A 70,836-nucleotide genomic window follows, 5' to 3' on the forward strand; every position below is an offset into this window, starting at 1 on the left:
TATGTTGCCTCGTATGGTTTTTGTGGAGAATTTGCAATAGATCAATTGTAACTATTATTATTATTATTATTATTATTTCTTGTAACTATGGTTCTTTCTATTTCTTTATTTATTCATTTATTAGTGCCCATCGGTGGAACTTTTGAAATCCCCTAGGAATCTGTTTTGATTCCTTATCACCCTTTTTACTTTTAATAATTTTTCTAATGATCTCCTAGTTCCCTCGAAGTAAATGTACAAACTTAGCTCAATTTTTTCTAACATAATAACCACCCTTGGCGCCCCCCCCCCCCCCCCCCCCCCCCCCCCCCCCCCACCTTTCATGTTGCTTGTTCTCCTGGCATTGAGAAAACCCCCTGTCATGTATCGTGGCAAATTTGTTGAGGTCGTTTAATTAATGCCTCTTAGTCCTTTTAAATAATATTTATGTAATTTGTATATTCTAGGTGGTTCATACGCAAGCAAAGGTTGCAGCAGACCAAGATGTGATGTACAAGTATATATCAAAAAATTTGCTCTTCTTGGCAACTGTTGCACCAAAAAGCAGTGGTGAAATTGGAACTACTACCCCAGAGGATTCCTGGTTGGTTGTATATCTTATTGACATTGTAAATGGTCGTATATTACATCGGATGACCCATCATGGTTCAACAGGTCCAGTCCATGCTGTAAGTTCCCAATCTACTTGCTCACTTTTTCATCATGGATTGATCGATTTTTTCTCATGCATTTATATGTTATATATAGGTCTTTAGTGAGAACTGGGTGGTCTATCATTACTTCAATCTTAAAGCACACAGATATGAGATGTCAGTTGTCGAAATCTATGATCAATCTCGTGCGGTATGTGAATGTACTAAACTCTTTTGTGCAACGTTACATGATTGCTGCCCCATGTAGGCTCACATTATCTGAGTCAATATATTTTGCAGGACAATATAGATGTTTGGAAACTTATTCTTGGAAAGCATAACCTGACTTCTCCAATTTCTTCATATTCTCGACCTGAAATTTTGGCTAAATCACAATCATACTTCTTCACTCATTCTGTGAAAGCAATATCAGTTACGTCAACATCTAAGGGCATAACATCGAAGCAGCTTCTGATTGGTACAATAAACGATCAGGTGGACTTCTAAAATGCTTTACTGCTTGTTCTCTGTTCCCTCTTTTATAAACCTATTTGAGGGGTGTGTTAAATTAAATGTGAGTCGTTGCAGATTTTGGCTCTTGACAAACGTTACTTGGATCCTCGGCGATCTATCAACCCCTCACAAGCTGAGAGAGAAGAAGGCGTTATACCTCTTACAGATTCCTTGCCTATCATTCCTCAGGTGTGTTTGTCAGCATTTTTTCCCCTGTAAAAATATTTTTTCCTTGCGGTTTTGTTTTCATAAATGAAACAACCAATGAATTGGAGAACTTATTTTTTGGCAATAGTTTTTGTGGGTTCAAATCATTGGGGAATGCCAACTGTTTTGCCAATCAAATCTCGGGACTGATGAGATACTGCTAAATTCATAATCCACAAATTACTTTTAGATAGTATACGACATTAGGATATTAACATTTAAACTTGAAGATAGAAATCCTTGAATTGACAATGTAGTTGGAAACCCAATGTGGGCTAGTTGTGAATTGTGATAATCTGTAGAGAATTTACCTCTCTTTTATAAGCTGACATCATTGGTTTTGAACTGGTTGGCATTTGTGCAGACCTACGCAACACACGCCCTTCAAGTTGAAGGCCTTCGAGGCGTCGTGACCTTGCCAGCCAAGTTGGAGTCGACAACCCTTGCATTTGCATATGGAGTGGATCTCTTCTTTACTCGGATTACACCCTCTAGGACGTATGATTCGCTAACCGAAGATTTCAGCTACGCTCTACTTCTCTTAACTATCGTCGCTCTTGTGGTGGCCATCTTTGTAACGTGGGGTTTATCTGAGAGGAAAGAGCTTCAAGATAAATGGAAGTGAAGTGAGATCTCTAGTTCTGCTTACTACAGCTCCTAACACACCCTCTCCTTTTACTTTCCCTCCCTCTCGGATAAACTAATTTTCATTTCATGATTGTTTACAAAATCCTTCATGTACCTCTTAGTTTAGGCATGCCAAGCTTTAGCCATCTTCTTTCTGTTGAGGTTGAAAGTTCATCATCATCATTATTTTTGCTTAGATTTATAAATTAATTGCTTCGATTATAGATGGACAGTGACTTGCTAGTCTTTAAAATTTCGATTTTACGTTTGTTTTTGTAATAACATACATATAAGGTTTTTGTTTTATTAATTTGGAAGTTCTTAAATCTCTTCAGTTCATTCGCTCTCCAGTTTCTTTCGAATTGTAAATATAACTCCCACATTAAATTCTGCGCCCATCAAAGGTGTCATCAATTCAGCATATTGTATAATTCAAATAATCGTAATTTCTTTTAAATTTTTAAGTTTCAATTTCCCCAAAAAGTATATTATGTTTTAATCAAAGCAAATAGACTTCATTAATTTGTACTGTGTGAGGTTATGTAGCTTGAATTTGTGTAGAGGAGGATGGAGGTCTAAGGACTGCAGACATTTCTTGACCAATTGAACGAAGTTTTTTTTTTTAAATAATTCTTTTATTAAGACTGAGTAAAAAAAAAAAAAAAACGCTTCAAGACTGTATATATAACTCATGAATTAAACACCGAACTAATTATAAGGTAGATAATATCATTTCTAGTCAATAAGGTTGAGTTCGAATTATCATATAAATCTTTGTTACACAACACAAGTATATGATTCCTAGGGGTAGTGATAACTTGTTTCTTATTAGATTGGTATTTATTAATCAGATAAAATAAATTTTTTATCTCTTGAACTTTACATTAAAAAATGATTTTGATTCATTAAATTTTCATACTGTATGCTAATAAAATCCCTACCTTTTTTCAATAAAATAAAATAAAATCCTTACCTGACATCATATAAACTTAAGATCTAAATAACATGTAACAAATCTGTAATGGAGTTTGAAAATAGACGATTAAAGACTACAGTCAGACCCAAATACAAGAACTTTCGAAATTCAATGGCTTCAAACATTCTTCCTTCTCGATAAAGCCTAGAAGATCCCAGAGAGAGGTATCATATTGAGCTGCTCGAGTTCAGGAAAATTAAAGCATATTTGGTAACATTATCGTTTCCTGTTCCCGTTACTCATTGTTTTTAAGAAATATGTTTGATAAACCATGTTCCAAATTTAAAGCAACATAACTACAGATGAGGGAAAACTAGTATCTCCAAGAAAAGTACTGGTAATACAACTGAAGGATTCAACAGAAACCAGCTAATTATTAGTAAATTCCTTGAGGTTGCCCTTTATATACTGATAGTTAGTTAGCAGTGTTCTTTCTTTCTTCAGTTCTAATTTTTGGTCAGTGATATTCAGACCAAAAAGTTGGTGCAAGCCTTACAATGGCAGTGTTCAGGGCGCCATATATTTAGGAATACAACAATTTACAGCATTACCTGAATCCTTCATAGACGTAGTACAAGAAAATTTTTAAGACCGTGCACCGATACCATCTCGTGCCAAGCACGGCTTTTGTATGCAGCTTCAAGTTGGAGATAAGCTTGTCTGAAACTCAGTTAAGATTCCAAGTGATCCTTTAAAATAGTCGGATTAAGAAATGGCGCTCTCAAGTGATAACCAAGGATTTTACCTGAAAGAAACAAGAGTAGACTGACAAATGCTTGAAGCCTGACTTAGATTGAGAAAATAAAAGCAATGGATTGAGAGTAGTAAGAGGTTTCAAGTCAATACCAGGAAGGGATTCCACAAGAATTATTTGTGCTGATTCGTTCCATGTAGTTTTTCGGTATTATGCCACACACTCCTCTGCCGTTTGAAGCCGTTGAAATTCATAGAGCTCTGTCTGTTCTTAGAATGAAGAGCTCGTCCAAAACTGAAGTCTTCAGCTCCAATCATGTATATATTTCCTGCTTCCGGCAAGCTAAAATCAGCAGGATTTTTGTTGACACTACATATTTCAGTCTCAAAAGTGCTTTTCTGGTCTTGCAGAGAGTTTTAGTTCGGGCTATCAATTCGGATTCCTCAGAGTTTCTTTCCATGTGATGCGCCAACTCAAGCACTTCGGAATTAGATGCACATACCACACCTTTCTGAATACCATTAACTGGAAATGTTCTATCATCTGTGCCTAAACCACCACTTCTGAATAGAGACTTTGGTAGCTTTTGGCCTTTCCTCCATGTGGATTGATCTGAGCATTTTATTTTCCCTCTGTTTCGAGATTTAAAGACAGCCTGACCTGCGAAATGGGTATTGCTTCCAAATCCTCTACTATCCTGGAAGGTACAAGCAGATGCACCAATTACTGGAGCAGCGGGAGAACGGAAATGAGATTTACTTGGAACTTCACCATGAAAAACAGATGAAGAATAGTTTATGGCCTGAACGGTCTCATCCAAACGAATATCCATCCCAGAAAACTCTTTACCTTTTAGGGGATGGGGAATTCGAGGTTTCTTGGAGAACTTATGCTTGCCACTTGCAGTGATGGATGCATTAGATTGCATTCCTGCATCCATAAGGCTAAGCAAGTGCATTGCCGGTATTGTTTCGTTAGAGTACAACTCCAGTGAACCAACCAGATTTTGATGAAGCTCGACCACATTAGGATGGCAGCAAAATGAGCCCTCTGCAAAATTCTGGCTGTATGCTTCAGAATTGTAATGCCTACCATGCTTTTCTAGGTTGGTAGGGTGATGAATATGATAATTCTGCGTGATTGCATTTCCAATCGGCAACGATCTAGGACTTGAGATTTTTTCTCTGTCGGTCGACTGAGCTGGAAATCTCTGGTATCCATGGGGCAGATGATCCGGCATCATAGGAGAAGAAGACCATCTGTGAGGTGCTTCCATATTCTGTTCTGAAACAGGTGGATAATCTATGCATCCTCCAAAAGATTGTACTTTGGAGTTATATGGAACTGATTCCAGTATAGTTCCATTACATTTTCTACTCTCAGTAGAACTTTGTCTTTTGGATCCAATGGAAGAAAATTGAATACCACTTGATGGTTTCTCTTGAGAATGAATCGAAGCATTATGCCCGAGCATACAAGTCTGCTGCAGGTGGTTTGTATTGAAGTGAGATTCCCCAATATTTGAGAAATAATCTGCTGGCTTCTGTTTCTTGGCTTCCAAAACTTTTCCTGCACAAATTGCAGCGTTTCCTCCATTCCTTGCCTGAGCTTTTTGTTTATGATTTTCAGACTTCTGTAATGATCCTCTCCCATTTCTGTATATATCACCATAATTATTCACTTGACCAGTCCTTGAGAAATTGCTTGTTTCCAAAAGATGTTTATTATTCTCAGCATCATGAAGACACCTTTCATACTGATTCTTTGCCATTAGTTCGACGATTTCCATGGGGATGTCATCGCAAGTTCCAGAATCAGATGCTTCCACTCTCTGGTTAATCTGTCTTTTCATTGAAGCCAAAGGTTCCTGAGCTTCAATAGTTTTCTTACTATTGCTTCCACTGTATATATCCTGCTCATAAATTTTATGCAAGAAATGGAATTCAGTGAAGCACTCATTATAGACTTTGGACACACACACAAAAGGAGAAATAGAGAAACAGAAAAGAACAAAGTGAACAATAGTTAAACTCAGTAATCACTAATGGCTCATTAAATAGAACTTCCATTAAGTCCATCACTTCTTGTTGACTCCAGAGGAAATAAGATTTTTCACTTTCTCCTTTTCTTGGAGGTGGAGGAGTGATAAAGAAGGGACAGTGCCAGAAATTTCACTTTCTTGGAGATTTAAAATGTTCTATTTCATGACCAAGGCTTCATGGCAGTTAATTCAACAATGACACTTAATTTGACGACTTCATGTATGTGTTTAATTCAAACACACACCAAATCCCCATATAAACTTGCTTTCTAGACGATTTCACAGGTATATGATATGTGTTCAAATATAGTTCTAGATATGCACACATTTTCCAGATCAAAGATGCCTAGATGGGTTGAATTTTCCTGATACCTATAATTAGCAATTACCTCTAGTATGTTTATGATTTTATGGAAAAAAAATTTTAACATGTCACTTCTCAAATGGAAAGGTCCACTACAAACACACATTAGACATGCTCTAAATTTCTAATGCATGTTCATTATAATCTAAAAGTAAAGTCATATTTACCCGGAGACGACCATAAAATTGAAGAGCAGATACCTTTTGCTGCAGCTGCGACCAACCATTATCTGTGTCAGGCTCCACGTTTTGTCTTGGAAGAGGCATTCTCAAGTTGGCAATTTTACTATTCAGCACACTATATACTCCTTGTCCATAGAAAACATCTGAAGCTTCATAAGGAGGATTTAGGTCTCCAAGATGATTTCTTTTGATATCTTTCCTCCTAAATTTAATTACTCTGGAAGGGTCCTCTTGCTCCGGCAGTGAAGTAGGCAGCTCATTTTCTCCTCGACGACTGATTCCTTTGTGATCCCTTTGTGGATTGAAATAGTTATTGGGCGAAAGATGCAACTCCCTTTCATTGTTTCGGGAATTCGCATATTGAAAAGTGTTAGCTACAGTCTGCATATCTTTCTGTGTAACTGAACTCTTATTAATCATTCCACCATCCCAAGGAAATACAGTACCAGACCCTTCAACAATCATAGGCTCCTTGCTTGAATTTGGGTTCTTAGTTGTGCTAGATTTAGACTCCATGGCATTCAAAGATATTGGATGTGGAGTTCTGCTAGAAAGTTCGTTGCGATGTGCTATAACAGCAGCACTATCCAGTGCTTCTTTATCGCTTCTATATTTAGTTGTCGGTGTCGCCCAAGTTTCATTTTGATCTTTACCTTTAGGTGGCAGTAAGGACACTGAGTATGGATCAACCACTGGGAACTTTTTACTTTTCTTCTTAGCTAAAGTATTATTTCCGTCCATTTTGTAGCTGCTCCAAAGGCCCTTTTTGGTTTGTATTGTTCCTGAAAGAGCATTTTCAGTTTCTAAACTAGAAACAGAGTTTTCTGTCTCCTCCCTCCATGTTTGAATTTGTTTATCCACACTGGAAGAATAGGGGATCTCTTGATGCTTGCACTTTCCGTTCCGGGGAAACCTCCTTTCCTTTTTACGACCTGAATGCCAAACATTTTCCTGTAACGTTATCTGACATTTGGAAGCATACCTTGCATCTGCCTCTGCGGATGACTCGGGAGTCCCAACGGATGGAGAACTTTCAACATGTTTATCCTTCTTCATATTTCCATGTCCTCCTAGCAATTCAGTCAGTAGACGCATCTTTGGGGTTCTTCGACGGGGTAACTTTTCTAGATGACAATGATGCAGACTGCTTCCAACTGTGTCGTCAGCACTTTCAGATGATTCAAAGGTGCTTTCATTTGATTCCATGGAAATATCTGTACTTTCTTGAAATTTAGTGACATGATAAGCTCGGTCTACATCTACCGTACTGTCATTCTCCAGTACCAGAAGGGTTAACTGTTCTTTTAGATGATCCGCGGGAGTTTGTTTCCCGGTCAGAAGATTTTCTGCAGGGCTTTCCTCAGTTACTCTGAGATTTCTGTTAACAGGCTCAATATCAGTAACTTCATGACTAGCACAACCTGGCTCACTTTGTGATATAAGAGCAACTGTTTCAGATACCAAAAATATTCTGATTATAGCAAAACACAAATGCTTGATAAGGAAAAAGGTACTATTTGACACAAATGCAACACAAAAGACATGTATTTTGCAGCATGTATATTGAGGAGCGGTAAATTGTACGACTCCGCAGAGATGATATTGAGAACAAGAGAAGCCTTTTCAAAGGGAAATTCAAGCAGAAGAGAGATGCCACAATCTTACTAGAGAAGAATAAATATATTTCGAATCCATGAAATAATCATCAGCTAGTTCCAACATTGCTATAGTCATCACATATCAGTAGTATATATCGGATGTCTACTTATGTCTTTTGAGCCAATCTCATGGATGTGTAAAAAATAAAGATAAGCGAAAAAGAAAATTTGGAGAAAAAAGTCTACCAGTACTGTTGTCTGCAACTTCAAGTTTCCTTTCCTTCTCACCACAACTTGACGGTTGGCAACTAAAATTAGAAGCATTCTCAACCATTGTTCTTCCATTGATTACAACATGTTTTAGAGCTCTTGGAGAAGCACTCAAGAAGCTTCTGAGGTTGTGGCAGCTATCATAGACGAAACCTTCTGCTGCCCCTTTATTAGAATTCTCTTCCCGATGAATTCTGACATCCCGCCAGTCAAAACTCGGATCATGTACGGGCGAGAGCCGGAGTATAAGCTTATCCAACTTATGGACATCATCAAAATCAGAAAATGGCCAACATATCTTCCAATCCTTTTTGTGCATATCAGATACATAACCACTGTCACATGGATATATAGATTCAGTAAGGAAAATAAATGCAGTTTTCCCTAAAAGGACAGCTACCCCACACTTAGCTGAGATTATACATTCTGTAGTCAGTAACTCAGTTATGTTGAGCAGTGAAACAACACGCCACTTATATCAATAATATACTACGTAGACCAGTGCTGTCATTTTTACAACTTATATATCGCTATATAGCGCAAATAAAAATCCTACAAAAATTGGTGTGACGAGTGCAACATAACTCACTAGTTAAGACATCTCTACGTCAAGAAAACTTGTAGGATATTAAATCTCAGATACATAATTAATCACCGTGACAACAGGAAAAAAAACTACACATTGACATAACCACATGTTTATGGTAGTGAAGCGTTAGCGCTTACCGTATGGAGAAACGTTCACACTTCGGATCATCACTTTCACCATCGGAGCTGCTAAATAGATCAATAAATATAGAGTCAATCTGAATGAACTTTTCTGCAGGCTTGGAATCAGTCCCACGATGATTCTCTTCCATCGCATTAAATCTATGGGTTATACACAGTTACCCCGCTGAAGAAATGTAAGATTTTACCTATGCATGTAATCAAATTATCATGACATTACTTACATATTTAAAGATTAATAAAGGTTAAAATCATACATCAAGCAAAATATATATCCCAAAAAAAAAAGTCGTAAAAAAAACCCTAAATCTCAGATTATTAATTAATGAGAAAGAAACTGAGAGAGATTATATGTATACGAACTGATTTGGCACATAAAATAACAACATTTACGAAAAAGAAACCCTAATTTTGCAACATTTGTATTAAGAATATACATAAATGGTCAAATAAATCTGATCTATAGGCTTAATATTTTTGGTAAAATGGTAATTAGCAATTTACGCACTAATTAATTGAACAACAAGAGTTTATCTTCAACAAAATAAAAAATTATTTAAAATAAATAAATCTGGCATTAATAACTTCAAAAATCAGGTAGGAGAATATATCAGTACACGTCAAATTCCACCGCTTAGCTTTTTAGGGTTTTTTCCAGCATCACAAATTGAGGAACATTTAATTTCAACACAAATAAACCAGCAGAAATTATAAGAAATAAATATCCAAAACGATACATAAAATATCGCGAATTCATCGGCGTGAAGGGAAAGAGAAAAAGAGAATTAAAGAAAAAAAAGAGTAAAAGACCGAAGTAAAAGGTTAAAAAACACACACAAATACACACCACACGCAGTGAATTTATCCGAAGATCTTAATTTATTTAAGCTCAAACTGAACTAATTATTCGTTTTTACCAATTGGTGAGAATAAAATTAGAGTGGAAGAAGAAGTACCTAAGAAGATGAAGAACAACGGAGAGAAAATTCATGAGAAAATTAAACGGCGTCGTTCGGTGTCAGCTCCGATCCAAATTCTCAGCGAGAAACTGTGTAGAGAAGAAGAGAGAATTTACGGGAAAGAGAGAAAATGAAGGACTGAAATGTACGGAAGGATTAGAAATTTGCCGATGAAGAATTCGAGCTCGAAGCTCTGTGAGGGAAAAAAAACATGAGAGAGAGAGAAAAAAAGTTTTTGGTTTTTAGAGAGAGAGAGTGTGTGTGTATGTGTTGGTGGGTTTTTTTTTTTTAATTCTTTAGTTTTTGCTGTAAGAAAACTACCCATGCCGGTTGCCATGTCACTTAGCGGGGAAAGAGAAGAGGTTTTCCTCCAATAGGAGGTTAACACGTGGCGAATCATGGAGTTCTTTATCACAAATGACAAAGAAACCCTAAACTGAGGGAGAGTTTTTGCACGCTCGGCTGGGTGAGCGTGGGGGTAGTTTTGACATGTGCCGGGTCTTATCACGGAAAGAGAATGATGCCTTGGCACATTAGTGGAATGTGATTGGTTCGTGTTTGACACGAAACATTGAGACGCGTGGCCCCCGTTTCTCAACTGTTGAAACCCTAATTTTGTTTCCCTTCTCTAGCCGAATAATTAGGGGAAGGAAATACACGGGCATCCTGCTCTTTTTATCAATTTTATGAAATATTGATGTCGATAATTGGGAGAAAATCATAAAAATAGATAGAAATTATTTGAATTGATAAATAAAATTCTAGTTGTTGTTTATGGAAAATGTCGATATTGACAGAAAATAGATAGAAATTATTTGAATTAATTTATCTCATACTTTATAATTATAGATAATAATAATAGTATAACTCATCATTTTCACTAATTATATTGATAAACTTATGCTTACATAATTCGAGAGAGATCAAATCTCGATATGTGAACCATGGTTGTAACAAAAAATATAATAATTTCATAATATTAAAATTGTATATCTAGATAAATATCACAAATCTAACACAATATTTTGGAAAAGTATGCATAACTTTATGATAATACATTGAACTTTAAAAACCATATAATTAAAACGGTATATGTCGAGAGGTAGAAAAAAAATGAGTAATGCAGGGAGAGATAGAGAGGAATTATAGAGAATATCGAGTTTCTTGACATTTCATCGACATTGTCGATATTTTCTCAATATTTCTCGACATCTCGACATTTTTTTGACATTTTGGGAAACGAAAGTTTACCCCTTATCGTCGGAGGGTTCGACATCTTGAAATATCATTTGACATTAAAACACTAGTTTATCATTAATTTGAGTTTAAATTTTGGTTAAATAATAAAACGGGTATAAATTTTCAATATTATGCTTAATAGTTCAAAAGATAGAAAACTAGATTCTTAAGCTTTCAATTTTATCTCATAAATCATTGAATTATAAGATACTTTTAAAAGTTGAAAGACGATATTGTAACATTTAAGATGGATTTAATATTAGATAGTACTTTTCAAGTACGAGACTTAGCAAACGCAAAATATTGAAAATGTTAGAAACTTGTTAAACATTTTTAAATGAGAGTTATATTGGACATAATTCACAAAGTCTAATGGGCTAAATTGATAATTTAATCTTAAGTTTGCAATAAAAGAATAGCTTGCAAAGAAATTAACCATATCTATTATCTCTCCTTTTAAATATTATACTGCAAATATAAAGGTGGAAAACATATGTCTTTATTAAGAGCAGCTACACAATATGCTTAACAAACTTAGAACATGAATTTATCTTGTTTTTTTCCACTAGGTTTGAGGTTCAATTCCTATCTTAATATTTATTATTTTTATTTTTTAGTACAACATGCGAGGTTGGAGGTTAGAACTCACCACCTCTTCAAGATATTATAATTTGGACGATCATCATTCCCAAATAAAAACTTTTGAGCTAAAAAAAAAGGTAACTGATTCTTGTCCACATATTGTTCAGATTGATTTAAAAATTGTAATTAAAGAGAAAAAAACCGGGATTAGGATAATGTTCATGTTTTTTACTTTTTCATTTTTCTCGTCTTTTTTAATCGAGAAAAATATAACTGAATTTAGAATTTACATGAGCGAAGGAAGTAAAGAATCTTCTGAAAAGCTTACCAAACATATCCTTCATCATAAGTTTGTTGGTCTCTCACTAAATGAAATTTCTAGCCAACTACATAAGCTCAAAGTTATGTACTAATCCTTTATAATTTACCAATCTTTAGGTCAAATATATATAGGGTGTACAGCAGCTAAATTTGAATTTATATAATTCTTTTTTCTCCGCGTACACCTCATTAAATCAAGATTTTAAATGTCGATGTCCATCTCGAATGTTATAAAACTAAAAAATTTATAAAATATATTTAAATAAACAAAAATAAGCATTTCGCCCTTCTAAAAATTTAAAAATAATTAATGTCAACCCATGTCGATTTATCCTTTCATATTGATGTCATCCCATAGATACATGAAAATAACTATAGAAATATCGATATGTCAACGAAAATTTAAGACGCTCTTATTAGATCAAACTTTTGAATTAAAAAAATACTTAATTTTGACGGCATAAATTCAAACTTTTTTTTCGAACGGACAAAAATTCAAACTTTTTTTACTCTCTTGTATTACCAAAGTTGAATTTTTGTTTCATTTCACAAATAAATTATTAAATATCTTGTAACTTTCAAATTTGATAGATCCACAGCTAGGGTACGTACTAATTTTCTGAACCAAACCCATATTAATTATTATGGTACGTGACAGAGCAACAGATTTTTTAAACATATTTTCTTTACTTTTTCTTTGAATATATCAAATATCATTGATTGTTACGTAGAAAAACTATGAAAAATGGTACATGTAGTGCATAGCTTTATTAATTAAGTTAATTAAATTAAAATATAATTCTTTTTAATTCAACACATATAAAGTAGGAATTCAACCTTCAACTTTAGAAAATATAGTTATAATATAATAATAAAACATAGACCTTTATGAAACATGAGGATCAAAAGTTTCACTTGAAAGCATTTTAGACGTGATAAAGTATTTGTTATTATTAATATTATTATTTTATTATTTAATACAACAACATGCGTGAGAAATAGAGATTCGAACTCACGACATTTTTTTTTTAATTAAAGATAAGTTACTTAACTAGTTGAGTGAAGCTCAAATTGACATTATTGTTATTATTATTATTAATTTTATCGAGAAACATTTTTCACCCGCCTAAAATTTAGGAGATGAAATTGAATTTTCTAGCCCTAGAGTTATATTAGGTTAGCTAAAAGCGAGATGTGTTCGTCTGTTCCAAATTCCCTAAATTTGACGGTAGAAGTTCTAAATTTTTCAAATCATGGGAACGTATGGTTAAAATAATATAAGGGTTATCTATGACTGATAATTATTATTATTTTTTATTTATTTTAGTGACTATGACTTTTGCTCTAGATCATTTTCAACCCTGGTAATATTTAAACATTTTAATTTGATCTGTTTTGTGTTTAGCTTCAATTTATTTTATATGATTTTAAAAATTTCAGTTTATACTTAATAATTTGGTCCAACTGGCTTGTAAACTAGACATGTTACAATCTTGAATATGTTATGTACAGTTTCTATTGTCATAGCAATGATATAGACTAGTGTTTTCGTTTTCTGTATTATTGAAATTTAAGTTTGGCTACCCAAAAAAATTAGTGAAAGTATAGGATGAGCTTTTTCGAGGGCAAAAAAAAAAAAGTCAATAATGGGTAAGGTTTAACAAAATTATAAGAATTAAATAGAATGTTCAAGTGCAAAATATAGAGATAGAAAGTAAAATTCCTAATATTATGTAGATTAAAATGAAACAAAGCAACTCCATGAATTCATATAAATTAAATTGATAATTTAATGCTATCAATATGAGCAAAGCTTAGTAGTTAAAGTACATCATCTTCTCTAAAGCTTAAAATTCGATCCGATCACGCTCATGTTGTTCAGCTAAAAGAATGATAATCTAACCTAGGAAAATGATCACACGCATTATAAATTTATGTGTCTGAATTTCAAAACCCTTATGGCTGTCAATATTGAATAAAGATACTTGTTAATATATATGTATGTAGGTATATATATATCTGCCAACAATGTCTACCAAATTTAGGATCAATTCAATTCTGTTTTCAAATTTATCAAATTAAATAGATTACGTGAATTTTTGTTTTGCAGTTTATTTTGATTGTGCATGTGACTTAGAAAGATAAAAAGTTGGAGATAGAATTATATGTTCTGATAAAAATATGAAATGCAACTGGTCTAAAAGTTTTTTTTTTTCCCAATTAATGGGTGGCCTTTTCATTTCAAACAAAGGAAAATTATAATAATAAGAGAGTGTAGCTGTAGCATTTCTAAAACATATATGAAATATTAATGGATGGATAAATCACAGACAATCATTTTTGTTTTTTTATTTTTCCAAAACTAAATATCTTGTGATCGCGATCTGATTGGTGTTGCGTATTGGAAAGTCGAAAACACATTCTCCGCTGGAAATAGTAAACATTTTCACTTTGCACCCCAAAAAAAAAAAAGCATAGTTATCCTGTAGAAGCAATATTTAATATATAATACATCTCCAAAAAATATATATATATAATTTATAATATTTTAGAGATCACTTTGTTGGTAATACTCAGAAAATTTTTGGTACCGATGATTCATACCGTAAGATATCATCAATTGATATATTATTCTAATCATCGATCATGACAGAATAAATTATACTATAGAAAATTATCCCAAAATGCTATTCCGGGAGGATTTATACAAAATTTAATTCATTTGAATATTGAACAAAGACCCTCAGTACTTTAAAAAGACATTATTTTCTAACATCATTCTTTTGAAAAATATATAAAAAAATTTAGAATCTAAATTAGGAAACTTCTAAAAAGTAGAAAATAAGAAACAGAGTTATCAATAAAGGGGCCAAATTCTTAATATTGAAGCCAGAATTATCAACACAATAAAAGTTGAGGTAAGAACAAGCACATCTGGACCGATACAGAGCAATCCATCTAGAGAATAAAAAAGGAAGTGAGAAGTGAGAACATACAGAAGATGGAATGTGACTTACTTTACATATGTTGTCTGAATTATCAAATTTGTAGGTGGTGACTGATAACATAATTTGCAGTACGCTTGGTGATTAGCAGCAACATCAAATTCAAATGGTTGGCAATGGAAAATCAGCCCTTTTTGGGCATGGCAGCAAGCCTTGTGTACATCCTCGCCATGGATTGGTATCCTCGGATATCACCCGACCGAAGAAGATTGCCTGTGAAAGCCCACACAATCAGTTAAAATGATTTTTATTTCTACCCTCTTCCTACTTACTGCTGGAATAATAGCTGCTTTATATGTTCGTAAAAAAAGTTGACGAAATCGAGCAACTTGCATCAGTCAGTTTGCCTTCCAGGAGTGACCACCTCCATTCGGAACGTTTAAAGATTTATCTCCAAGGTCCTAAGTTCAAGGCTCTAGATGAAAAACTTACTAATTTAAAATTCTAGTTGCCCCCAGAAGTTGGTTTGGGATAGGGGAAAAGCTTCCCCAAAGAATAGCTGAGATAAGTCACAGGCATAATGCAAAGTGTAGGGTTTCCTGACATCATTTTTTGAAAAAAACGTGCAAACTATCGCATACCTTCGTCACATTTTAACTACATGCAAATTCTTCTCCAAAAGATCAATTTTGGAGTGGCGAAACGCAGTGGCCAGCAAGAATCAGTTTTAAGATCATTTAACTACTTCGCTACATTATCAAATTGTCACGCGCCATTCCAAATAAATAAACATGTAAATCCTGAAAATTCATTGTAAAGAATCCATGTTACACTCACCAGAATCACAGTTCAGCGGGCTATCGGGTTCTGGATGAGCCATCAATGCAATTATAGCCCTACAAACAGATTGCAGAGTCCACGCTGGGCTCCATGCATTCTTCAAAATATCGAGGCAGATCTCACCCGTCTGCAGGAAGATGCAGTGATAAGTGTAAAGTGTGGTTCAACAACCAAAAAGATATATGTTCATATATTTAATCACAGCAATAAAGTGCGTTAAAAATAAGGTTCACTCTAAAAGAAGACTACAATCACAAAAGGAATCAGCTAACGTGAATGGTCACCATTCACCAATATAGTTCTTATTAGCAAAGAATACAAATTGTATTACTTCACCCAAAGGCGCTGCAAGCCCTTCAAATTGCCAATGGCAATCTCATAATACTTTCCACTTGCCGGAGTGCCATGAATTTCACTTGGTGAGGCCCCCTGCAAAGGCTGGAATATGCTAAGTATTAGGGCTCTCACCTCATACCATGGCTAAATCACCCTCCTCCAAGTCTCCCAGTGGTTTACCGAAATCTCTCCCTCAAGGCTGCTGCTCACTTATGCAACGAGTTGTTCTGCAACTAGAATTACACTCATCTGGAAGAAGCAACCCACTAATTACGTCTATCTATTTGTATCCTCTTCATAAAAAAATCAAAGCCCTTGGAGCCCATTTGATAATGTTCTTATTTTTTGTTTCTTATTTCCTCTTTTTTAATAAATAAAAATAGAACTGCATTTGTTTTTGATTTCTTATTCTTTACTTTTTATTGAAAAAAAGAAAGAGAAACATATTTGGTAACCATATCTTATTTCTCGTTCTCTAAAATTTGAAATTTAAAAAAAAAAATTAATTTTTTATATGAAAATTAGTTTTTTTAAATATTGAAAGTTTTTTTGTTTTATTTATTTTTAATATTTATTATGTATTTTATAAGCCAGCGATAAAATAATACTTTTATTTGTTTTGGAAAAAACTAGAAATGGGAATGAGATAAAGAAACTTTATTTTGTAGTTTCTAAAATTTCTATATAATTTTGGAAATGTTTCTTGAGGATTAGAAAAGTGAAACAAAAACCGTTACCAAACGCTTATGTTTCTCAAGAACTGAAAAATTGAAAACAAAAAACGAGAATGTTACCAAATAGACCTCTAACTTCCCACTCGCAATCCCATATAACCTTTGATGGAGAGGTCATTGTCAAACTCCTCCATCCAAACATCCAACCCGATTTCAACTCTACCTCGTCCATGAGGCTCTTCAAATTTTGAGTGCACTCCCCAGTACCTTCAATGATATGGACATCATCTACTCAATTTCTATAATTCACAAGATGATTTGAGAGTCCCAAGACTCTCCACATATGATACACCACAGAATTTCTTTTCCAATATTCCTCTCTCCTGCCTCTATATAACACCTTCTATATATTCTCTCCCTACTCACCATCATGCATGGATATTGGATGCTTAACATAATTTGTTAACTAATTGAGAAAGGTCCTAATGCTGTTAACTCCTCTCCTTTAAACAAGTGTGTCCCCTTCCTCCAATGACTGGCTCATTTTTTTTATATCCGTGTGTCCGGGCCAACTTGCGCACTTCTCGACTATTCACGGGCCAACCGCCTGACCCTACTACATTTGGTTGACAAGGAAACTCGTAGGATATTAAATCGTAGGTAGGTGGCCACCATGGCTTGAACTCATTCTCTCTAAATCCTTTGTTATTTACATTAGCCCCCTCATTGACTACTTGAGCCATCCCAAGACTGCCTCCTTATAATCGTCATCAAAATCTTGTCGCAGGAAAGTAGGTCAGATCTTGTTGGATTGGGCAGGTTCTCTCAAGGTTCCCTCATTTGGGATCCCAGGGGATATCAAAATCTACTAGATATCACCTGGTTGTAACTTCATCAGTTCATGTTAAGATATTATGGGAAATAATGCAGCTATTAGCCAACTAGTTCATGAAAAATAATAATATTAACAATTGTGACTGAAGTTCTCATAATCAGCGTATGATCTAGGAAAAGGGTCACAGCGACTTCTACCTTAAAATGAACATTTGGATGGAAGATTTTTGTCAAGAACCGCACTTGAGGAGGTTGCAATGGATATTGCTCAGGTACAGAAAAGGCAAGCTGGAAGACGCCACCTTCAAAAGGAGTCTCTGATGGTCCCTAAATATTATACATATCGATTATGGTAAGAAACAACTCTTGAATCAAAATTTTCATCTGGATCATCAAGAGCATACCTTGATTAGGGCAGTCCATTTAAAAATATTTGAATCGTCACAAACCAATTGAATATCTGGATCTGCTACCTTTTCTCTTTGAACCTCTTTGTACTCCTTGAACAACCTTGCTCTTGAGGCCTACACAAAATCACTAAAAAACTTATCGATGCAGTTCCAGGTAAGTAGAACAGCCAAATCATTTCTGGAAGCTAATATGTAGTTTCTCGAGCATGCAAAGAATTTTTTTTTGTAATAGCTGTTCAGTGACACACAAGCATGAAGCTAACTGAAATCAATACCATAACCATAAAGATACAAGAGCAAACTAGTGTATAAATTAATGGGCAAATATGAGTAGACGTTCACTATCATACTGGGAGATAACAAAAGGTCAAAAGCCTAACCTGAGAGAAACCATATAATACCAATCACACTAAAACAGTTGCAGATGAATCCAAAAATATATAAGAACTTCTGACGTTATTAACTTCCCTTTCACTCGAGAGATATTGAATGAAGAGAGGAGATTCGAACCTATCACTCATACAAGGAGACACTAGTACATAACTATTTGATCTATGTTCAGGTCAACTCTTAAAGAGACCTTAAAAGTTCCAAAGCGAAGATGAACACGATAAAGAAAAAGAGAATGGAGCGGAATGCCAAATCAATCGCAAAAGTCAGTAGTACAATGCATTGAACATTGCAAACGCCCATTAACAAAATGAACTCAACTCCCACAATCCAATGAGTAACTCCTCCCACAGCAAAACGCAAGTTATGTCTATAAGATCATTATTCACAGTAAAGATTACGATATACACGCAAACAACAATCAAGAGAAAATAATATAACTAATTACAGTTGCTAACCTGCATTATAGATGCTCCCGGACGACACAACAAGCTTCAAGCCTGGAATTCTCAAACCGACGCAATTACCGGCCGACAAACTGCAACCGGCACAACAAAAAATACTCTACACAAGAATAAATCATCATAAGTAAAATCACAAAGATTTGTTGTACGCATAATGGCAAACCCTACCAAAAAAAAACCCAGGTGAAAGAAAGAAAAGGTAATTGATAGATTAGAGAATTCTTTCTGAATGAAGAAACCAGAAACGACTAATTGAGGGAAATTGATAGCAAATATAGACTTCTACAAGCAGAAGAACCAGGAATCAAACTATTCTACTGATAGCAAATTCGACAAATCGAAAATTATACAAACCAAAATCGTAGGAAAAAGAAATACTCACAATCACCAACGAGATCGATTTGTCGTCCAGAAACCAGCTCGGGTTAATTCGGAGATACGCAGAAGCCTTAATCGGAGGGGATTTCTACGTAACGTGCTTCGCGGTAAATCGTATCAACAGCCTTTCGAGACCACCGGCCGTCTTCCTTTTGAGTAATTCGTTCCTCGCGGTGGCGAATCTCGGGAATTGAATTGGTTTCTATTTTTTAAATATTCTTTAATTTGATAAAGGATAAAAGAAGTCGATTTTCTATTAATATTTCCAAACACTAAATAATAATAGTTTCTCTCTCTCTCTCTCTCTCTTTTTCCTCGAACCATTTGCAGATATTGATTCTTCTGACAATCAAACCTAGTCGAGTACTTTCTATTAAATTTCCCTCGACGTTGCATTTCTATTGATACATATATTCATAAGTTGGAGATCGATATAACAAATGAATCGGGCATCGATATTTTATAATATTACAAAATATATGTATAAAATATAAAAATATCAATAAAATCTCACTAATTTAAACGTAGTATTAATAATAAAAAATTTTAACATGAGATAATTATTTATTATTTTAAATTTTTTTATGAATTTTTTATTTTATAATTTAAAAAATATATATCCATCAATATTAATACTTTTCATAAAATTAAGTCTCGAAGTACTTTGAGTTAAATATTTAACACATTTCTTATCTTTTAAGGATTATAGATGGGAGTTGATTTTTTCTTTTTTTAATTCAAAACATAGTGATGTGCAATGATCAAACTATTATATTGACCTTCGATTAGGATTGATGGGAGCTTATAATAAATTTCAACTCCTACCCATATCTGTAATGTAATATTAGAAGGAATAAAAAAACCATTTTTTGATTTTTCAAATATCAGTAATCAAAGATTCAATCTCAATATTAGTTTTTGATGAAACATTAAAGGAGCTTGATGTGTATAAATAATTGTTTTCCAGTCAATCATAACTTATGTTTTAATTAATTTCAGATTATGCTAACTAGAGTCTAGCTCTGCAAATTAAGGTACATATATTTAATTATGAAACTGAGAGTTTCTCACTCAAAAAAAATTAATTTTGGAATTTTCTAAAGAGGATGAAGCAAGACTTTTGCTCGCTTGAGAGCTCAAATGGTCCCGCATTAATATTAATATCTACTGGAGGAACAATGAAGGCAATAATAAATAAATACATCATGCAAGGATCCCATTTTCATTGTGAAATATTTTCTAAAACAAAATGCTGCAAGATCTTCCGTTGTTCAATTTTAATCTAAAAACAGCTTGTTTTGATTTGAATATTTCATAAACGGAAGCTCGAGATACAAATGATTAGCAGGATCATGCTAAAAATTTTATTGATCAAACAACTAAATTGAATCAGAGATTAACTTTACACTAAAATTATTTATTAGAAATGGAAAAAGAAAAAAAAAAATCCAACAGAAGTCCAATTTTAATGAAGGTCTCCCAAGGCTCTTTTCTTTTACTCTTTTTCTCCCTTTTTTCCATCCCTCTACAAGAAATGTACACGATTTCAATACTCAGACAGGAAACAAGAATGAGGGGCCAAAAGCAAATACTATATGTATGCAAATGTAGAACAGGGAGCGGCATAAAATAAAAGTAAGCAAAGGAAAAAAGAAGGAAAAAAAACGCATGGTGATGATTTCACATGCTACCAGCTCTGCCAGGAGGCGATTTCCCAGGCTTGAATTTTGCAATGTCGACGAGGTCCCCGAACAGTTTATCCTCTGGCTTGTTAGCTGGTTTCATGGGAGGCAAATAAGATAAAGCAGAAGCCTGAGAAGATGAGTTGCTCATACTCGTATCGTCTCTAATGGACATGCCATACATCTGCTGCTCAAGATATTGGGGGGGCGCTTGCTGCGGTTGACCGTGGCCATAGCCATACCCAGTGTTGTATTGGTTGTGGTTGCCATACATCTGTTGAGGGTAGTAGGGTTGTGTCATCTGGTTAGCTTGCGAATGTTGCGGAGGCATTGGCATAACCATGTTTTGCATGCCTGGGATCTGCTGCGGGTGCAACCCCAACTGATTGTTCGGATTAACATGGCTATTCATGGTTGGCATGTGACCGCTCGTCATCGGCTGAATGTACATACCTATGCCAACCACCTCATTCCCCATTGACTGAGGTCCCTGGGGGTGTCCGTGCGAAACAATAACCTGAGTAGTTACCTGCATTGATGTCTGAGGGTAATGAGAACCTGCTACTGGGCTGCCATCATCAGTAGACTGAGCTTCCCATGGCGGAGGTGGGAATGCACCAGTTGTTTGCGAACCTGTCACACAACACAACATTGTGTAAGTCTTCCATTGGTTCACGTCGAACTCTAGAACACAAATTCCAAGCAAATGGTATGATAATCCATGCACTAATTAAGACTAAAAGACACATGTCAACAGAACATTAGCATAAAGAACACATAAAACTCAATGAGCAAATATGAATTACAAAGATGGAAGATTCCCCAAGGTTTCAGCAATAACGGAATAAAAATCATGATCAATTCTGGTGGCATTCAAAAGCAAGCCAAGCGTGAAAGAACATGAGATAAGAGTACCATAGACAGGTGAAGGGGGCTGCTGCAGCTGCTGCTGCTGCGGAATTTGACCATTCCAGGGAGAACCTGGACCCTGCATGTACATCGATTGCTCATAATGAGGTGAACCCATATTCGTGGAATTCCCGTTCGGATACATGCCACCTTGTGGAGAGTGAAGATTTGGCTGCTGTTGAAATTGAGAAGCAGGTGGGTGGGATTGCCCGTTGGGGTTGATAGGAGGGGGATTTGCGGGATTAGAGGCATTGTTACCATCAGAGAACATGTCAAAAAGAACAAGAGCATTTTGATCAGATCCAGGAGTATTAGGTTGTTTCTCTCCTCCTAGAGGAACAAGAGCCAATGAATTATCTGCCTTTGGTGAATTGAAGTCACCGCTCAGAAGGTCCACACTGGGTTCAACTCTAACTGGAGGAACTGGACCATTAGTTGCAGAAGGTGTAGGAAGCAACAATTGATTCAGGGTTTGAGAACCTTCACCGGCATTTGAGGTGGCTCTGCAGAACAATTAAAATGTCAGATACACGAACGACATAAACCAGGTAGTCACGACTTAGATGACCAGAACCAAATATTTAAGCATTTGATGAAACCTTACAGACATTAAATCTTGAGAATCAGAAAGTTCAATCAAATACATACGTACTTAGAATTTCAATATTTTAAATGGATTTTGACAACAAAAGTAATTACAACGAACATGTGACTACATTATTCTAAGTAAATGATGAAAAAGAAATAATAATGAGATATGTATTGTACTAGGAATTACCAGTAAATAATGCAAAAGGTATCAATCAATTCTAAAAGACATAATTACTTTGTCTCAGGCTGTTTGCTGTTATCTACAGTGTCAATAAGAGGCCGGTCCACGTCAACGAGTGCTGCAGTAGATTCAGACTTCGGTTTTTGAGCAACAGGAGTTCCAGAAGAAATGGATTCATGCCTCGCAAGTAGCCTCTGCAGATCATCATTAAGAGCAAGTCCTTGGCAGAGTAGTGACTCGTCCCTGCACCAGGGTTATTATGTAATAAACATAAATACATGCATATAGACAATGAGACTTTCCATTTAGCGTTCGTTAATGTAGATTTCATACACTAGTTGTTCTATAATAAGTAGAGCTGAAAGGAACGTACAACCCCCCATAAATTGTTCGAGCAAACTCACTCAACATAACCACAATTAGTACTTCAAGTAGGCCACTAGAAAAGTAGCGTACGTACAGTTAAAACTGTTGGAGAAACAAAGTCGTGCTTATACATGTAATTACTTTCTTTACAAGTGAATTGGAAATATTTTGTAACCACCCTCCCCTCTTTTGTATATTACTTATTTGTCAAAGAAACAAAAATAAACAAATAAAGAAAGAAAGAAAGAAAGACATATATGTAGTACTGTAGTACTGTAGTAAAAATGATCTTCTGAGAATGAAATAAAATCACATTGACAGTTCAAACCAAAAGGACATCTCAAACAAATATTGCCGTTCTATTACTGTTGTTTTTATCATTATGACGATGATGAAATAAAACTTTGAAGCATATTATATGAGAATTTAACTAGAATTGGTGTACTACTAATGTACCACTTATGATGGCTCATCCAATAATCTTTGCTATTTCGAAGGAAAAGGGCATCTCAACCTTTGAAGCTTGGGATGCTACTGGAACCAAAAGTTGCAAATTAAGCATTAGAAGAAATCCAAAAGATGAGCAGATGGAGGATTCTGGGCACAATGCCTAAGTGGAATTTACCCCACTGAAAGGGAAAGTGGGAGAAGGCCGTGGCTTCAAGATTGGGAGTTTTCTCAGATGCCTCTTCTTAAAATTAACAAACTCCAATGTACTGATGAGTAAAAAAATGAGGATGAGAATCTGAAAGCACCAAGGTTCCAAGAATTTTTTTTACTATTTATCATGGAGGGTTGAATACAGCAGAAAGAATTTAAAAGACATGCTCCTAAAACTTTTCTCCAACCGAATCAGTATAGTGTTGTGGAGCTGAAAGAAATGTTGAACATTTCTTCTATCACTGCTGTTACAGTATGAAATGCAAGGAATTCTTATTGGAACGAGTTCACGTGTCCTGGATATTGAGGAAAAAAATAAAGGAGAATATGGTTCAATTTTTGTGCGGCCATAGATTGAACATCTCTTCTATCACTGCTGTTACAATAGGAAATACTGGGAATGCTTATTGGTAGAAAGTTCACATCTCCTGGGTCTTCAGGAAAAAAGCAAAGGAGAATATGTTCAATTTTCGTGCGGTCATAGATTGAGGAGAGGAAATATTTTGAGGAGAAATATAGTAAAAGCAATCCTATAGAATATTTAACTGATGGGAATTCCAAAATTTTAGAAAAAAGGAAAGGGCTTGGAAAGAAGTGGTTGACATAGCTAAGTTACATACTTCTCCATGGTGTTCTTTATCTAATTCTTTTTGTAATTACTCTATTGTAAGGATTAAATCGATTTGGAGCTCATTTCGTGAACTCCAGTATAGAAAGTGAGTATGTTTTGTAACTTTTCACTAAGTCAACCAAAAAACATATATTTCCTCGTTAAAAAAATAATGAGCATATTTGTGGACGCGCAAATGGGAACAATTTGTGAATGCAGAAAAAAAATAAAATGTCAATAGTAGCAGTAACATGGGTTTCAAAAAAAAAGTAAAAAAAAAAAAGCAGTAACATGCAGAAGAGCAACTATAAGTAGGAGTCCTTACGCAGTCGAGTTAACAAGGTGAACCACCCTCTGCTTGTAAGTACGGCACTGGTCAACCAAGTCAACAATAACCTCCTGTCTAATTGCCTGACAGTATGAGAAACCCCAACATGAATAGAGTCAATAATCCAGACAATGTGTGATTTGACGGAAGAATAAAAAAAACATCCCTAGTATGACATGAGATATAACATATTTTTGCTTTCATTTTAAACTAACAAAGTACCTCTTTATTCCCTGGTTCACATGCATTAAGCATTTCTGAAAGGACATCCATAATTCCACGGGCATTTTGGATTTCAGTCAGACTGAAAAGATGGAACCAAAATCAGTTCCGTAGTTCCATATTGACTATATTCATAAAATGAAAAGGCATCCAATGATGCTGGAGAATGAGAATAATAGTGGTTTGTGCACCTTAAGGTCGGAAACTCAGACTCTGCAGAGGTCTCAGCACCATCTTGCTGATTCCGATCAGCATTCCGCATATTTGGAGGATAAGATGCCAAAGGTTGTGTCTGCGGAGGTGTGAATACAGGTGCAGAGCTTTCGGATCTCTGGGGGAAGACTGCCCCAGAACGCTGAAACAAAGAAGGTATTGACTCACGTGCTGTTGTCATGATAGCCATCAGAAGATGGTGCATGAAAAAAAAGAACTGAGACATGCGCACAGTATTGCAAAAATGCCAGAAGTTCAAAGAATAAAGCATTTCTAAAGATTTTTTTTTTCTTAAAGCATTTCTAGCATTTCTAAAGAATTCAACGAGTCTCAATGAGAAATGTTGTTAAAAATTGTCTTATGACACTTACCAACAATTCCTGGTATGCGGCATAGTATTGTGGATATCTGGCCCTAGGTCCTCCAAAAGCCTCTTGCCAAGTATCTATCAGAATCAATATCTTCTCTTTGACCCGAAAATCAGGCTACAGCATACCCATAATTACTAAGAGGTTAATTTTGAAATAAGAACAGGTGAAACAAGAGAACAATCAAAATATTCTAAATAAAACTCCTACCTTCTTCTTCACCATTTTTACCATCTCATGAAGTAGACCCTTCTCTGCCACATGCATATGGACAATGTCCCCACAATTCTTAATGATTGTTTCCAACAGCTAGAAAGCAGAGATAAGACAAAATCAAAAATCAATTTAAACTTCTAAAACATAGAATACCAAGATTTAGTAAAGTGAACATCCCTGCAGGAAACAAAGCAACGCAAGCTTATCAAGCGGATCAGCAATTATAACGAAATCAAATTAGTAACTTCCTGAAGAAATTATTGCGGTATCTTGAGGTAGTATCTCATCTCATTATTCTCCTTTCAGTAAATGGAAGTTGGAACCAAAAATAAATCAGTATAATCTTCAACTGGAAAACTGAGTTTTCTAAGCTATTCCTTTTTCTCCCCTTTTAGGAGATGTAAGCTTTCCGTTAAGCAGAATTGGTATACAAAAAAGGTACAGAGAAATGAGGCATATCCTCACAAGATTTCTGTGAGCAAATCCTAAATAAATGATTATCCTAATACTAGATGGAAAGGGTATTTAGATGGAAATAGTCTAACCAAGGACTTCTTCATCTCATTGTTCCTGTCATTGTGGCCAATTTGAAAGCATACTTGTATATAATCTCCCTATTTCTAAGGAACACTGACCCTCTATTACTTTTGAGTATATATGCATCTTACTCCAGTATCAAAGAAATTGTTCTGTTTTTATGCAAAAACGTTTATTGTACCCCTAGCAGATAACTCTAATACTATACGAGAAGCCAAAAAAAAAAACACTGTGCACCATGGAGTCCTATACTAAAAATCCATTGCTCTTCAGTATTACCAAAGTGCAAAACAGGGAGTTATAGTTAATGCATGGCTTACTATATTTGGTAGCTAATGAACATATAAACATATAATATACCATGAGACGAGAGAACAAATTTTTTTAATATGTTACTAGTTGCAGTTTTCCTTATCAATGAAATTGTTTCTTATAAAAAATTAAATTAAAAAAAAAAAACTATTTGCGGTTTTCATGCATCCAATCAAAGCAACCTAAAACCCTAACTTACACAAGAGTCAATGACAGCGATTTAACCATGACACGATCCATTTAGAACAATCATAAGACAGACTCATAGTAGTTGCCTCCACTATAACAAGGAAGAACGATTCAGGAGATAATATGGATTTTTTCTTCTTTTGTGGTGAGAAAGAAGATAGCATCCACGCCAGACAACAAACAAACATCTTCTTTGATCGTTTTAAGAAACAAAATCCGAAACTAACATGCGGCATAGATATTGATGTCCAATTAGTCAACAATTGGGCAGTAAATAGAGTAAATAATTCCAATAATCTCAATATGACACCCGACACCGAGTGCATAAAAATAACAAAACAAAATTAAAAACAAGTCGATCTTAGAACTTACCGTCAGGGCAAGAAGTTGAACCTTTGAGTTCTTACTTCCAAGTCGCTTCTTTATACCTTTAACAACATCTTTCGCTTGCCTGAAAATTTGCCAATGGAATAGTGAACTCCAAGCTTAGAGGTTAGACAAAAAGAAGTAACAAATCAAATCCAACGCCCAACGAAATAATGGAAGCATCGTTAAATCACTCCTCCTCGAGAAATCAAATTAAACGAAAAATTGACAGAAAATCCCCAGCTTTAGTCAGCAGCAAGAAATTACTCGTTCACTTATGGGGATGCATGTATGGCCGGTTGCTGAGTCGTAAATTATAATTTCCAATTGAATACATAAAAAGAAGACAGGGAGGAGGGCAGTTTCCATCCAGCCCCTCTTGAATCTTCAGACGGTAAATACAATAATTTCAAAATCCCAAAAGCAGAATTCCAGTTATCATTTATTTTCGCGCCGAACAAATTCACAGCAACCAGACACAAAAAGTAATTACATCCAAATCGAAACAATTCTTCCGCTCAATCATTTAAACTAGCTCACAATAAGAACGGGCAACATAACACCCTCAGACTGAAACGTTTACGACAAAAACAAGGATTGAAGATGAAAAATGATAAAGCTAACAATCGGAAGAAATGCATACCCAGGGTCATGATTCAGCATATCACAGATCTCGATGTTCATCGCCCAATCGGGACCAATCAACATATCGCTCGTAGCACGTGCCACCACGGAATTCACCATCTCTCTTCCGCGCAAACAACACTGCCCGATCGGAAGCAAAAATTCCTATTCCGGCAACCGTAAAAGTTTCCACCGGCGATGGCAAACAGTTTTCCGGCTAAATAGCTGAATATTCCGTCTCTCTCTCTCTCTATCGAACGCTCTCCGGCCGCGAGATCGCCAGTAACCCCCCTTCTCTCGACAAACAATACTTTTCCCTTTTTTTCTTTTTTTTCTTTTCTTTTTTTTTTTTCCTTAAGACATTTTAGCTTGCTTTCGCATAGGCATAGATGGAACTAAAATGCAAGACCAGTAAAGTAGCGCCACGTGTAAAACAAGGATCCACTTCCGTTGTATTGTACTGTGGTGGAGGACTTTCGTTCCGTCGGCTGAACCGGCGTATTTTTCATCAAGCGGTTCCTTGTGTTCACTTTATATGGGTCGCACCGGCTTTCATTAGAGAATCATCCAGTGCGACGCGACCATTGAAGTTACCCAATCATTGCTTAATATTTTAAGCTTCTCTTTTAATTTTTTTATTGAAATTAAATTTAATAATTGTTTTAATCCTTTCATCCAACAAATGAGATTTACTTTTTTTTTTCTTCTTTTACGTTTTCTTGAAACAATGGCAACCTGGGAGATCTAAATTTCAACATTTGAAAAAGGTAATATTTGTTCTTGTTTAAAAGTTAAATGTCTTTGTGCTAATAGAACATCGTGGATTAAATCCCGAGTTATTGCGAATAAAAAATGAAACGATGAGATTATGGAAGTAAATATTCTCGCATTTGTTGCTACTGCTCATTCTAGTTCCTACCGTCTTTTTACTTATAATATACCTAAGAACAATAAGTCAAAGTGATTAATTTGAATTAACCTTGACTTTTTAGTTCTTATCAATGATTGAAGATAAGAAAAATGAAAATGATTAAAATTTCGCGTCTTAAATGAAATTGGCGGACTATAATTATCATTATTCTACGATGTAACCTACAAAAATAACTACACTCATATATTCAAGTCAATTATTTTCAATATTATCTCGAGACAACCTACTAATCATGTCTCTACCTAAATATGATAATAATTCTCTTATTTATATTGGTTGTAGATGGGTCACTGGGAGGTTATTAAACTCTTTTTTTTTTTAGAAATTACAATATAGGTTCCAACGATTGGTAGGGGATATTTTGAGATCCAAAGTTGGTTGACTAATCCTTATTTTTTCTAACATTTCCTGTTTTTTAAGCTCACTTGGCTTCAACTCTCAAGTTCTCTAGACAACTAGCACCTTTGTGGAAGGTCGACTTTTGGCTTCTACTATCTCTAACACTTATTTTATCCTTTCAGTCATGTTTGAATGTGTCGAACGGATCATACTCACACCAACGTATTCTCTAATAAATAGATTCTTCCTCTAACACAAACACAGTTCAAGATTTATTCTTTGGTGAACTTAAAAAAAAAGTCGTGACTTGTACATTAAGTTATTTATCAATCCAATTATAGTTTCAAATATTTTTTTTAAGTACAACAACTTACGATATTTTATTCGATAATAGGTATATTAACTAATAAAGCTATGAAATTGGCTATAGTTTCAAATATTAATCCTCTCATTCATAATATTGGAAACATTAAAAAGAGATGTAAATAGATTATCTTACTTTATTTATCTTATTGTTATTGTGTACCATATTTAAAAACAAAAATATATGGTTATTGTATCAAATTGACAATTTAGAGTCTATTTGATCACGATCTTGGTTTTGGACCGGGGCTTTTTTATTTATTTATTTTTTGAATGTTTTCTATGCTTATTTTTCTATTCTTAAAAAAAACAATATATAACTGTTTTTTATATAAACTATTTTTCGTACGTGGTGTAGCGGGACTCCTTGTCGTACGAGATTTCTAACGTGCAAACGGATATTTTTAGTGCACGGGGGTCACACTACCCTCTGCCAGTCTGTCACTTCTATTGACTGCCATTGACAGGCCACAATATGTCTCTCGGTGCATGGTAGACATGCAACCTTTATCCTCCCATAATCATATACTTTACGCTGTCTCTAGTCCCTCTTCGGCTCCTCAAATCTGACATGCTTCCTGTCACAATCGCACCTTTTCAAAGCAGCTCGAGCGATTGTGCGGCACTTACTCTAGCTCAAACGAGCAAGTCAGCCAGGAAAAACTGTAAGTTGCGGACAATCTCGGTCGTGGGTCTAGCCTCCGCTCACGTTTTAGGAGAAAATTGGTTTTAGAAAACGTGAGAGAGAAAAACAGTTGAAAACATCTTTAAAACAAACATTGTAGACATTGGATGCAAGAAAGCTTTGATTGCAAGAAAGTATACAACACTTGGTCGGGGGAGGTTTGATGACTACTTGGTCCCCCCTAAGGTACATTATAAAGCATTTTTGGTGTGGCAGGTGTGGACGTCCTAAGTGGCGAGGAGTCACTCGGTGGCCTACAGGGCTCGTGTGAACTCCGATTGGCTTGAAATTTGGCGTGCTTACATATCTTACTAATACACACCTAGTTCCAAAGCCGCTCGGCCAAATTCCACCTACAACCCCAAAAACCCGATACAAGAACATTACACTAGAAAGCTTTAAAGACATGAAAGGAAAGCGAGTGGTGAGGATGGTTTGGACATGCGGCCATGGGTAACACTCCCTGGACAAGCATGCCCACAACATTCTCCCCTACTTAAACGGTTGACGTCCCTGTCAACTGCTGCAACTTGAAGTCCTCGATCTTCGTCTTCCAGGCTTCAAGGTCTTCTTCTCGTTCCCAGCTGGTCTCTGCATCAGGTAGGTCCTTCCATTTGACGAGGAATTCTCGAACTTTTCGAACGGGTCTCCCCACCTTTCTGGTTCTCTCTGCAAGGATCTCTTCTGCTTCTTTGTCTTCCTTCCGTTTGAAGTCGATGGCGGGCCGCACAACAACATTGCGTTCGTCATCCTCAAGGTCGGGGTGGTAAGGTTTTAAATTGCTCACATGGATTACCGGGTGGATCTTCATCCAAGCTGGTAACACCACCTTATACGAGACACTCCCCACCTTCTTAACGACTTCCACGGGTCCCTCGTACTTTCTCACGAGTCTCTGGTCTTTGCGTCCTCGGAAACGAATCTGTTCTGGCCTCAGCTTGATAAGAACTTTGTCGCCTACTCGAAATTCGAGAGGGCGTCTCTTGCGGTTGGCCCATTTCTTCATATGCTTGGAAGCTTTCTCCAAATATGCTCGAGCAATTTCTGTCGTCTGCTTCCATTCCTTTGTGAAGTTGTGGGCTTGAGGACTTTTCCCCGCATACGGGTGGTCAAGAATATGTGGCATAGACGGCTGTCTTCCGCACACAATCTCAAAGGGGCTCTTTCCTGTTGAAGAACTTGTCTGGCCGTTAAAACAGAATTGAGCCATATCTAACAGCTGGACCCAGTTCTTTTGTCTGGCATTGATGAAGTGACGCAGGTATTCCTCAAGCATGCTGTTGAATCTCTCTGTCTGACCATCGGTCTGTGGGTGATAACTCGAGGAAATGTTCAAGCTTGAACCCAGAATAGAAAAAAGTTTCGTTCAGAAGGTTCCTGTAAATCGGTCATCACTGTCGCTAACGATGCTCGTCGGAACTCCCCATAGTTTTACTATATGTTTAAAGAACAACTGCGCCGTCAGCTCGGCGGAACACATCTTGGGAGTCGGAATGCAAGTTGCATATTTGGAAAATCGATCGATAACGACAAGAATGGCTTCATGTTCTCCTACCTTGGGCAAGTGAGAGATGAAGTCGAGCGACACACTCTCCCATGGTCTCGTAGGAGTTGGTAGGGGTTCAAGCAACCCTGCTATTTTAGTCCTTTCTACCTTATCTTGCTGACAGATAAGACAGGTCTTCGTGTATTGCATCACATCTTCCCGCATACTTGGCCAAAAGTACCCCTTTTTCAGCAAGGCGTAAGTCCGTTGCCACCCCGGGTGACCAGCCCATAGAGTATCGTGACACTCATGTAGGAGCTTCTTTCTCAGGTCTCCCGTTCTTGGCACGTACAGTCTGTTTCCTCTTGTAAATAATAGGTCCCCTTCAACCCAGAACTGGCAGGTCTTCCCGGTCTTAGCCAGCTCGACCACAGTTCGGGCGAATGGGTCTCTTTGAAGATATTCTCTAATGAGGTCACGGATCGACCCGTCCACTTTGCTGGTGTGAATGTGGGCTAACATGCACAGGGCCGCATGTTCTTCTTTACGGCTAAGAGCGTCGGCAGCTTGGTTGGACTTTCCTGCCTTGTGTTCAAACTTAAAATCAAACTCGGCTAACAATTCCTGCCACCTGGCATGTTTGGATGTTAGCTTAGGCTGATTGAAGAAGTGGCAAATTGCACTGTTGTCCGTCTTTACCACAAAATATGAGCCCAACAAGTACTGCCTCCAAGACCTGAGGCAGTGAACGACTGCTAGCATTTCTTTCTCTGATACGGTATAACGTCGTTCCGCATTATTCAGCTTGCGACTTTCGTAAGTGATCGGGTGACCGTCTTGGAGAAGGACACCACCTAAAGCGTAGTCTGAAGCATCCGTTTCTACTTCAAACGGCTTCGTCACGTCGGCTAGCCCAAGTACTGGGCCTTTCATCATGGCCGCCTTTAGATCTTCGAAGGCGTCCTGACTTTCCTTCGACCACATCCAGGTCATTCCTTTCTTCAGTAACTCTGTCATTGGGGAGGCTCTCCTTGAGAATCCTTCGATAAATCGTCGGTAGTAGTTGGCCAACCCTAAAAAGGAGCGCAACTCGGTCACAGAGGTAGGGACTCTCCATTCTTGGATCGCATTTACCTTATCTGTGTCCATACTGATTTGCCCCTGTTCGATCACGTGGCCAAGGAACGTGATCCGCTTTTGTGCGAACGCACACTTTTCCTTCTTTACGTATAACTGATTCTGCCTTAGTTTGTCGAAGACCAACCTGAGATGGATCTGGTGTTCTTTCAGCGTCGGACTGTATACCACTATATTGTCTAGATAAACTACCACAAACTGATCGAGATGTTTGTGAAAGACCTGATTCATCATAGTACAGAACGTGGCAGGGGCATTCGTTAATCCAAAAGGCATCACGAGGAATTCAAAAGCCCCATACCTCGTCACACAAGTAGTTTTAGGCTCGTCACCTTCTGCAATACGCACTTGGTAGTAGCCCGACCTGAGATCCAATTTCGTGAAGTATTTAGCTCCATGTAATTGATCAAACAGGTCGGTTATGATAGGGAGGGGATACTTGTTGCGAACCGTGACTTTGTTGAGGGCTCTATAGTCAATGCACAGACGCAACGTCCCATCCTTCTTTTTCTGAAACAGCACAGGGACTCCGAAGGGAGCTTTAGCTGGGCGGATGAACCCAGCGTTTAACAACTCATCTAGCTGCTTTCGGAGTTCGGCTAACTCCGGTAGAGCCATCCGGTAAGCATTCTTTGCCGGAGGTTTAGCTCCTGGAATGAGCTCGATTTCGTGGTCAATCCCTCGTCGAGGAGGTAAGGTCTTCGGTAAACTATCTGGCATTATGTCAACATACTCTTTCATGACAACTTGAATTTCAGGTGGGACATCTCTTGTCTCCACCGGCTGTTCGACCATCGGAATGGCCATAAAGGTAGGTTCCTCCCGGTTGAGGCCTTTCTTCAACTGTAACGCGGATATCATCCTTATGCCACCAGGTTGTTTGATGCTAGCTGTGACCACAGTGGGACTATTACTAGTGACAATCATACACTTGACCAGAGGCATCAGTATGACTTTATGTTCGATGAGGAACTCCATCCCCAGTACAACGTCGAAGTCGTCCATGCGAACTACTACGAAATCGACACTGCCTGTCCACGTCCCCAATTTCAACATCACTCTTTTAGAAACTCCTACAATGGGTAGAGCTTCGGAGTTGACGGCCTTCATCTTACCCGTATCCTTCTCAATAGTCAATTTCAGTCGGCGGGCTTCCTGTTCTGATATGAAGTTGTGGGTTGCACCCGAATCCACCATGGTGCTCTTTGCGGGGTTACAATTGATCGTAGCATCTACGAACATAAGCCCCTTTTCGGACGTTCTTTTGGGTCCATTGACCCTCTTTTGAATGGCAGATAGGAATTTTAACGCCCCCATTCTAGGTGTTTCTTCGTCTTCTTCCTTCTCACAATCCGTTTCGACTTCAGGTTCATTGCACGACTGAACGGATGCTTGAAGGGCAGTAAGGGCAGCTCGGTGTGGGCATTCAGCTACCCGGTGGGGACCTTTGTACAAGAAGCATGACATCGGCCTTTGAGCGTTTTGACTTTGTGGATAGGGTCCTCGGGAAGGACCGGGATTCGGGCCTTGAGGTCTCTTGTCAGCTCCCCCACTCTTTGGGGTAAAGGGTTTGAACGTCTTGTTTCCCCCAGTGGGGTTTGTAGCATTCTTTTTCGGGTGGGATGGTTCACTGTTATAGTCTAGCAATCTTTCGGCAGCGGCCATGGCGGTGGCAAGGTCTTGTACCCTTTGTTCATACAGCTTGGTTCTGGCCCACGGTTTCAATCCTTCGATAAAGACGAACACCTTGTCTTTCTCTGACATGTCGCGAATATCCAGCATCACGGCAGAGAATTGTTTCACGTAGTCCCGAATTGTTCCAGTGTGTCGGAGTTCACGTAGCTTCCTTCTAGCCATGAACTCGACATTGTCGGGGAAGAACTGACCCCTCAATTCTTTCTTCAGGTCATCCCAGCTATTGATCGTGCATCGACCATTCTGAATGTCGTTGACTTTAGATCTCCACCACAGCTTTGCATCATCAGTAAGATGCATGGTGGCCAAAGTCACTTTCATCTCTTCTGACGTTGTCCCCGTAGCCTTGAAGTACTGTTCTACGTCGAACAGGAAGTTCTCGAGATCTTTTGTGTCTCTATTGCCATTAAATGGTTTGGGCTCTGGGACCTTCAACTTGTTGAACCCCATGTTCGCTTGGTTGGGAGCCTGATTTCCCACGGCTCGCATGGTTATGTTCACTCTAGTGCTTATTTCAGTCATCTCAGCTCGGAGGGTGTCGATGGTTACTTTGAAGTCTTCTGTCATTTCGTTAAACAATTGCATCATTGCGGAATGCGAGTTGTTTAACTCACCCATACGTACTTATATCTGTGTGTTTGGGTTCATGGAACTATCTCCACGTTCGAAGCTACCAGGACGCGTAGCTTTGCTTTCTAGGGTCTCAACCCTCATGGCTATATCTTGTATCGGCAACCCGTCTACACGGGCATTCACTGTGTCTATTTCTCCAAACTTCTCGGAGAATTCATCAACTCGCGCCTCCAGCAGACGGAGGGAATCTGGGACTTCTCTTAGGTAGAGAAGTTGTTCTTCTATCTCTACCAGTCGGTCGACGTGCGACTTGCTTAGTTGTTTTGTCGCCGACATGGTTCCAGACTTTTTCGGGTCGAGGAGCTAACTAAGCTCTGATACCACTTGTCACAATCGCACCTTTTCAAAGCAGCTCGAGTGATTGTGCGGCACTTGCTCTAGCTCAAATGAGCAAGTCAGTCAGGAAAAACTGTAAGTTGCGGACAATCTCGGTCGTGGGTCTAGCCTCCGCTCACGTTTTAGGAGAAAATTGGTTTTAGAAAACGTGAGAGAGAAAAACAATTGAAAACATCTTTAAAACAAGCATTGTAGATATTGGATGCAAGAAAGCTTTGATTGCAAGAAAGTATACAACACTTGGTCGGGGGAGGTTTGATGACTACTTGGTCCCCCCTAAGGTACATTATAAGGCATTTTTGGTGTGGCAGGTGTAGACGTCCTAAGTGGCGAGGAGTCACTCGGTGGCCTACAGGGCCCGTGTGAACTCCGATTGGCTTGAAATTTGGCGTGTTTACATATCTTACTAATACACACCTAGTTCCAAAGCCGCTCGGCCAAATTCCGCCTACAACCCCAAAAACCCGATACAAGAAAATTACACTAGAAAGCTTTAAAGACATGAAAGGAAAGCGAGTGGTGAGGATGGTTTGGACATGCGGCCATGAGTAACACACCCTAGACAAGCATGCCCACAACACTTCCCACCCCCATTTTACCTTCAACATATGTGAAAATCACATTTAATGATATTTCGAACGAAAATAATATCCATGTCAGATATGTTTATTTAGAAAAGGAAAATATCTCATCTCTCCAGTGCATGGAAAAGTAGTTCCACTGGTTTACTCAAATTGTATTGGTGAGTGGGTTGCTTAGCCTACTTTTTAATTAAAATGACAACAACGAGGCCACGCAATTAATTATATTCCGAAATGTCCAGCCCTCTGATGTCGGAATAACACGGCATCTTCCAGAGGAAACTTTTTAATCCTATAACTTTATCGCGAGATTGAGCGATATTTTTTTTTCAATTAATACATTGTCAATTTTTTTTAGTATATGTCACGCTATGCTTGTTTTGACAATTAATACATTATCATTGACTAAATTTAATCTATATTTTTCTAGACATGTCATAGAATAACTATAATATTAATTATTTGTTGACATGTCAATATTTCAATTGACATATACATGTATCATAGATTCGACATCAACTAAATCAGCATTCAAATATTATTTAAAAAGATCGAAAAATATTAAATATATATAAAAAATCACCATCTATAAACATCGACGTTTATCAATATTTCCATCAATGTATCCGTAAAATTGAGACATTAACATTTATATGAATATCAATATTTAAAACCTTATATGATAATTCATCATTTAGTTTACGAGAGTATAATTCATTTGATCTGCTAAATTGGCTCATACATAATCCTAATCTAATTGTCGAGATTTAAAGTTATTCATTGTGTTAGCATAATAAACATCTCTACTGGTTAGAATGCAAATAAATGAAAATTCTATTAGTTGAACTGAAAATTATATATTAAAGTTTTTTAAAAAGTTTGTTTCATTCCATAATTCTTTATGCATTATTGGGTTTCTAACACCTTTTAATCGTTTTTGTGAAACTTCCGTATAAATAAATATTAACTTATAAAATTTGATTCAATGTTAGATAATATGTAAATAAATATTTGAGATATTAACAATTTTTTTTTTTTGCTATACAATATTTTGAATGAGTGATTTGAATGATCCAAACTAACATTTTCATGGTTAGATTATATTAAGTTTATTATTAATAATAATTATTTGAGTTTGATAAATTTATAACCTGAATAATTAGATTGGGTCTAAAAAGTACTTTGACCCAACTTACGGTAGTATGAGTACCTTAGTTTATTATTTTTAGGTTGAATTATAAGTGCAGTTCAAAATTTTGTGTATGTGTTCAACATGTTTCTTAATTATTTTTTTTATTTTGTATTTAATAAATTTATGAACTTTAAAAAAATTATAATAGATTATTAAATTTTCAATGTTATATCTAAGGTTTTAAATGTCGATGTCGATGAAAATGTTGAGGTCTCAATTTCGTGGGAATATGGATAAAATGTCGATATCAAAGGATATTTCTTTAAAAGTTAGAAAATTTTAAAAACCGTAAAAAATATTTAAATGAATAAATAAACATTTTCCTATTTCTAAATTAGTTAAAAATAATTAATCTTTATGTATGTATTAGTGGTATTTTGTTGATATTTCTTTTGTCGATTTTCTTGTACTAGGATACAAATGTTGATTTACCTATTATGTCGATGTTGAACCCATGAAAACATGGATATGTCGATGGAAATGTCAAACGTGTTCATGGGGTTATATCTAATACTTTTGACTTATTCAAATAGGTTAGATACAAGATTACGAGTTTAAGAGTTTATATGTTAATTTTTTAAAACGTAAAATAAGTAAAAATCTATTAAATACAAAATTGAAAAAAAGAATACAAAATTAAAAGTGAGTATCTAATAAACACAAATAGAACTAAGCTTTTGGGATAATATTATTTTTATAAATCACCAAACAAATACCAAATGTTGGTATTTGGTAAGTCTAAGTTATTTTATTTATTCATTTAGTTGATATCAACAGTTATATTTGATAAACATTTTTTTAATCAGATCTAATAAAAGAGAGGTCAAATTTTTAATATATGTTAAAAAACCAATAAAAATTTACAATAAATCTTTTTCAAAAAAAAATTACAATAAATACTTAAAAATTTTCAAATTTACAACGAATTAAATACAGAAATTCTGGATAAAAAATAGGATTTAAACCCAAAAAAAGAAAGAAAGAAAATACATATTAACCCTGCGGTCGCCGGAAGGCGCCGATCACTGTACAGAGAACCGCCAAATCCCGAAGATCGTGCGATTCTGGTGGGGAAGAAATGTGAATTGTAGATTCAGCCTGAAAGCTACGGTAACAGTTTACCTCTCTTCTCTCTCTCTCTCCCTAAACCCATTTTCAACTTCTCCCACAAATCACTGGAACAAGCAATTCCCCGTTCAACCGCCATTTCAATTAGGGTTCATCGGAGATCGTCAATAGTCGCATGAAGTCCTAAACCAAGATCAATTATCAACTTCCCTTCACAAGAAACCATAATCTATTAGTATTTCTGGATAGCCTTCTGCTTAGTTGTTGCAATTCGGTATTCGATTCTGGCTGGATCCATTGTATATGTGACATGCCAAGAATTAGTTCTAAACGAAGATTTCTATTCAGTTAGCTGTCGTCCTGATCGGGTTTGAGCTAGGTTTTGTGTGACGAGGAATCTTCGGCTCAGATGGCAATTATTGGAGACGCACTTCGCCAGGCGTTCATGCCAAAGCACGAGTATGAGAACCTCCGCGAAGAAGAAAAAGCTTGGGGCAAGCTTCAGAAACCGTTGGTTATGGCTCTCGTGGCTTTGATAGGGCTCGCAATTATTGTATGCACTACTATTAGTCTGAACATAGTCTTCCCCAACGACATCGCAAATAGACCATTCTGCAACGACAGGAGGCTTCAGCCTCTCCCCGTAAATGGAAAAGGAGGCGAATCTGATTTTGTTCTTGGAGCTTTTTATCTCACGAATCAAGAAATCGTGGACTATTATTGGATGCTCGTGTTCATCCCCTCAGTAGTCGCATTTGCTGCATCGGTTGTCTATCTTGTTGCGGGTAAGCGGCATTTATTATACTCTTTTAGGCGTTAGCAGGAGATTTTGGATCCGCGATTATGAGAGTCCATTGGTTTTGGCTCAATTAATAAGATTTTGACTTCTTTTAAGTGAGTTTAAGAAGTAGGGACTTGTTTTTGATTATGAAAGATTTTGACTTGTTGCTCGGGAGTTGAATTTGACTAATTTCTGCAGTGGGTTAAGATCGAGACTTGGAAAGTTACTTGTAGTAGAGGTAGGTTGGTTTAAATGTGTCTGTGAAAATACATAGTCATCAATATGTGATTTGTCGATGTGTGGACCATTCCCTATTTGCAGTTAAATGTATGCATCAACAAATCTTCATGGTTTCTGGTTAGCTATTTCAATTAGAATTGTCCCTACACAACAAAGCTAGTTGATGAAAATTTGCGTCAATGGTTTTCAGCTATATGCCAAGCCTGCACCCTACATAACTTCCGTTCAAGAGGTCCATCATATATTTTTCAGATATAAGAGTCTTTTGTATTATGTTTTTTCTTTAAACCTGCCGAGGATAAACCAAATACCAGTTAGAGGAGAGTTATGCGATTACTTTAATAGCAGAGGAAGCAATGGTACCAGAAATAAAAGTCTGAATATCTTCTTCTTTATCTATTGGTATTGGCTGTTTAGAGTTTTCTCTCCTAGTTAATTTTTTACGTATTCTTTCGATGGTGCCAAATGATATAACAGACAAGATGGGTTGTCATCTCTACGCAAGAGGACAATCCTTTATCTGTAGGAGGAATCATGCCAATTTCTATTTTTTTAGCTTACTCGCCCCTTAAGATTCCTAAGTTTCCTTCTTTCTTTACAATCAAGCTGCTTTTGTTCTGAGTCACTTCTGATGTTTGGTTTGAAACTTTGTTGGAGTTTAGATTTTTACCTCTATGGTTGCATGTTTGCCCATTGGTATGTGTTGCACTCTACCATAGAAAAAAATCTTCGAAAATGTTACACTCTCTTTTACATGCTCCAACTTCCAAACTCTTAAGCGGCATGCCGGTCACATATTTATAATCATGATTTGCAAAATCAGACTTCAGGCTTTGTTTGAATTCTACCAATTTCTTTTATGATGTGTTTGGTTAATTGAACATTGTTTAAGGGTGCAATTATCAAGAAAGTTGTTTTGGGGTTAGTATGAAGTATCTGCTATCTACTTAATTAATTAACGTATATTGCAGGCATAATTGTTGCTTATTCTGGTCCAACTAGACACGGTTGCTTGAAAGTAGTTGAGAATAGCTACTGTGCATCCAGAAGAGGTAAAGCCCTATCTTCTCTCGTGGTTGGCTGCTTTAAGTTCTTGTGCTGTTTGTCATCATTGATTTTGGATGTTATAAAAGAAGGAAAGTATGATAGTTTAAAAGCTTTCTGAGTTCGGATTTTCTTTAGCTGCTTTTAGTCGACTTTTAGTTACTAAAAGAAAAAAGAAGTTCTATTTATCGATTTGTATGAAGTTATTTTTAGAAATAATACAAGATTTTCCACACTGCTAAGTGGAATAACTAAATATATAATGCTCTCCCCTGGTCGGCTGCTTTCACATTCCGTCTTCTTCTAGTTATGGTTAAGTGGAAGGTTTGATGGTTTCCAGTTTTCAGTTTCCTCTATTTCTCCCCGGTCACATACACATACTGAACACACCCCCACCTGCTAAAGGATTGGTGCCCTTAATTCTTTTTTGTCATTTAAACTGGATGTATATCATTATGAAATTTTCTTTTTACCGGAGAAAAGAGGCAAACAACAACCCTTCAAATTTCACACTCATGCCATCTAAGCAACTATATTGTGTTCTATTAAGTTATAATAAATATAATAATGTAAAAGAAATTCTGTATGACTGTCTTTATAATTGCTTTGTAAATGCCCAATTTTTCATATGTATATTTATTTTCTGTTGCTATTTGTAGGTGGAGTTCGCTGTCTTACCATCTTGAATGTTGTTTTTGCCATCATCTTTGGCCTTTTGGCACTATTTCTTGGTTCAAGTCTTCTCACCTTGGGTGGGAGCTGCGCAGTGCCCCTGTTTTGGTGTTATGAGATCACATCATGGGGTCTAGTTATTCTCTATGGAGGAACTGCATTCTTTTTAAGGAGAAAAGCAGCTACCATTCTTGACGAGGGAGACCTCAGTGGTCAAAACCTCGGGCTGGAAATGTTGGTAGCAAATCCCTTGGAGATCACTCCCGATGTGGAAAGGCGTGTCAGTGAAGGATTCAAGGCTTGGATGGGATCTTCTCTCTTATCCTCTGATGAAGAAGATGAATCTGATAGCTACGAAGGCGTAACATCCCATATGAACCATACTAACTCTAACAGGCACATAGCTCCCAAGTAAGTAGTTAGATGTCCATTAATTCAGTTATCGACGGGTAAATTTCGGTTCACTGAAGATCCATCAGGGACAAAGATGCACGGGTGTTTGCTGAGAGTCGACTAATATCATATCGAAATACTTGATACTGATTTCGAGGCTCGGTTGGGAGTGCCAATTTTGTCGAGCTTTGGTTTCATCTGTTCCCATGATCTTGATAGCTTGTGAATAGTTTATAGAACTACTCATCCTCTCCTGCACTCTTTTGGGAGCAGAGTGATGAAAACTTAACCGTTCCTTTTAGGTCTTATATTTAATAACGGTTACTTCTGTTTATCTTATTCTCTTTTTACATTCTGTGTAACCTTTTTGTTTCTTGGAAACTTTTGCTTCAACAGCTTATCCGTAGACTGTAAATTATTGAGTGTGGTTGCTATTAGTTGGAGGCAAGTGTGAAAATTTGTATGTTTTTTAATAACCCGTTTAAAATATATTTTGTAATTTTTCTTTCATACAACCAACGTTTTAAAGTTACCAGACATTGGCTACAGCAACATTATTCCAGCTTCCTCCAATAATTTTTTGGCGTGCAATTTGTTATAAATGATGTCCAGTTGCATCAATCTCACCTGAATTTGTCCAGTTATTGCCACTGATTTTTCTCCCTTCTTTTCGCTGAATATAATATATATTGGAGAAAAATACGCTTTTGGTCTTTGAAGTAGATGTCTATTTGGTCCCTGAAGTTTCAAAATGAACACTTTTAGTTGTCGGATGGTGTAGACAAGGTCTGTCGGAGAAGAAGGAAATGTCTAATGTTCATTTTGAAACTTAGAGACTAAATAGACACCTACTTTAGACCTTGATGATGTATTTTGATGGTGCAACTAAACTTTTTAAAAAAATTTATGCCAGAAGTGAATTGAAATTATACAATCTCATTTTTGGTGGCAGCATTTTTCAGCCTTATAACTGATCTAGGTGCTAATCCGAAGATAACTTAGTAGAAATTATTGGATGGTTTGATAAAAATAATTTATATAAGTACTGATGGGCTTTGGGTTAGTACTTATTTTTTTCTTAGAGGGTAAAGATAAAGGCTATTTACTGCTTCTGAAAAAGTAAAGAGCTGATAAATGTTTTTTTTTTTTAAATAACTTGTTATATTTTTTATTTTAAACAATGGTGAGCCTAAAGCATCTAGGGATCGTATTATTGCTAAAAGTAGAGGTCGGGGCCGACGTCGACGAGATATATTTGCGCTTTAGAAAATGTTGAAATCCGCGCTAAGGTTAAACGGTGAAAGCCCATTTAAAAATAAAAATTAAAAAAGGAAAAAAAAAAAGGTATAAAAGGCTCGTCCTTCTCAGTCGAGGTTGAACTTCCGTTTTCAAACAGTCTGGGCTATGGGGAGAATGGAGAGATTATTCAGTACGCATTCTCAGGTCTCGTCTCTACTTCTCTCGTTGCAGATTTCCGGTAATTTTGCAGTTTCAAACTCCGTTTGTTTTGTACGTGTTCTGTGCGAGTTGATCTTCCGATGCAGGTATGTATTAGTATTATTTCACTGTCTCTGATTCCGGAAATATGTTCACTCTGCTTGATTGAAGAAGCTCCAGGAAAAAGGAGTTTAGATTCTCTCTTTTCTCTTCTTACGCGATGCATCCTTCGCGTTTTTGTTCTTTTTCCAGACGATTTTTTATTTGTCTTTACCATTTTAAACTTCGAATTAGTGGATTTTGGTAAATCAGAGTAATGTAGATTTCTCCAGGCTTAAAATTGATGGAAGACAATCGCATCTATCTTTTTTTTTTCTTTTCCTTTTTTATTATTCTGCCAATATTTTGTGTGCATCATCCATATTATCGCATTTATTTCTATGTTCTTCTGGTCTCTTCATCTCGGTTCAAGCCGTTCCTAAAGTTCGCCCCTCCTGGAAACAGCAATTAAACGACAGGAAGATCAGAAGTATTTGACCGTATATTTTAGGTTGATGCTCTTGATATTCGATCTTCAAATCTTTACTAGTTTTTCGATGATCCGAATCTATAAAAGCAGGCAAAACGTCGATATTTCTATAATCGTCTTTTGTGCAACTGAATTGCTGATAAAAATTTATCCGTGTTGGTAGCATGAATTTTCAAGAGTATGCCAAATATGCGGATATCGAAGAGAGTTGTTTTTGAGAGGCAAATTTTCTCGAATTAATAACCTCTATTGCTCATTAAAATTTTCTGTCGAAATCATATTACTGCTCTTTGGTGATGTTATGCGAAATTCTCTCAACCAATTCATTATTCACAGTCTTGCTGATAGATTCTTATTTTAACTGGTAAGTGACTCTTGCATATGAGTCTTTGACAGATCACATTCTCTACATCCAATTGACCTCAATTTTAGCGGTGTTTTTGATTTCCTAACAAATATTATTATTATGCAGCATCAGCTAAAAGGAAAACGAACTCAAAGTTCTACTCCGGAATGGTTGTCGATGAGGAATAGACCGGTATTGAACTTCAACTTAGTCTTTTTTTCGTTTTTTTTTTCTAAAATTATTTGAGTTTTTTTTTTTTTTTGTCGCTAAATCTCAAATATTAAACTAAATTATTTTATCTTTTTGCTATTTAATTAGAAAAAAATTACAAGATATCATAGTAAAAAGGAAAGAATTTGTATAAAGTTTTATTAACATTCCTCACACTTCCTAAGTTTATAATTTCACTCTTTATTTCGACATTTTGAATCCTTTTCTTTTTTTATATTCTGTACTATGTCATATATATCCGTAATTTAGATAGTATTTAAAGCAGAAAAATAATAAATAAAATCTAAATGGATTGGATTTGCAATACAACCTGTTAGTGAAAAAAGTAAAGTACTAATAAGATTGGATTTTGTAATATCGTGAAATAAGAAAAGGTAAAAAGAAAACAGAAGTTATTTGAAGAACTTTTTTGTGAGTAAAAAACTAACAAACAAAAAGTTAACTGACTTCCTTTGATGGAAATCTTTAAATAAATTCTCCTCATGTTTTTTTCCATTGCTTGAACTTGCAGTAATAAAGTATAAGTCGTTTGTAGGATCAAGAACAACTCTTTCTTCCAAATAGTTCAGAGTAAAAAATAATAATAATAATAATAATAAAACAGAAGGAGCTCTCCTTTCGAGAATATAATACACTACATGCTCACAGTATCACCAGGAGAAAATAAGAACTTTAATAATAATAATTAATCTTCGTAACTTGTTCAGATAGCTATCCAGTGACTGCTATTTATGGAGGATGGTACTAGCTTCATATGATATGAGTACCAATAAGGAAGGTAAAACAGAAGCTGAAAATTAAGAAGCTGAAATCAACAGAGTTATTGGAGAAATTATCGCAATAGTCGCCATACAAGGTAAGAGAATAAAGTCCAGCTCTACAATCATTTCTAAAACATAAACATATATAATCATTGAAATATATTAAACGATGAAATGTTAATTCTGGTCCAACATCAATTAGGAGAGAGATAATATCTCCGGTGAGTCAAGTCTCTTCCCAACAAAAAAATAAAATAAAAAACTGAAGTAGTTTCGGACAAGATGTGTTAAAATATTCTTCTTTAACTAATCTTACCATAGCAACAACTATCATGGATTCATGATAGTTTATTGGTTCAAAGGAGCAAGGTAAATCAAAATGATTTAGAGAGAATGTATACAAACCTCATGATTACCACTTATCTAGAAATTAATTTTCTTGGTGTACGCAAATTAGCATGGACACGAGCAAATGTCGAAGAAATGTAAGGAAAAGATTGTTTTTTTTTTTTTTAATTTAAGAATAGTAAGGAAGAGACTCAACTTAAAAGTAGGTAAAACCAGGTTTATGAGTAAGAATATTTCTATGACTTCCAACATGTTGAGTAGTTAGCAGAATGCATATTTATCACCAAGTAAGAAGATACTTTCTTAGTTTTCAATTGTTTTAGGGTATGTATATGATGATTGCTCCTCTTAGGAAAAAAAATGGAGAATAGATCTCGTCATCTAAACATTTATAGTATTTATTTTCATTTTCCTTTTTCTTTTCAAAAACACAATTGTGATTCAATTTTGATTAACATGAACCATTCACTGAGTATAATTTTCTTTTGAAGTCTTCTAGTTTAAAACCACCTTAACTTTGAAAAATAACATTTTTAAAGCTTTTAACTGACTTAAATACGTGAAAAGAAGGATCCATTCACATTAAAATGGTAAAGTGAGTGAGTTACATTTCTGAATGGTGAACACATACACATCTTTTATCTATTGAATAAAGAATACATTTGAAAGGCCAAACGTAATCCCCTTCTCCCCATATATGTTTTTACTTTTCCCAAAAAGGAAATAATTTAAGAGATTTGAACAAATCATAAACATACATTTTATAAAACAATTAAATTAACTAGGGATCACGATAGCCGAATGCTATTTTTGACATTTTGAAATTTCTATCTGCATCCTTTCAATAAGTAAGAGGAGGGGCTTGAGAAACTTAATGCAGTAGAGGATTTTCGGTTTTCAGTTCCCTTGCCAGGTGTCCCACATTCACTAAAGTCAAGAGTACGTCGCTCCGTCTGCAAAAATTCGAAAGTATATAAAATTTTTAATAAATGTTTTCCTCTTAATTAAGAAAACTAAGAAAACTTGGCGACCGAAGATAGATACAAATTGGCTGTTTGGCAGTTTGTTATGAAAAATCTATATATATATATATATATATATATATATATATATATATATGTATTGTTTTTATTTTAATTTTACCGAGGTAATTTTTAATTTTTATTGTGAAATTATTTTTAGATTTGAAAATTTAAAAGAATTTGTTATTCAAAAAATGTCACCATGGGACAAAGGAGAGAAAATTAAATTATGTTTGTTAACTAGTATTTTCTAAAAAAATTTAAAAGCCTAAGCATAAGCACAATCTAAAACCTAAAAGTAGAAGTTTAAATTTATTTGTTCAAAATTTTTGTTTCTAAATTTGGCTATAATTTCAAAAATGTTTTTTTTTACATAAAAAATGTCTTTTAGAGAGTATAAAATAAAGAAAAATATTTACTTTAAAATTTAAAATACATTTTTAATAAATAAATTTAATTTTTTAAAACAAAAAAAATAATAAAATTATCATGTGGACATAAATTTTACTAATATGTAAAAAATATATAGTTAATATAATTAAAATGAAAAATTACAAAATTCTGTATTTTTCTACATATTACATATAAAATTTTTTTCCGTGCTTAAATAAAATCCAATAATATGGTCGTCAAACAGTCATATATACGTGTTTTTAAGTTTAAATACGAAATCAGTCCTACACCAATTTGGCAAATACTATACGAAAGGAAAGAATTTTTTTCTTACTTTCTTTTAATCACATAACAAAACAATATATTTTTAGGATAAGACTTAAAAATAGTATTTAGGTATTATGTTTTTGATAACCAAGAGAGAAATATATATATAACGATACAGAAGAAAGATATTTTATATATTTTTTTAAAAACAATGAATTGTTATCAACTTTTTAATAGTGATCAATACCTACTGGATTAATATTAGAGCATTGTTCTATTTTTAAACATTATGTTACCATATTTTTTTAAAAGCAACATCTTTCTTGGTTTTACATATATGATATCCAAATGTTAGGGCTAGTTTCTACATTTTAAAAGTTTCGATTATTTCTGTAAACTTAAAAGGCGCCCATAAATGTGATATATCATATTTGATTCTGTTATTTTTGTGATTTCCTCCATGAAAACTAAAGTGAGAAAGAGATGAGAGAAAAAACGTACCAAAATATCCGGAGCCGAAGTGGAACGGACCCTTTGCTGGGAGTTGGTTACGTGATTCTTCTTCTTCTCGTTGTACTGATTCTCAAATTTCCCTCGTCTTCCCTTCAAAAGGGATTGTGGCGTTTCGTTTCCCAGAACCTCCTGAGCGTTTGCACACGCGGCGGCAGTGTGCTCACCCACCTGTTTCATCAGCCCAATTGCATCGTAGCTCCGATCCGCTGGGCTCATAAAGTATCCAACATCCTGAACATACGCTCAGACCATTAGAGCAGAAGAAAAAACAAAATAGGTTTAAAAACTATCACCCTTGATTCTTACATTTGTACTCTCAAAATGTTTGTTTTGTTTATTTCAAATATTTGTACTCTCTAAATGATTATTTTGTTCATTTTTAAAAAAGTGAACATTTTAGTTTCCATTGCTAAAATTTCACACAATAAATTAATGGTGTCATGAAATAAAAATGAAAAAAAGAGGACTAAAATATTCCTTTCCTAGAAATACAGACGTTGAAACAAACGTTCTGAAGTGCGTGAACGAAAATTATTAGAAGTCCAAAAATCAAAATGAACCAACAAACAAAAAATAAAAAGAGAAACTAGAAGTTATAATAATACCTCCATTGGTAAGTCGGTGTCCATTCTTGGACCAAATAGAAAAGAGTTGATGAACCAAGGAGACTTCCATGCCGATGGCGATTCGATGCTTCTCTTGAACGGAGTTCCACCAAATCTAGAAACAAACACCATCAACTAAGAGGCCGTTCCAAATACTTGAGGAAAAGAGTATTAAGCTATTACCCAATTTAAAAGCTATAAATAAAGAGATGACTAAATTATAAGTTTAATCCCTAAACCTTTCAATATTGTGTTTATGGGTCCTTGTGTCTAATAAGTCCATAAGCTTTCAATGTTATATTAATAGATGTTTAAATTTTAAAAGTGTCACGACATTTTTCAAAACCTGGACACTTAAAATTCAGGAACCTATTTGATACAAAATTAAAAATTTAGGGAATTATTTGACACTTTTTCATATTTAAAGACCTATTAAACTTTTTAAGTTCATGGATTAGAATTGTAATTTAGCTTAAAAAGATGGGCAAATGTTGATGGCGTAGGAATTTAACATGCTATGGAAATCAGAGTAGGGTAAGAGAGTCGTAAGAAAATTTTGCGGGAGTAACTGGGATTGTGTATGGATTCCTTCCAGAAATTACTATTAAAAGGTAAACTGAGGAGTTGGAGAAGTAAATCTTACATGGTTACAGTTTCAATGGAGGACTCCTTTGTGGCATTATCACCCATAACCTCAGGGGGCGCTGTCGTGTACTCGGAGTTTAGGCACGTAGCTGTTGGAGGATGGCTTTCGTGACTCGTTCCACTGGCAACAGGACATTTTGCAACTGCAAATTGATTGTCAGATGATAACTTTGAAGGAAAGTCTTGATCTTGTGAAGTTGTTGAGGCTCTACACTGAATTTCAGTAATTCCTGCACTTGAATTCCTATCTTCATCTCCTTTAACACCATTATGGTTGGTCGAATATAAGAGCGAGTCGTTCAGGTAGCATTCAGCAAGGACACGTGAAGGCTGTTGCACCTGAGTAAGGACGAGTCTCATGATCATTTTACGAGTCAATCGAAAATAATTTGAGAAGAAGACATAGAAAGTAACTCACTATTTGGCCAACAGATTCGAGACCCTCAGTTGTCACAGCATTGTCCACTTCTTGCTTTATGTTCTCCTGGAAACTGCAGCTATCTGAAATTTTCTCCGGAAGCCCATTGCTTGGCTTCTCTTGCCTCACTTCCCCTGAAGGATTAATATTTTCTTTGTCTTCAGTGTTTCTAGAGTTGATTGTCTGGTGCGATGGATTACTCTGAGATGTTCTACTAATGCCAACATCAATCTCTTGCTTTTTGTCACTTCGTTTCTCCGACAAAGGAGAAAAGAACTCTCTATGGCGTTTCTTCAAGATTGATGGAGTATTAGTGAAAGTTTTAGCGGCACTTTTCAACACAGCATCTGGACTATCATCACGGGAAGGCGAATTCCATAACCTATATGGTGTAAGACAGTTCATAGACGACATCATAAGTTGACGGATACCCAGGGGACTGTATTCTTGCTGCATTTCACTGGCGGATGGTGCAAGATCACAGCTAAGGAATGGAACATCCAAGCTTGGAAATCGAGGAGGCTCATAACAAAGAGCCCCAAGGTCCTGTTGATCTGAATGTGTATTCTCTCTTTCACAAAAAGTATTTACAGGAACCAGATTTGATGGATCCTTTGAGTTCTGCTTTTGGACTTCTGTACTCTTCAAACCATCCTTGGGAGGAGTGCCAGCAGATTCATTGGAGTAGATAAAGCCATCACGTCCATTAGCTACAAGCTCTTGTTCGAGAGTTTCAAATATATGACTGGCTTCACTGGTATATACATAAGTATCATCATTAGCAGAAACCAATAAAGGAGCTAGAAAAGGTTGAGAACATGAGTTATCCAGAACACCGGATCTTGAATGATGATACAATTGCAACGATAAGTTTCTATCTGTTTCAGATATTTCAATGTTTGACGATTGACAGTGCAAAGGACGTGCATATCCACTCACGTCAACCATATCTGTGCCATCCCTTGTATTTTCAGAAGGAAAAGATTCATTGTTTATAGCATCTGAAAATAGGACCCTGCAACATTCATAATCAGATATCAACATATGTTCAGCTTTATCTGAAGCCCTAGCCATATTTTCGACAGCAGAGGCACTAAATCCAACAGAAGCTTGATGTGAAACATTCTCTACTTCCTGGGATCCAATTGCTTGAAACTGTGACAACTCCTGATGACCTAATTCTAGTGAAGAAATATTTGGTATTTCGTACAAATTATACTGGTTATCCCCAGTTGCAGAAGTTTTGCAATCCTGTGAGAAATTTTGGTCAGGGGGTTTCACATAGCAACCCAATTCACAGAGCATTTCGGGAATCAAAAAAGTGACGTCATCCAAAGAAGTATGATATTGCTCCGGGCAACGTGGTGTTGAGATTGGTTCCTCTTTTAGAAAAGCATCTTCAGCAAATTGGCATTCCTCTTTTGTGCGTGTAACCGCATTGGAGCAAGCAACCATAGCTGAATTTTGACTGACTTCAGATATGTCCTCTGTTTCTGTCCCTTTAAGACTGCTATCATCTATACTGCTCTGCAGCCTTGAAGATGAAAGCATAGGTAGGCTGGATTGCACTGCATGATGCAGGGGTTGATACTGTTCAAGTAAACCCGATGCCAAGTAAGAATCCAATTTCTTCTTCACAGAACTGTTCCAGTGGTTCTTTATAGCATTGTCTGTCCTGTTGACAATCAAATATACATCATTCTGATGGGTATCTCAGCAGTGTAGAAGATAAATTCAAAACAATGAAGCTCTGAAAAGGAGAGTGCACTCAAGCAAGTCATACATCAATTAACATGAAGAACCTCATAAGGAATTACAAGTAATGTGCGAGTAAAAGAACAATACTTCATAACACAGAAATGCTCTTTATAAAAGATAAATACTGAAAATCCGAGCATCTATGTTGCACAGAATTTGAACTTACCTGCCAGGCAAGAACTTTGTTAGCTCTGCCCATCTGTTTCCATATATTTGATGAGCACGAATAAGCGCCAACTCCTCTTCCTGTGTCCATGCCTCCTTGTTTATGGCAGGATTTAGATGATTGTGCCACCTGATTTAATAAAAAGTTAAAGTTTATGTAAAAAAATTTTACAGAAAAAGAACCAGAAGGACCATGCATGACAAAGTCGGCGGAAACATGGACAGCACAACTCAATAAATATGTATTGACATCAATAGTCCACAGTTAACTTCAGGAAGTGAAAATATTAAAGGTGTCACATCAGAGAATTTCTGATCATACCTTTCCCTACATTGCTTACCGATACGTCCAGGTAAGTGTTGTGCTATGGTGGACCACTTCTTAGGTCCATACTTCTTCACCGATTCAACAATTATTTCATCTTCCTATATACGGTTTCCAAAATAACTCATCAGGTCATAAAAGAAAAGTGGGTAATCAAGTGAAAACATGTATATAAAGAGATAATTAATACAAGAGAGAATTACTGTCTTTGACAGACAACCTCTTTGGACCAGGGACCTTTAACAAGTTCTGGATTCAAAACCTTCTGCCACCTATGTAGACATTGTACATCTGTCCGATCCTTGAAGCATTCCGCTACATACAACCAAATTTGAGATTAGGCAACTGGCTTATAGGACATCATAAAAGTGAAACAATGTGAAGATCATTAAATAGCCCTTGATTGGAAAAGAAAGCAAGCGTCAATGCAAACAATCATAAGCAAGTATGGTTTTGATGAATATTGATCATCAAGATTAAAATATCCTAAGTTCCTAACAATTGCATGTAGTATTTGGCTACTCATGAGAATCGAACCAAAAACCTAATGATTGCATGTAACAGACAAGACGCATGAATTTTTTGTCTCCTTTGCTCTTCATATCCCTCCAAGCTCCATGCACAATATCATAAAGTAAAATTTAATAATATGAACTAGTAATCCATTCTATCTATTCTATCTAAGACTAAAACAATATGTCAAATATTATCTTTAAATTTATAGCTCCCTAATTCCTAGTTTTGCAATATCATGAACCCACAGTTGTTCTCTGTTCATATTAGGTAAAGAGGCAATTAGCTGAAGTACCTAAACAGGTTGGTTAGCCAACATATTGAATTGGTTAACAAATATTACCAATGTGAAAGTCCCAAATGTACGAATGATTACGAAGGAAGAGAAGTGTTCCAGGTGTTGGCAGCAATAATTGTAAAGAGAAAAAATGTATATTTTCATCATTACCTATTTTCTTCCAGTTCTTGCCTTTGAAACTTTGGACTGCTTTCCGCAAGATTTCATCCTAATCAAATAAGACGTCCATCATACAGACTAAGATATAAGGAAGAAATGGAATTGAGATTGATACTTCAAATTTGAACAATGAAAAGCAATAACATACACTTCCACTTCAGTGTGAATAACTAATTATGGTGTACTAAGTGAAGAAGGTTAAGCTCTTCATAGAGATGGAAGGAATGATAAATATATAAAGCAAACCTAAATTGATTGAAGAAATTTTGTTTGTAGGAAAAAAGTTTTAAAGGACCAAAATGATTATATGTTCTTCTGCATCTCAATAAAATAGTAGGTTACCTCTTCAGCTGTCCATTGGCCTTTTGTGGAACGCCTTGTAGGGCCACTTGTCCTCCGGCTAGAAGTTGTTCGATCATATGTACAAATTTGGATAAGTAATATGGCTTTGATACTCTCAGTCAAAGCAAAATTAAATACAAGGAGAATTGATAAGTAGATGAACATGAGATCCAACTAGAAGAAGGTAGATGATTTTTCAATAGAAATTACCTATGCAGAGCTCGAATATTCTGACCACTGTCACCAGGCACATCTAAAGGAGTACAAAGCGCTGGATCACCTTCCATAGTTCCTCGACTGGCAAGTAAAGCTGCATAGCCCAAATCCAACTCTACTGCAACTCTCTACCGAATATTTCCTCCAAATCATTCTACTCTTCCTAAGAAGAGGCAGAAGTTACTTCTCATTCGACAATCAGATGAACTGCAGAAACGAAACATATATCGATGGAAATCATCAGACTCAATTCCTGAGGCGGAGTAACTGAAGTCAACAAAACGCTACTGAAAGATCAAACAAAAGATAGAAAAAAATCATTATATTCGGAATCCGTCGTCTCGAACCATTACAATCGAAGATCTCTGGAGTTCAAATTTTAAAGATGAGCAAAGAACAACCAGAGGCCCTCGCTTCTAGGTTTCAAGAACGCATTTCCGGCAAGGTAAATAATCAACCTAACTCGAAAGAAGTTACTCTTAGAAAATCAAAATCGGAAGCAATCAAATCGTTAAAGCTCCGACACACACGAATTGGAGCTAAACTCAAAATTAAACTAATAACGTACTCCAGAAATCCACTTTCAAACGAATTTATAGATGAAATACCAACTATAATCAGAATCACCATTGAATCAAACGAAACGAAAGAAAGAAAAACGCATGGCGTCGATTGGAAGAAGGCCTGATTAAACAGATCGAACTTACAAATTCAGTAGAAATAGAACGCTTATAAAAACAACTTCGCCTACTTCACTGGCGAAAAAGCGAAATGCAGATGAGCAGACGAAGATGTTAAAAACCTGGACATTGCAATCAATCAATACCTCGAACGCAGGCAGATCCAAGAGAGAAGAATCAAGCGAGCGAGCGAGAGAGAGAGGGGGGGAAAAGATGAGCGAGATCAGAGTGAAGCCATATTCAAATACGAAGAGGGCGGACTGAGAGATTCAAACCCTATGGTTAAAGTCAATCAAGTTTTTGAAATGCTGGACCGTAGTCGATTTAACGCCTATGAGACTAGCGGCCATTTTTGTACCTTAAATTCAACCGGTTCTTTTCGAAAAGTTCAAGTTCAACGGGCATTTCAATTTTCAATTATTATTTCTTTTTCATTTTTCAAATTACAAATATATCTCTTCTCTAATTTTGTCCCAATTTCCAAAAAATTAATTATAAAATTACGATTATTTTTTTATAATTATGTGTTACTAGTAATATTAACTAAATGATGACATATTTTCAAAAAAAAAAAAACTAAATGATGACGTGAAAAGAAGGTATAAGTATTAATTACAGTATGATCCAAAAGTCCATAGTTTGAAAGTATATATACTTTACAAAAAATAGGAATCTTCATCATCTCGTATCGTTGAATTAAAAAAAAAAGACAGAAAAATCTAAGTGGGAAGTTAGAAAAATTAAAATGATATTGCTAACGTATAATGTTTCTTGAAATTAAGAAATATTTATAGCTTAAAATTCACACTTTTTTATTTGGTTACCCACTTCTTTCTGATATTTGTTTACAAAATTATGTCAAATTAATCCTATGCCTAATAGATATTATTTCCTTTAATAATATCAACAAGTGCTACCTAAAAATTATAATCAAAAGTCTATAGATATAATAAAATTTTTAAATGAGTATAAAAAATAAAAGAAATAACAAAAAATTTTGAGACAAAATTCATAATGTAACCTTAATTAAAAAAAACTATAGAATAATTCTATATCATAGATTTTATTGCAAAATATATATATATATATATATATATATATTTCTTCTTTTTTAAAGAAATTTCATTGCAATAAAACCATAATTGAAAGTAGATTTTTTTTAGTTCAAGGAAATTTGTTATTACATAAAATTAAGGTAAAATGCTATCTTTATTCTTTATTTTCGGACACATATATTTTAGTTTATATACTTACAAATGTCCAAATTAAATCCATATACTTTCAAATGTCCAAATTAATCTCTATGTTTTACTAAAAGCATAGAAAAAGGGAGTCCCTTTGTTTTTTTAGACAGGTTCCATTAGGTCCAAATTAAAAGTTTGAAAAATATGACATTCCGCCCCCTTCTTTTTTTAATGGACTAGAGGCCGTTTTTTAAATTTATTACAAGTATAAACGGCCTCATTTCATAATTTAATTTTCTGTTTTTCACTTTTTAAAAATTATAATTGATTTCTCATCAAATTTTTATGTCTCGCGACATTTAAATTACTAGCCAATTTTCAAAAGAAGAGGCCAGTTTTAAAAAATTATTATCATCTTTAATTTTCAAAATTCTACTTCGAATTTGATAGCATTTAAAAAAAAAAAAAATATATATATATATATATATAACTAACCGAAGCTGAAAGAATAATTTTCAAAAGACCTTGACCAAAAATTAAAACTACAATCCGACCATTATAATTAATTATGATTTTCTTTCCCTTGCACTCCTTTATTTAACTTTTTTCTTTTTCAATTGACAGGCTTTTGCCGAAAAATGTCTTCCAAATTTGAAAAGGAAGATTCACATACACCTTTGAATATGGTTCACTTTGAACACGGCAGCAATTCAAATACAAATAATACATCTCAGATCAAAATTTAGAAATTTTTATAAATAAATCTGTAGAATTTAAAATACATTTATAAATAATTAACCATCCCAACTCAATTATGTTCTTTCACTGCTATCACACTACACACTACCACTCCAATTCGGCAGTCCCTATTGACTCTATTTCGTTTTTCACACGCAAAGATTTCCATTATTTTGAGAAACTTGTGAAGTGGGGAAAGAACAAGAAGGATTGAAGAGGCTTGGTTAACTTTTTAGGTTCAAATAATATAGGAAAAAATATTCTAAAACGTAAAAATAGATAAACTAAACTAAACTAAACTTGAGGCTGATAAGTAAAAGACCAGTAGAACCAAACGGCAGGGTGCTTCCTCTCCAAAAATCTCTTTTAACGCATCCAGCAAAATTGCAGCACAACTGCATAGGACACAGAATTCTCCGAGTTTATTCAGGTGATCTCGATCATTGTCATGCCTTCAGGCAGCTCACACCCTTTGAGCCTTATTAGGGCGACCTCGATCGTTGTCATGCCCTCTTGACCGCGCATGCTTTCCACCTCTATGGAATTTACCACCCCTATAGAAATAGGAAGCAGAACAAACAATGAATATTCAATATTATGCAATAACCCAAGTGAACAATGAATATTCAATAGGAATTTCAACAACAATTCAGAGAACTATTCTTCATTTATAATGCAAACCTTCCACGGTTGCCGCCCTTGAAATCACGGTAACGCTTTTCTTGGCTGCTGCGGAGTAGCCTCCAATACTCCTTCTCAGCCTCACCTGAGATCAAAGAAGTATATCCGATATTGAGATGGATACCATTCACACAAGAAATACGGAACAAATTTACTAACCCAAAAGTCCCATTGAAGATAATGGAAATTACAACATTACAAGCCTCCATGCCTCCAAATTCAGTTTTATCACATTAGAAATGCTCGAACGAATATGGGAAAGAAACCAGAAAATGACCATAACCACACTGAACGATTGAAATTATTTTATCCGCATTGTTGTTTTCATGTTTAATAATTTAAAAGCAAAAGAACTAAACTGTTGATTCTCGGCAGATTATGAGACAATAAAAACAGAACACATCCAAAGTAAAAACGGAGTTGAGTTGATAAACTTTGGGTCGGATCCAAGTTTATTAACCGAGAGAACAGAGATAAATTCTACCCTGTGCAGTATGTTTACTTCATTAAAAAAACACGTTCAAGATTAACGAGATAGAAAGAAAGCATTGACATCAACTGTAGCTAATACTTTATTCATTGTTCAAAGAACAGTGAAATTCATATGGTACCTGACACTGGTTCTAAAGCGGCTATACAATTTTTCACTACCAGTCCCCCTTGTTCAGCAAGTACGGCAGCCGCACGAGCTTTCTGGGCAGCTTCAGGATCATCAAACCTGATATAACCCGACTCTTCTCCAATCTTAAAATCAATGTACTTCACAAACCCAACAAACGAAGAGAGGGGGAAAATGGAAAACATAAGAGGCGTCAGAATGGATAGCCTTTAATAAAATCCAAAGGAACTTATTCTTAGTTATTTAAGTAGCAGCATAAAAGAACTGAAAATAGAAAATTGATGCCATCATCCAAAGGAAAATCAGAGTCCAAACGGTCTTTGGATGTCCAGTCAAGAAAAATAGGTAAAGTTGTTATTACAAAGAAAAATAGAAGAAAAGAGAAAACATCCATTCATGGAACAAGATCCCTTTTACAGTTCTAAACCTGCATACTAAGGTTTGAATTTACCGGTAGCACAAATGAAAAAGAATAAGAATGATGTAAGCAGACTTAGGTCCCCCCATGCCCAATAAAAAGCACAAACAGGGAAGGGAAGATAAACTAGTAGATAAAGTAGAGAGCAAATTTCAATTAAACGTTGTGAAAATTTCTAATAGGCACAGCAATTCTAGAAGGAAGACCTTAGAGATACCTTGACGGATCCAAACTTCTGAAAGATAACCTTCAAATCCTCACGAGAAACAACATTCTTGTTGTTTATGGATGCACCAGCTGTAGGTTTTTCCCCAGCCTCTTCATGTTCATTAGACTGCTCTCCCAATTCAGGTTTTTCTTCATTGCCTGAATCGTTATTCTTATCAACTTCTTCATTTTTCTCAGAACTCTTAGAGATTTCGCCATCCTTACTCACATTTGCTTCAGCTGTTTGCTCAGTTTTCTCAGAGTCATTCTTAGAAGAGTCTAATCCCTCATCTACCTTGCATTCAGTAATATCAGTGGCTACATTATGAGATCCATTTTCTTCATCAGAAGTTCCAGATGACACACTTTTCAATGTAAAGGCAACAATCAATCCTTTCGGGTAACTGTAATCATCATGAGTACGATTAAGATGTGTGAAACAGAAGAAAAGTCATAGGCTAACAATACCAGCTATACAAGTCTAATTTATACTTACTATGGTTCCGAGGAAGTATTATTCTTATGATTTGAATTTGAGGTTGAGCGTGAACTTTCAAACTTCTCAGCCTCTTTTGCTCTCTCCTCGTCAAAATCCTTCCTGAAATAGAAATAGTCTTTACAAACATAATAGGGAACGGGATAATGAATAATTTAGGATATTACTATTTTACCGGCAATGGGCTTTCAAAAAATGTCAGAATGAAAAGTTACTTATTGTATTCCAACAATGTCCTTACTTTGGTTTCAATTCTAACTTGGCACCGGCATAAAGCAAACTTTCCTTCAAAGCTTTTTCTGCATCTTCTTCGCTAGAAAACTCAACCAATGCAGTTCCACAGAAAACCCGTTTATCTGCAACATGACGGGGCAGCCTCACACTGTTAACCTGAAATTCAGTGGGAAGTTCTAATATTTAACAATAGCAGTGATAAATATACATATCCTGCAAAATGTCGAGGTAAAAAACCCAATTTAGACTTACAGATTAAGATTTCAGTATCTAGTGTATTATGCACAACAAGATTAAAAAAAAACCAGCTTAAAGTCTGAAATCAAAGAAATAAGGAGGAACCACAATTTCACATTTCATAATCTAAAATTTTCACAATTGTTCAGAAGACGAAGCTACTACAAAATTTTCACAATTGTTCACAATTATTCAGAAGACAAAGCTACTACAAAATGATTCAAAAGTGATTACACCGATAAGCTAGCTAAAACCAATGACATTCTGAAGCTAATGATGAAACAACAACATAACATGTAATATGATACCAACAAATCACCACGAATACAATATAGAAATTAACATCAGTGATGAATAAAAAATCTACCTTTGCAACTTGACCAAAGAAAGCTTCCACATCTTCAAGCTTGACGTTGTATTCAAATGGCGATGCAGCTATGGTTCTAACATCCAATTGTTCTATTAACTCCTCGGGTTTTGAGAGTTCAGTAGTTCTACCAATCTTCTTCCCTGAACCATTCACAATACCAAAATCTATATAATGATAAACTAAAAAGTCCATAACAACCCGTAAATTGGAATCAGATACAACAGCTAATTACATAGCAGGAGCTAATCCGAGCAATGGACCACTGTTGATATTCTCATCAGCATTTTTGCCATTTTCATGAATTCGAGGATTCAATATCATCAATATAAGCAATTATGTTAAATGACAAATTACAGCATTTATACGCGAAAATCCTAACCATCTTCAGAAACTTTGATAGTTGGAGAGCTTCTCAGAGTTTCAGCGACGGCCTTTACAGTATCTTCTGAAATATCGTCTGGGCCCACATCCCCCAATTTAAGATGGTTTCTCATCCGAGTAAACGAACATATTAAAGACAAATTAACCACTGTAATTGCACAGTTAAGATCAACGAAAGAACTTCGTAGGAATGCCCAACAAATAACAATAATCCAAATTAAACTTTCAAACAACCAAAACGGAAACGCGAATTGCAAAGAGGCAATGCTTAATGAGGCCGTGAATTAAACAGAAACAAATATGAAAAACGCAGAAACACATATCATCAAAAGGTGAAGGATACTTCCATCAGGGCTTTCATTGACAGTAGTTTTAAGAAAACCGTCTCTCGGAAGATTACTGTCGCTGAAATAGAACTCGACCTGCAGAAGAAACATCGAACCGATGAATGTTAAAAAAAAAATAAATAAAAAAAGTACAAAAGCACATAGAACTAGGAAGAAGGAGGAATTTTGAACACATTTGACCTGACGAAGCACTTTCTTCGCGGTTTCTTGATCGAGAGAAGAGGTGTCCATGATTGGAAGAAGTTTGAGACGGAGGAAAATCGCGGGCGGGAAGATGCAGAGAGTAGGGTTTCGTTTCCACTCTGAGTTTGGTTATTGTATTTAAAGCTCTAATAATTGATTTTTTGAGCGGTTCGGTTTTTCCACGATTCGGACTTCGGAGTCACGTGCCGTAGAATTAGGCACGATTCAAAACACGAATTTAATTTAGACTTGGGAGTTGGAACTTATTGGGTAATTTCATTTTCTATTTTGTTATTTTTAGGATATCATGTGATAAATATGAGGAAAGACATTAAAACTAAAGCTATAATTAATATTTGTAGGTTAAGGAACACTCATTTATTCTCTAACTTTATTTTGTAACCATTTAATTATTTATATTTTTAAATTGTTAATAATTTAGGAGTTAAATTGTTATAAAATAAAATATTGATACTAATTTAATCTCAACATTTTAATATATAACAATTTTTTTTTTCAAAAAGGGAGATGACAAAAGCTTAAGAACTAAAAGAAAAACGAAGACGAGCAAATGATAGAAATTGAAAAGAACGACATCATAAACTTAAAGACCCAAGGGAAATGAGGAACCTAAATGCAAAAACGTAATTAACACATGAGTTGGCTTCACAATAGATATGTATAAAATCAACAAAAGTGGGAGTATATGACACAAATAGTATTATAACTTTTTTTTTCAGGAGAATTTGAAACTGTTATATATATATTTTTAAAAAGATATTATAGGCTACATTAAAAAAATTATAATTTATGCAAACACCAATTATGTTATTATTTTTTTCTAATACCAATTATGTTATTTTAGTGTAATACAATTTGACAACTAATTGTCTCGTCTTTACCATGATTAAACAACTATATTTATTCCTTCGAATGGTAGTTTATATATCATTATGGATACATTGTTTTTCTTTTTATTTTTTACATTTATTGAGAAATTTCATAGGAAATTTTGAAAGCCAAAGAATTGAGAACGATTTACAATATCAAGATATATGTTTTTTTTTTTTGACTTCATCAAGATATACGTTGTTAATAAGTTGCATTATTCGATTATCCATATAAATTATGATTAATATAAGATGAGGAATGAAACTTTTGGAATTCTGTAATTCTTTTATACCACATACATAAAAGAGAAAGAGTAGATGTAATTGACTGATGAGTTATGTTCTTTTTTTTAACCTCATACAATGAAAAGGAGGAATTATCAATTAAGTCAATGAATCCAGGGATCTTCACGCATCTAATTTTACGATGTCCACATTTATATGGCACATTTCGCTATATGATTTGCATGGAGTTTTGCTTCCTTTCTGTGTGGTGGAAAGATGTCTTAAGCTTGGTTGTTTATGAATATGAAAGTCATGCTCATATGACTCGTTATTATTTCACAAATATTATACATTTGTTATAACCAGTCTTCGTGTCACGCACGTGATATTTCCAATTTATTTACTTATATATTAAATTTAATGGAAACTTATCAATTTATATTGAATAATTAATTTTTTTTAAGAATTAACTTAATGAATTCTAACCATACATATATATTTTTAGAACAAAAATAACAACAAAATTAATTACAAAATATATATTTTTAATCATTTCTATATATAAGAGGAGATGACAAAGTTTTGTTTATTATCCATTATAATTAGGACAATTATTAATTAATTTGATCTACTTTAAAAATAAAAATTAATTTACGTATTTTTAATTTGAAATAAAATATCAACATTTTATTAAACTTTAAGCCTTTGTAAACGTGATAAGATAATTTAATTAATTAAAAATAAAATTTAAAAATTTAAAAGCGTACGTAAAATTTCAAAATAATATAATAATTTTAAGATTAATTATAAAACCATGTTAAGAATAATAGAAAAAAGATACCTCTCTTTAATGTTTTAGATGGCCTGAACAATAGTTACTATGAATTTTTTTTTCTTTTTTTTTTCACCTCAAGACACATTTTTTGTTTAATGTATATAAGAAATAAGGGATTATTTATATTTAGAAATTAAAGAAGAAAATAAGAGAAAGAGGTGGAAGATAGTTGAGAGAGAAAAATTGTGGTAACAGAAGAAAAAGGAAGAAAACAAAAAAACAAAAAGCGCATTTTAAAAAATAACCAAAAATATCAGATATAATTATATAATGTTTTTTATTTTAGCATATACAATAAAAAACCTGGAAAGATGAACCTTCAAAATTAAACAAACACAATTCAATTTTTTTTTCTTAAACAAACAAAAGAACTTTATTCAATTCAAATTAAAGATTAGACAGACAAATATTCAAATTCAAAATTGAACTAACCTAACGTACCTAATAATTAACATTACATTATTTCAAATCAAACTAAAAATTAGTAGTTAATTTGACTATTATATTTTATGGCTAGAAACACAATAATAACATTTTTAAGTTATTAGAAAAATAATTAAGAACGTTTTAATGGTCAAGTAAAAAAGGGTTAGATTCTAAAAATTAGTAATGGATATAATTTGAATTTTATATTTATACACCAAAATAATAATAATAATAATAATAATAATAATAATAATGGTATAAAAAATAAAACTAATTATATAAACAATAAAATAATTTTAATTTTATATTTAAAAATAATAATTAAGAACATCTAAACAACATTGAGAATAATTCAAATAATTAGGGGAGGAAGAGGAAAATTCAGAGTGTTGATTGATCAAAATAGATACCAATGATTATAGTAATTACAATTTATGAAGCAAGGAATGAGGACAACCAGTTTCCCCACCTGAAGATACCGACAAAATTTTGAATCACATTACAAAGAGAGATGACGGTTCTCTAAGTCTTTCATCTCTCCATTATGAATCACAGACAAAATATTGTTTATTGTCAAATTTCGTAATAGTTAGAAGAGAAGAAGAACATTACCTTTTTCAGGTTCAAATCTAGGACGGAGAGTGATGACAGTGAAAGAAGCCGATCGGCGTAGTCTTTACCAGAGAGAGTGAGAATGACCGATGATGATCACATGAGAAGCTTGAGAAATATATAAAAACTGAATTGCTATTATGCTCCTTGTGTCGTAGGAATGCAAAAAGTTTTTTTTAGGAGTAATTATATTTTACATGAAATTGGAACTAAAAAGGTTTATTGATTGCCTTTTCTTATCAATTTAATTTTAATTTGAAATGAGTTTAGACTTTTGGGTTTTAAAAACAAATGAGTGTGAATTTCAAGCGTTTTAAAAAAAATCCAATGTACTCCATCAATAGAATGTGAGAGATTTAAGGAGTAATTGATCAACATTAAAAGGTATATTGCTGTATTATAATTAAATAATGTACCTGAAAGGGAAGGCGAGAGATTTTAGGATTAATTATTTTAATTTTATATTTGGTAACGAAATGATAAATTAGATATTAGACGAGAGAGTGAATGACATAATCGTCAAAAAAATGTTTCTTCCACATCTGTACTTTTAATATATTATAGATATATAAATATAGATATAGATATAAATATAGATATAGATATTGATTATTGTATAATTAAGATGAAAGAGATTAGATTTAGTATTGTAGCCATTTATTTAATTTTCACTATGGATTCAAATTGTAGTCAAGAACCTCAAAGGATGGAGGATTTCCAAACTTAATGTTCACCCAAGTAATTTAGGATTTGTATGATCAAGAATCACTTAACGATGATTTAGCATTTGTATAATCACTTTTAGATATAGTTTAATCGAAAAAGTTAGTGACCAAAATAACTTTTAAGAAAATGTAACCAAATACTTGTGTATTTTAATAAATAATTTTTTTATAAAAATATGTTTGAAGAGAAAATAAACATTTGTTTCTAGAGTGATTAAATTAGAAGGTATTTCGAACTCAAATGGTAATTCAAAAGTAAAACCAAAATTTTGGCTAACCTTTGTAAATTTTGGAGGAAGAATTATAAACTCCTCTCTTAAATTTCTATTAGCTCACTAAGTAGGCATGTAAGTTTATCTTTTAACAAATTTTAACATTCACCGAAGACAAGGATATAATTAAAAAATATTAATACATAAAGGATTCAATTCAAACCTTTTAAACATTATAGACTAAATTATATTAAAAAAACAATCCAATTTTGTATTTGCCTCAAAAAGAAAAGAAAAAAAAAGGAGAAAAAAACGAAGGTCCAGCCCACTTGAATGATAAAGGGCCATGACCAGCCCAATGCATGGCCCAGCTCAACCAATATTGCTGACGCTAATGTCCTTGGCAACAAGCCCAACCCAGGAGTATGAAAATGTTGTGCATTATTTTCTCTTTTATCAAAAATCTTTTTTTAGTATCTATCAAAAATCAATTGGTAGCTTACATTTGTAATAAATTATATATATTACAACTTTTACTTGGTAGGTTTCTTGTTGCATTAGGGTGATTGGTCCCTTCACATTATTGTAAGGTTTTGATAATTGCATATATTTACAACGTTTAGATCTTTGAATAATATTCTCGATATTTGAATTATAATTTTATGTAGAATTTTCTCCCATTAACTAAATAATGACGTGAAATACTTATTTGACAAAATTTTACTAATTTGACCGGACATTTATAGACAAATGATACGAAGAAGTGGATATTAAATGAAATTAAAGTGTACACAAAATATCATTTTGAAAATCAATGTATCGAATCCCTTTCTACTAGTTTCTTTAATTTTTTTTTTCCCCTAAAAAATCCCTTCGTACTACATTGAAGAAACAAGATGTCACTTTTATGGAGCTCATCTACCACATTCATAAGTAATTTATTATGAATTTCTATCACCCCTCATTAAGGATGTTTGATAATTTTCATAAATAAAACAAATGCATATTAAAAAACTTTTAAAAGTAAAAAAACATATGATTTTTTTTTCTTTCAAATTCAACAAATATAGAATTGTGGATTCCACCTTCAATTTCAACTAAGGTATGAATAGAATAAAAAGGTGCAAGTTAACCTTTTGACATCTTGCTTATTGACAGGTAACATCTATTTCTATCCAAACATCAACTATAAATTTCGATTTTTTTTTATGAAACACACATTTATACTAATTCCAACTTTAAAAGACAATAGATGATAACAGCTTCTGAAAAAGCTCAATTTCTTCTTTTTTTTTTTTAATTTGTTGAACTTAATTTGGAAAATTTGAGATAATGAGGTCTCAATTGCCAGCTAAAAGAGACGGTTGGCAGATTGTCAAAAATTAAAGGCTCAAACTTTTCGTTAAATTGGATTTGATGGAAACCGATTTGACAAAGTATATTACCCGAATCCAATTCTCTGCTGGAAAAAGAAAAAGATAATTTTTTATTTTTTTTTTCCCAGTCACTGTTTTAGGACAGCTGAATCCTTTCCATCTCTCTGCTCCATTGGTCACCAATCAATCAAGGCTTTATTTGGCCCAAAAAAAGCAAAACCCCCAACACGAAAAGAGGAAAAAAAAAAAAATTAAAATTAAAAGCTTTTATCTTATATTTCAGATTGAGTTTCAATTTAATTCATACTGTCTTAAAAGTTTCGCGTGAGTCCTCCCATCGTTTCAACTTAATTTTAATTTGATTCTTTTAGTTTTAAAAATTTCACCTACTTCTTTTAGCTTATACCTATTTAGCCTACGGGATTCTAATAGTTTCGATTTGGTTTATAGAGTTTTAGTAAAACTTCACAAATTCAAATTGGTCCAAATTTGATCATTTTTTCTATTTTTTACTTAGATTTAAACCCAGCCAAATTAGAAAATACAAGTTCACTACAATGTAATTAAAAAAAATGTCATGTATTTAATTACAACAGTGATGATTCATGAGATTTAATTCAACCGTAAATCAACTTTTTAAAATCAGGAAGACCAAATTGATACTTTTGAAATCATAGAGATCACATGAAAATCAAAGGTTTACTCTACCGTATCGTAGGGACTAAATTGAAACTTTTAAATTTACCGGTGGTTAAATTACCATTTTGGTCACTTCACTTACAACTTTGGTTCATTTGGCTGTATTTTCAACTTTCATTTTTTTAGTCTCTCCACTATCAAAATGTTTGTTTTGGTCATTGTAATTTTAAAAAGTGACCACGTTGGACAATTAATTTTATTTTTAGTATAATTTTTTCAATCAAAATGTTAACATGACACTACATTTTATATATTTTTGGAAATGTAACCTTGATGATATATTAAACCGTTTCTATTATGTAAAGAATTTGTATTAAAATTTTATAAACATGGACCAAAATTGTAACCGTTTTAAAATATAGACAAATATTTTTAAAATATAGATACTAAAATGAACAAATGTGAAAGTAGAATCAGCAAAATACAATTCAAAATGGACCAAAATTTTAATTTAACCAGGAGAATAGAGAGAAAAAAAGTTACGGAAAAAAGTAACCCAAACTAAAAAGATCACAAAAACATGAAGCCAAAGTGACAATACACTCGTATATTTTTTAAAATGTAACCTTTAACTTTATATTAAACCGTTTCTATTGTGAATAGAATTTGTATTAAAATTTTACAAACATAAATTAAAATTGTCATTTTTTAAAATATACGGATATTTAAAATATATAGATTAAAATAAATCAAAATTTTAATTTGAAAAAGTTACTGAAGAAAGTAACCAAAACTAAAAAAGGTCCCAAAAAGGGTGAAGCCGAAGTGAAGGGTTCCCGTTGCCTCCCCCACAGTAGGGGGTCCTTTCTGATCTTCTTCCCCACTTGCGCCAATTATGCACATGTCCTACCAAAGCCCATTGGCAATCAAAAAGGAAAAAAATATAGCTATGAGTGAGAGTGAGCCATGTTTGTTAATGCAAAATCTACCTGAAAATCCCAAGATTTGGTTAAAAACAGAGCCAATCAAGTGGGTAAAATCATGCTGGCCTTTTAACAAACACATGGCATGCAAGAGTGTAACTTTTTTCCATCCCAGAAAAGAAAGATCACACCCACAAAAATCTTGGAGAATAGACATAAAGGGAGGAGAATTTTCGGAAAGCTTATGCGAAATTTGAGAGAGAGAGAGAGAGAGAGAGAGAGAGAGAGAGAGAGAGAGAGAGAGAGAGAGAGAGAGAGTGGCCGTCCGAATCGGCATTTGGAGATTTAGCAACTTTTAGTAATGGGATGAAGAAGAAGCAGAAGAAGCAGAAGAAAAAGGGAAAAACAAAAGCAACAAATAATAACCATAACAAGAGATCCTTGTTTAAATGGGCCTCGGAATCTTTCGCACGTGCGGCGGGGAAGGAGAATTAAGCGGTCCCTGCCATGGAGGAACAGCACACGAAACAGAGAGCGTTCGGGTTTGGGATTGGGACGGGAAGTTATTTTTATTTTTATTTTTATAATTTTATTTTATCGTGCGAACCAGCTGGATTCCTTTCAAATGCGCAGCCCCCAACAGCAAGAATATACCTAGTATTTTTGTTTTCTCCACGAATTTAGGTTGTTAGTATTAGCACATAATTTCATAAACCTTGAAAAATTCGATACGAAATATAAAGTTTTTTTTTTTCAAAGGGAAATATAAAGTTTCTAAAGCATAAACAGCACTATTGAAGTTTTAGAAACTCAAATTTTTTTAGAGCAAGAGATCGCTATACTTCCTGAAGGATGGTTCCCTCTAATCTCTTAATAGGAATTTTTGCTTCAATTTTCAAAGTCGAAAAATCTGATTGAAGTTGCTAATCTCGAGCTCTATAGTGAAATATATGTCGTTGCATGTACTAGAGTATGACGTATGAGTACCTCATCTACACATCTTTTAAAATTGACGGGATTCAATACTAGCATTAAATAATTATTTATAATAAAAAAAATTATATCGTGAATATAGAGAAGTAGAGTTGTACTTAGCTTACATCTCTACAAGTGCCAATTACCACCGAGCTTAACTCATGTTGCTTGAGTGATACTTGAAATCATATCATAGTTTAATGAACACATCATCTAATACTGTCTCAAAAGTCGATGGTTCAATCATCTACCTCATTATTACTGAATTAATCAAATTAAAAAAGTATATGAATATAGACATTTAAAATATACATTTTGTAGCTTCTCTCGGGAAAACTACCAACCACAATGTGGCGACCGTCTCAAATAATTTCTCATATAATAATTGACACATACGTTAATATATAGGAGTTTATACGTCTTAATCTCGTGCAGACCACCATTAAAAATGTATGACAATTACGAAAGAAATACAAAAACAGTTTTCTTTTTTCTTCTTCTAAATAATCACCTATCACTTTTTCAACGAGGATCAACATAGAAATAGCTAGATCATCACTCATCATCACCAGATTAATTAGACCTAAGTATTTTTCTTTATATTAATATTTCTGTTGACTGATATTTGATCTTTAAAAACCACCCACGAGAACAGTTAGATGTAGCCTTCAAAGTTGAAACCATTAAATTATGGTGACAGACAATATTCGGGAGGGGGAATAATCACATATGATTAGATTAAACCCTATTCATAGATTTTGGACTGTCTGATGTGAATATTTGTGTGTTGACTAATAACTATCACCGCTTGATGTTGACTTCCATCCCACCGCCCACTGCCCCATTAAAAGTTTTTTTTTTTGCCAATATTTTCATGTACTAATCAAACCGTTAGGATATAATTAATATACACTGGTCCACACCAGATTCATAACTTCAAAAGTTCTACCTCCCTATTAAATAAATTGAGTGTTACTGGATGGTCCTAATTAATTGGTCTCTCATTCACCTTGTGGATCATATGCCACTTAGGACCACACCCTAATCAACACCCTTTTAATTAAAAATTATTTGATTTTTCTCTTTCTTTTGACAAAAAAAATTATAAATTTAGTCTTGGTTCTATGGTCAATGTTGTTATTGTAGCGATGAAGATGACTAATTAGTCCATGTATTACCATGATCGAGGATTCAAATCCGCACTAAAAATAAAAATGTAAATTACATTTAATAACTATTTTATTTTTAGTTTTCCAATTTTACAATTTATGCTGGGTTACTCACAATTTTTTGTTTTCGCCTTAAAGTATATATTTGAATTCTTAACCAAATTAAAAAACAAAAACTATTTTTTGAAAATACTTTTTTTTAGTTTTCAAATTTTAGTTTAGATTTTGAAAATAGTTTGTTCAAAAATCATATCAAAAAAACATAAGTGAAATAAGTGTTTATAAGTTTACTTTTACAAATTGAAAATAGAAAACAAAAAGTAAAATGGTTATGAAATGATCCTAAACGATATAATTATAGTATTGGACAAATAATAGCCCATAAGGGCAGCACAGTTGGCAAGAACTTGAAGTTTCTTGATCATACTGGCTTAGAGGCTTCAAGTTCGAACATTTACCAAAAAATTCTTGATATGGTCTGGATCTTAAGGCTGGTGCAAATGCCCTGGAGTATAGTAGAGCAGAATTACGACACCCGTACTAGAAAAAGAAAAGTATTGGACAACCAATAATTTAAATAAATGGTAAGAACAATGGTGGGTAAAAAGATTTAAATATGTTTCATCCAAAAAAAGAAGTTATGATTACAAAAAAGAAGGTACAAATGGATGAGCATTGGTCATTTAAGTCCTACCAATGGAGTAAATGTATATTTACTATCTAACGAATTACTACCACAAACTTTTTGTCCAAATTTCAACCCCATTTTACCTCTATCTCAAGTCTTTTTCAGGAGGAAAAATTGTTGGAGAGAAGAAAAGAAGGTTTTAGAAGAGATCAAAGAAGAAGTACAAAGTTATCCTTTTTCTCTTTGTATGATAGAGCAAGGCATAAAAATTAGCAAGGATAAGGTTTAAAAGTACTTTGCTAACATGCAAGTAAAAAGGAGAAATACATGATGTGAATGCTATTGAAAGGACAATAAGAAAGAAACGATACGTCACAGTCAAATAAATTTAAAATGTATTGATCGAGACAATACAAATCAAATTTATCGATATGCAATCGAACAATAACATGGAAGCCATTAAAATTTAGCATAAATATTATATATTTCGAATCTTTTTCTCTAGTGTCAAGCAAGAAGAAAACAAAAATGAGATAAGAGAGAGAAAAATATCCTAGCCATCTTCAAATTCTACGTACCCGAGTCCTTAAAGGTAAAGTTTCTCACCTTTTAATTTTTTTTAGTACAACATGCATATGTGAGGGATCGAACTCACAACTTCTTGGTTGCTATATGTCAAATTATCGTCGAGCTATATGCTCGTTTTGTCTCTTACTATTTAAATTCTAAGTGAAAAAGGAAAAAAATGATATGATTTGTTCTATTATTGTTAATGTTCAAAAGTTTGTCCGAAAGAAGTAAAGAAACTAGAAGTACCGAAGAAATTATGGTAGAAAATATTGAACATTAAAAGATCACAAATGTCAGACGAATAAAGGTACATTTTATCGACCCAACGAAAGAAAAGAAGAGGGAAGATGAAAATAATTGAAGGGAAAAAAAGTAGGGTTAGGTTTTGGTGGGGGAAGAAAGGACAGTCATAGGCAGTAAAAAAGGCCCTAAATGGGTTATGTGGAACTGGTGATTTGGGATCTAACGGGCCATAAATTCAATTTTTCTTCATTCGAAATTGATATACCTCATTAGTCTTTTACCTCTACGTCGAGATACTCGTATCCGTCCTAAGATTTGTATATAAAAAAAAAATACTAGACTTCATGATAAGTGATATTACACGGGTCCATATGTCCCTTGCGAATGGACTGTGCCTATAAGAAACAAATTAAATTTGCAAGTTTATTTTAATTATTTTAATTTTTAAACTTATTTATTTTAATCTCTAAATTTTAAAATATTTTTGTTTAGTTCATAAAATTTTAGAAAGTAACTATTTTAAGGTATGTAATTATTTTGTTATCTAATATTCATCTCTGCCCACCAGTGATGCCTTAAATTATAAAACCCATGGCCTCTACATACGCGAAGTCATATGGTATCTATTTGTAAAAAACAAAATAAGATTTAAGACAAAAGCTATTATTTGTTAATTTAAAAAAGATTTAGAGACTAATTATAATAGACATTTTGAAAATTTGTATATAGAATAAGTTAGAGAGTAGTTCAAAGACTAAAATAGATATTTCGAAAATTACCGGAATGAATAATGTTGATGAAAGTTTACCGCCACTGTTTGATAACATTCCATTTTGATTTATTTTTTAAAATTTAGCCTTGAAAAATTCTACTTCATGTATATGTTTACTTGTTATATATATATATTTTAAATAGTTTTTAAAATCTAAGATAAATTTTAAAAACTAAGAAAAATAAGTGGTTTTTTTCTTTTGTTTTAAAAGTTGGTTAAAAATTCAGTAGAAAAATTAAAAAAAAAAAAGTGAGAAACCAAGCATAACTTTCAAAAATAGAAAACAACAACGGAAATGCGGAAACGATTAGAGATAATATCTTGGATGAGCTATCTTGGAAACTTATCTTCACAATTGTCCAATGTTTATAAATTTTACGGTCTTAGATTTTTGG

The 70,836-nt window shown here is 34.4% G+C and overlaps 7 protein-coding genes and 1 long non-coding RNA gene across 12 annotated transcripts in view; 3 read left to right on the forward strand and 5 right to left on the reverse strand.

Annotated features, from left to right (window-relative positions):
• The window catches only part of LOC111004927 (uncharacterized), a 7,100-nt gene extending 4,782 nt beyond the window's left edge, over positions 1-2,318 (forward strand). Inside the window, exons 8-12 of the mRNA XM_022276208.2 lie at positions 447-668; positions 748-843; positions 933-1,127; positions 1,221-1,334; positions 1,717-2,318. Coding sequence (XP_022131900.1) covers positions 447-668; positions 748-843; positions 933-1,127; positions 1,221-1,334; positions 1,717-1,977 — 888 coding nt within the window. The 3' untranslated portion in view covers positions 1,978-2,318. The remainder of the gene's footprint in view (positions 1-446; positions 669-747; positions 844-932; positions 1,128-1,220; positions 1,335-1,716) is intronic.
• Positions 2,319-3,309: 991 nt separating this feature from the next.
• On the reverse strand, positions 3,310-10,063 carry LOC111004929 (protein EMBRYONIC FLOWER 1). Its single transcript, XM_088128247.1, is given in 7 exon segments — positions 3,310-3,700; positions 3,802-4,059; positions 4,062-5,561; positions 6,255-7,684; positions 8,081-8,439; positions 8,831-8,974; positions 9,790-10,063. Coding segments are annotated over 6 exon segments (3,705 nt in total). The 5' UTR covers positions 9,825-10,063; the 3' UTR covers positions 3,310-3,700; positions 3,802-3,822.
• A 4,725-nt stretch (positions 10,064-14,788) lies between these two features.
• Positions 14,789-19,509, reverse strand: PEX4 (peroxin4). Its single transcript, XM_022275648.2, has 6 exons — positions 19,210-19,509; positions 18,822-18,927; positions 17,968-18,087; positions 17,762-17,890; positions 15,717-15,846; positions 14,789-15,152 (listed from the first exon to the last, which is right to left on the reverse strand). Exons 2-6 carry the CDS (start codon positions 18,825-18,827, stop codon positions 15,064-15,066), a joined length of 474 nt encoding a protein of 157 aa, XP_022131340.1. The 5' UTR covers positions 18,828-18,927; positions 19,210-19,509; the 3' UTR covers positions 14,789-15,063.
• Positions 19,510-20,589: 1,080 nt separating this feature from the next.
• Positions 20,590-27,929, reverse strand: LOC111004592 (ENTH/VHS/GAT family protein). Its single transcript, XM_022275647.2, has 10 exons — positions 27,599-27,929; positions 26,962-27,040; positions 25,546-25,644; positions 25,339-25,452; positions 24,946-25,109; positions 24,755-24,836; positions 24,530-24,615; positions 22,623-22,811; positions 21,803-22,299; positions 20,590-21,520 (listed from the first exon to the last, which is right to left on the reverse strand). The coding sequence occupies exons 1-10, from the start codon at positions 27,697-27,699 to the stop codon at positions 20,886-20,888; spliced, it is 2,046 nt and encodes a 681-aa protein (XP_022131339.1). The 5' UTR covers positions 27,700-27,929; the 3' UTR covers positions 20,590-20,885.
• A 9,995-nt stretch (positions 27,930-37,924) lies between these two features.
• On the forward strand, positions 37,925-41,631 carry LOC111005105 (uncharacterized). The gene is made up of 3 exons (XM_022276492.2): positions 37,925-38,810; positions 40,018-40,098; positions 40,750-41,631. Exons 1-3 carry the CDS (start codon positions 38,435-38,437, stop codon positions 41,175-41,177), a joined length of 885 nt encoding a protein of 294 aa, XP_022132184.1. The 5' UTR covers positions 37,925-38,434; the 3' UTR covers positions 41,178-41,631.
• Positions 41,632-42,452: 821 nt separating this feature from the next.
• On the forward strand, positions 42,453-47,102 carry LOC111004834 (uncharacterized). 2 transcript variants are annotated; one of them, XR_002600654.2, is made up of 3 exons: positions 42,523-43,659; positions 44,406-44,554; positions 46,963-47,102. It is a non-coding gene; the product is annotated as an uncharacterized LOC111004834 (long non-coding RNA). The 2 variants fall into 2 exon arrangements; XR_002600653.2 differs by lacking the exon at positions 46,963-47,102 and having other exon boundaries at positions 42,453-43,659; positions 44,406-45,049.
• Positions 45,363-53,457, reverse strand: PC-MYB1 (Homeodomain-like protein). 4 transcript variants are annotated; one of them, XM_088127388.1, is made up of 12 exons: positions 53,273-53,457; positions 52,441-52,609; positions 52,231-52,288; positions 51,880-51,937; positions 51,139-51,233; positions 50,916-51,019; positions 50,595-50,723; positions 48,671-50,345; positions 48,251-48,591; positions 47,608-47,722; positions 46,991-47,233; positions 45,363-45,760 (listed from the first exon to the last, which is right to left on the reverse strand). In XM_088127388.1, exons 2-12 carry the CDS (start codon positions 52,515-52,517, stop codon positions 45,635-45,637), a joined length of 3,021 nt encoding a protein of 1,006 aa, XP_087983514.1. In that variant the 5' UTR covers positions 52,518-52,609; positions 53,273-53,457; the 3' UTR covers positions 45,363-45,634. The 4 variants fall into 4 exon arrangements, with proteins under 4 accessions (XP_087983514.1, XP_022131744.1, XP_087983513.1 ...); XM_022276052.2 differs by having other exon boundaries at positions 52,441-52,653; XM_088127387.1 differs by having other exon boundaries at positions 52,441-52,653; positions 53,249-53,457.
• A 1,583-nt stretch (positions 53,458-55,040) lies between these two features.
• On the reverse strand, positions 55,041-59,374 carry LA1 (La protein 1). The gene is made up of 10 exons (XM_022276167.2): positions 59,219-59,374; positions 59,035-59,113; positions 58,690-58,839; positions 58,308-58,450; positions 57,711-57,859; positions 57,470-57,571; positions 56,984-57,377; positions 56,341-56,488; positions 55,730-55,814; positions 55,041-55,602 (listed from the first exon to the last, which is right to left on the reverse strand). The coding sequence occupies exons 1-10, from the start codon at positions 59,267-59,269 to the stop codon at positions 55,512-55,514; spliced, it is 1,392 nt and encodes a 463-aa protein (XP_022131859.1). The 5' UTR covers positions 59,270-59,374; the 3' UTR covers positions 55,041-55,511.
• Between the last annotated feature and the right edge of the window lie 11,462 nt (positions 59,375-70,836).

The sequence above is a fragment of the Momordica charantia genome (assembly GCF_013281855.1).
Source record: "Momordica charantia cultivar OHB3-1 chromosome 8 unlocalized genomic scaffold, Mcharantia_2.0 BLBB01000008.1, whole genome shotgun sequence".
NCBI lineage: Eukaryota > Viridiplantae > Streptophyta > Magnoliopsida > Cucurbitales > Cucurbitaceae > Momordica > Momordica charantia.

Bases quoted from the DNA above. Each gene is read 5' to 3' on its own strand.
- PEX4 (XM_022275648.2), bottom strand. The intron at 17,891-17,967 runs GTATGCTCTTGA...TATAATATTTAG, and splicing joins AATGGACTGCCCTAATCAAG to GGACCATCAGAGACTCCTTT. The intron at 15,153-15,716 runs GTGAGTGTAACA...GGGCTTTCACAG, and splicing joins CCCGCTGAACTGTGATTCTG to GCAATCTTCTTCGGTCGGGT.
- LOC111004592 (XM_022275647.2), bottom strand. From the start codon at position 27,699: ATGGTGAATTCCGTGGTGGCACGTGCTACGAGCGATATGTTGATTGGT. The intron at 25,645-26,961 runs GTAAGTTCTAAG...TCTGCTTTCTAG, and splicing joins TTCAACTTCTTGCCCTGACG to CTGTTGGAAACAATCATTAA. The intron at 24,616-24,754 runs GTACTTTGTTAG...TCATACTGTCAG, and splicing joins GTGAACCAGGGAATAAAGAG to GCAATTAGACAGGAGGTTAT.
- LOC111005105 (XM_022276492.2), top strand. From the start codon at position 38,435: ATGGCAATTATTGGAGACGCACTTCGCCAGGCGTTCATGCCAAAGCAC. The intron at 38,811-40,017 runs GTAAGCGGCATT...CGTATATTGCAG, and splicing joins GGTTGTCTATCTTGTTGCGG to GCATAATTGTTGCTTATTCT. The intron at 40,099-40,749 runs GTAAAGCCCTAT...TGCTATTTGTAG, and splicing joins CTACTGTGCATCCAGAAGAG to GTGGAGTTCGCTGTCTTACC.
- PC-MYB1 (XM_088127388.1), bottom strand. From the start codon at position 52,517: ATGGAAGGTGATCCAGCGCTTTGTACTCCTTTAGATGTGCCTGGTGAC. The intron at 51,938-52,230 runs GTAACCTACTAT...TTATTTGATTAG, and splicing joins GCCAATGGACAGCTGAAGAG to GATGAAATCTTGCGGAAAGC. The intron at 51,234-51,879 runs GTAATGATGAAA...GGTTGTATGTAG, and splicing joins CAAGAACTGGAAGAAAATAG to CGGAATGCTTCAAGGATCGG.
- LA1 (XM_022276167.2), bottom strand. From the start codon at position 59,269: ATGGACACCTCTTCTCTCGATCAAGAAACCGCGAAGAAAGTGCTTCGT. The intron at 58,840-59,034 runs GTATCCTTCACC...GTGCAATTACAG, and splicing joins CAATGAAAGCCCTGATGGAA to TGGTTAATTTGTCTTTAATA. The intron at 58,451-58,689 runs GTTAGGATTTTC...TGAATGGTTCAG, and splicing joins TATCAAAGTTTCTGAAGATG to GGAAGAAGATTGGTAGAACT.